Genomic DNA, 72089 nt, shown 5'->3' with positions numbered 1-72089 from the left:
GATAATCAATTATCTAACAATTATGATGACAATAAATACTAGTATAAAGATAAAGAACACTACCTGTCTAAGGCTTCGTAATATTTTTGTTTTCTAATTTCAAAAAACATTTTCGTGGAGAAAGCATTATCGCCGATATTTGTAAATCCGCCAAGGTAATTTTCACACTCGTCCCAGCATCCACCAAGTACTTTCGTTTCAAAATATTTTAGATTAAAGAAGATGGATGATTCTTGCTCCATCCTAAACACACAAAAAAAATACACATTTTTCCAATTTCAATTTACCATTCAAGTTAATTACTCACCATCTATAAAAAAACCAAAAAAAAAAAATAAAAAAATTTAACCAATAAATAAAAGATCTTTACTTGTGCAATGTCTCCTTCAAATTCTCTTCATCAAGAAATTGAAGAACGAGCACCATCATTTCCTGGTTCAAAGACAAAGCTTCCATTTTTCTAGCTCCAAGTAAGTGATGAGAATCAAAACACCATCAAGAGAAAAAAAATGATCACATTTAAAATCACAAAGTTGAAAAATGTGATCTTTTTGTTTAGTAATGTTTTTTTTGTGCTTATATGAAAATGAAAGAGAAGAAATGGTTAGTGATGAAAGAAGAAAACAAACCTAACACAAACGGAAAGAGTGAACTTCGCGTTTCCTAGATATGTGTGTAGTTTGTCTCTCATATCATCATACTTATATAGATATAAACCGATAAGTAATTGTGCTTATCATACTAGAAAAAAAAAAGAAAAGAAATTTCATAGAAAAAGAGAAAAAGGATAATAGAAAAATCTCATTGACAACAGTACCACGTCACTCTCTCTAATCCTAATTATAAGTAAATTTTACTTGTTAGGTTCATCGGAATGTTGACGTATTCAAACTATAATATAGCCCAAATACATTAGTTTTTCAATTAACCTAAAAAATACAAATTCTCATATAATTAGGACTGGTGGGAGTATTATTATTTTTTTTTATGGGAATTTAATATTAATATTATTATGCAACTTTTATTTTTGAAAGAAATTAATATTATGTATCTAGATAATTTATTTTCTTTTTTTGAGGCTTGTATCTATCTCAAAATATCTAATCTATTATGGTAAATTATGTCAAAAGAAAAAGAAAAAATATATTTTATGGTAAATGCTTTTTTCCCTTCTTTATATATAAAATTACTTAAAAAACATATCAAAATAAAAAATTACTTTTATTCTTTTGACAAATCAATATAAAAAACTAACTTTTTCTTTTGACAAATCATAATAAAAAATAAGTTAATGAATAAGGTACTAAAACATAATAATTTTAGCTAAAAATATAAAAAAAAAATGTATTATTTTTACAATTATTTATATTAAAAGTGTTAGAAACACTATTATAAAAAAAGTGTTAGAAAATCATGCTACTCTCACTATTTTAAGGTAAATACGAAAGGTACCCAATCCAAGCCCGCTAGTATTTTGAAAAAAGATAATGTAAATAATTTTGTATGGTTTTATATGTATTAACATCTTCTCTACCTTGAACTATAATATGCAAGCCTTAAATATATTATCCCTGTATTATAATATCAATATGAAAGCATTAAATATATTATAAAAAAATATGGTAGGTTATAAAGTAGTATCCTAATCCTAATAAATTAAACGTTTGATATATTACCGATCGTAGTTGGTCTAGTGATGGTTGACATTGAACTTGGTAAGGAGGATCACAGTTCAATCCCCCACAAGCGTCGGGAGGGGGTTTGAATCACGTGATGTCAGAACTAATCATCGAATCGGATTAGAAGTGAACCGAATACTGATGGTGAAAAAAAAATTCAATATATTATCCCTGTATTTATTTAATAGAGTTATTTGTAATTAAATATTTTTACTAATAAGAATTTCATTTTTTTTCCAGAAATTAAATATTTCAATTTATATTAATGAGTATTCTTCTAATTAATTTTATATATTACACCTCTTTCGTTCTTTTTTATAAGAAACATTTGAGTTTTAAGTTCATTAAATAATTAATGTATTTAGTCTATATTATCAACCAAATACATCAAATCTTCAATAAAACTAAAAATAAGTTGTTTCTTATAAAAATGACCCGATGGAATAATTTTTTTTTATTAAATAGCTTAGTGGCTAGAAAATAGTGATTTAAGAATACCAGCGAGAGCACTGCCAAAGACCTTCATCGTCTATCATATTCTCATGATAATATATATAATGAAAAGAAAAAAAAGTAATTACAAGAGAAATAAAAAATGGAGGGACGTAGATACAGATCCAGTATAACCTAAAAAAAAGTGTAGATCAACCCAATGGGTAATGCAGATAGAGAAATCATCACAAATAGAACCAACCTAAAGCAATCCCAACCATACTGATACAACAGCGAACTTAAATCAGCGATGTTGTGCGGCAAAGTGGGAGAGGAAAACAGGCGGCGATGTGGAGGCTGAGTGTTTGCAGAAAAGAGCCGTTTTGACTACTCAAGAGTAGTGTCAAGGGTTTCTCTTAGAAGAGGATGCCAAAGACATTTATCGTGAACCAACTGCAAATGAACTGGACCAAACCAGAAAACTTGTCGTTTCGCTATTGAACCGACATGTTTGGTCCAATTTTTTTAAAGTTTAATCTATACCTTCCTGTGAAACACGAACACCTCTATAATTAGGCGTGTCGCAGTGTTCGGCACGTGTCGGACAACTCAGACAAGTGTCTAAAACAATTTATTTTTTCCTTAACTCCGACACTCATTGGATCAGTATCTGACACCTGTAAGAGATACTTATACAACACTTACCAGACAAGTGTCCCAAAATAAACTTTTTTTCTTTGCTTCTACTCTTCTTAGAGATATAAACAAAAGTTAAAGATGGTCGAAACAACAATGTTGATCAACTAAGAGTTAAAAACTTAACATTTTGATACCGAAATTTATGCTTTTTCGATAGTATAAATAAAGATAAACATGATTTTTAAGCTAAATTTTTAAGATGAAAAACAAGTAAATTTACTTGTTTTTTTAATTTATTTTAGGGTAAATGATCATTTACCCCCTGTAAAATAAGCAAATTTTCGTTTACCCTCCTATGTAGATTTTTTTCTATTTACCCCCTGCAAAATATAGATTCCCTCATTTTGCCCCCTGGGTGTACAGTAGGATATGTGACTGTGCAAATCTGTTGACGTGGGTTGTACACATGGAAAAAATAATTTATATTTATTTTTTAAATTCCACGTAAGATAATATTTTTTTTAAAAAATAAAAAATAATTTTTTCCTACAAAATAAAAAAAAAACCAATTTTTTCCCAAATTTTTTTTTAAAAATTTCCAACAAATAAATTTTTTCCTACAATTTTTTTTCTTCTTTTAAACGAATTTAAAAGAATTTCCAACAAAAAAAATTCCTCCCAAAATAAAAAAATGATTTTTCTTATTTTGCTCCCAAAATAAAATTTACTCCGAAATAAATTTTATTTCCGAAATAAAAAATTTAAAGATTTATTTTCAATTCTTTTTGAATTAAAAAAACATAATCTTTATTTTTTAAAAACAAAACTTTATTTTTTTGTTAATCTCTTTGAATTAAAAAAAAATAGAAAAAGAAGTTTTATTCGTGTTTTCCTCTTCTATCAAAACTATTTTTCCTTGAATTAGAAAAATAGAAAGAAATAGAAGAGAATAACGAAGTAGAAGATAATTTCGACGATTGAAGAAGACGACGACGAATACGATCACGATGGTGGAAGCAAACGATTCCTGCGAAGATTATGTTTTTTTTAATTCAAAAAGATTTGAAAATAAATTTTTATTTTGGAAATAAACTTTATTTTGGGAGCAAAATAAGAAAATTAGTTTTTTTATTTTAGGAAAAAAAAATTGTACGGAAAAAAATTATTTGTAGGAAAAAAATTTATTTGTAGGATTTTTTTAATTTTGGAAAAAAAATCGTTTTTTTAATTTTGTATGAAAAAAATTTAATTTTTTTTTTTGAAAAAAATATTATGTGACGTGGAATTTAAAAAATAAATATATATAATTTTTTCCACGTGTATAAGTCACGTCAGCAATTTTGCACAGTCACTTGTGCTGCTGTACACTCAAGGGGCAAAATGAGGGAATCTATTTTTTGCAGGGGTAAATAGAAAAAAAATCTACGCAGGGGGTAAACGGAAATTTGCTTATTTTGCAGGAGGTAAATGATCATTTACCCTCTATTTTAAAACTCGGTATGCTAAGTAAATTTACTTTTTTTTTTTTAAGCAACTAAGTAAATTTACTTGTGTTCATACTACTTGATTTGATTTCAAAAAATGGGGAGGTATACTTGGCTTTAGCAGCTGCCTTATCTTTATGCCCTTTCAGTCTGCAAGTACCAACAAAATGTCTTGGAATCTTGTAAACATTGTTCCTAAGATGAGGGTAATTTTGGTATTTGATGGATTGAAAACAGGACTTTCATTCTCAACTCTATGTTGACAATTCTCTATCACCTTAGCTTCTTCCTTTGTTAGTTAATGTGATGATTTTATGTTAGTGAAATATGATAAGGTAGTGGAAATTATCTAGTGTAAGTGAAGAGTTACATTAGTAAATTGTCAATGTTATTAGTAGAAGAACTTAGTGTTTAGTAGAGTGTTTAATCATTGATTAAGCACCTAGTAGTGGTGACTCTTTGATAGTTATAATCATCACTACTCATGCTATATATATTCATGTGTATGAGATGCATTTGAAATAAGAAAAAATATATGAATATTCAGCTCAAAAAATACTATCCTACTCTAAATTATGCAACAATATAGTTTATAATATATAGCACCTCTAGAATACCACCAACAGAGTGGTATCAGAGCTGCAGATCCTTGCAGCTGCAGCAAAAACAACAAAAAATATGGCTTCCACAACCAACCCTTCCGCAGTTTATAGTAATGTTAAAGTTCCTTTGTTTGAAGGAGAGAATTATGATTTTTGGGCTGTTAAAATGGAGACTCTATTCACCTCTTTGGATGTTTTGGAGTTCGTCCAAAACGGATATGAAGAACCAGCACCTAAAGCAAATGAAAAGGATGAAGAATCAAGCACCCGACTTGAAGAATTAAAGAAGAAGAAGATCACAGATGCTGGTGTTCTCGGGATGATTCAAAGAGGAGTCTCTCTATCCATTTTCCCAAGGATTATGAGAGCAAAAACATCAAAGGAAGCATGGACTATTCTACAACAAGAGTTTGAAGGAGACTCAAAGGTGAGAATTGTGAAACTTCAATCTCTTAAGAGAGACTATGAAAATGAAAGAATGAAGGAGCATGAGAGTTTGAATGAATACTTCAACAAACTCTCTGAATTGGTGAATCAAATGAAGTCACATGGAGAAACAATAGATGATCGCAAAATTGTTGATAAAATTCTGATTAGTTTGACAGAAAAATTTGATCCTATGGTGGCTGTTATAGAAGAAACTAAGGACCTATCAACTATGTCAGTTCAAGGGTTGATGGGGTGTTTGAGATCTTATGAGCAAAGGTTGTTACGACGTTCTGAAAAATCCGTTGAGAGTGCCTTTCAATCTAAACTCAACATTCAGCCCAACAATGGTGAAAATAAGCCTCCAACACAAAATAGAGGTGAGTCTTCTAGAGGTGGCAGATTTGGAAGAGGTCGAGGTATAGGCAGAAACTCACGAGGTAGAGGAAGAGGCGCGAATGATGGAAGATGGCATGAAGGAGCATCAAATAAATGGTGCAACATTTGTAAAAGTAACACTCATGCAGAGAAGGATTGTTGGAACAAGGGCAAATCACAATGTTACAATTGCAAGAGATTCGGGCACATTCAAAAAGATTGTCGTTTTGGCAATCAGCAGCATGCTTCATTTGCAGAAGGAGAAAATGATGAAGGTAATTTATTCTTTGCTTGTCAAAAAGCATTTCAAGAAGATAAAAATGTGTGGTATTTGGACAGCGGTTGTAGCAATCATATGACCGGAAAGAAAGAAGCTTTTATCAACATTGATTCTTCATTTGGCTCAAAAGTTAAATTGGGCAATGGAGAACATGTTGAAGTAAAAGGCAAAGGAAGCATTGGAGTTACAACAAAGCAAGGAAACAAAGTTATTCATGACACTCTTTATGTGCCGAAGTTAGACGAGAACTTGTTAAGCATCGGACAACTTTTGCAGCATGGCTATTCTCTAAATTTTGAGAATCTTGAGTGCAGAATTTTTGATTCAAAGAGAAGAAATGTTGCTGTTGTAAAAATGACCAGCAATAGAAGTTTTCCACTTTCTCTTAATTATCAGAAAAATATCAGCATGATGGCTAGAGAAGATAATGACTCGTGTTTGTGGCACAAAAGACTTGGGCACTTGAACTACAATAGTCTCAAGTTGCTTTATCAAAAGAAGATGGTGTATGGGCTGCCAATAATTGAAGAAAAATCTGGTGTGTGTGAAAGATGTATGCTTGGCAAACACCACCGCCAACCATTTCCAAAGGGAGGAGCATGGAGAGCTAAACAAGTGTTGGAATTTGTACACACATATGTGTGTGGCCCTATGAATACTTTGTCCTATGCCAAAAATAGGTACTTTATCTTGTTTATTGATGATTTTACCCGCATGACATGGGTATATTTTATGAGACAAAAATCTGAAGTTTTTGGAATTTTTAAGAAGTTTAAAGCTTTTGTTGAGAAACAAAGTGGTAGGTTTATAAAAGTGTTGAGAAGTGACAGGGGGAAGGAGTACACCTCAATTGAATTTCACAAATTTTGTGAAGATGAAAGTGTTGAAAGACAGCTCACTGTTGGCTATACACCTTAGCAAAATGGTGTATCTGAAAGAAAGAATCAAACCGTGAAGGAGATGGCGAAGTCTATGCTGTTTGAGAAAGGTTTACCTAAAACCTTTTGGCCCGAGGCTGTTAATACTGCTGTGTATTTGCTGAATAGATGTCGAACAAAGGCTGTATGGAATAAGACTCCATTTGAAGCTTGGAGTGGAAGAACACCTTCAGTGAACCACCTTAAAGTTTTTGGGTGTGTTTGCTATGCTCAAATTCCTAAACAAAAGAGGACAAAGCTGGAAGAAACAAGTGAAAGATGTGTCTTTATTGGCTATACTTCCATGTCAAAAGGCTATAGACTTTATAACATGAAGACAAACAAAGTGATCATTAGCCGGGATGTTGTATTTAATGAGAATGCTTCTTGGAATTGGGAAGAAGACAAAACGGAGGAGAAAACAGTCCCTGCAATTTTATTACAACAAAATTCAGCTGCTGAAAATGAGCAACCAGCCCCATGTACACCAAGTTCTTCATCATCTCCAAGTTCACCAATTTCAAGTTCATCATCTCCGAGCTCAACTCCAATAAAATTGAAAGACTTGAGTGATATTTATGCAAGGTGCAACTATTGTGTTGTGGAACAAGAAAATTTTGATGAAGCAATCAAAGAAGATGTTTGGAGGAATGCGATGCAAGAAGAAATAGATGCAATTGAGAAGAACAAAATATGGCAGCTAGTTGAAAAGCCAAATGACAAAGAAGCTATTGGAGTAAAGTGGGTGTACAAATTGAAACATAATCCTGATGGTTCAATCCAAAGAACCAAGGCTAGATTAGTAGTCAAAGGCTATGCACAACAACCTGGAATTGATTATAGTGAGACTTTTGCTCCGGTTGCACGATTGGACACTGTGAGAACAATCATTGCGTTAACAGCTCAAAAAGGTTGGAATTTGTACCAACTTGATGTGAAGTCAGCTTTCTTGAATGGAGAATTAAAGGAAGAGGTTTATGTGCAGCAACCTCAAGGCTTTGTGTCTAAAGGCCAAGAGGAAAAAGTTTACAGGTTGAAGAAAGCTCTCTATGGGTTGTAACAAGCCCCTAGAGCGTGGTATAGTGAAATTGACAGCTACTTCATTCAACAAGGATTTCAAAGAAGTCAAAGTGAACCTACCTTGTATGTGAAACATCAAGGTAAAGATGATATCCTTCTTGTTGCCCTTTATGTTGATGATTTGGTGTATACGGGTAACAACAAGAAAGCTCTCTATGGGTTGTAACAAGCTCCATATGTTGGACAAGATCAAGATTTTTTTCCTACAGGTGGTTGAAAGCGACGAGTAGTACTTTAGCTTTGAACTGCCATAGTTGGTGGTCTAGTCCTATGCTTTGTCTGGGCCTTGTATAGTTTCTTTTGGTTATTGTATTTCTTTGACTCTAGTGTAACTTTATCTGGTCGTTCTTGGCACGTCTTGTGCTAAGAAGACTTTTTGTTTATATATATCTCATTTTGGCTTGTTAAAAAAAAAACAAGAAAATGGTTGAAAATTTTAAAATAGAGATGATGAAGAAATATGAGATGAGTGATCTTGGCTTGCTGCATCATTTTCTTGGCATTGAGGTTTACCAAGATGAGTATGGAGTTTTTATTTGTCAAAAGAGGTATGCTGAATATATTTTGAAAAAGTTTGGCATGTATGGCTGCAAACCTGTTGATATTCCTTTAGTGGTGAATGAAAAATTAAAGAAGGAAGATGGTGGAAGATTAATAGATGCAAGCATGTATAGAAGTTTGGTTGGAAGCTTGTTTTATCTTACAGCTTCAAGGCCCGATTTAATGTTTGCTGCTAGTTTACTCTCAAGATTCATGAGCAAACCAAGTCATTTACATCTTGGTGCAGCAAAAAGAGTTCTAAGGTATGTCATGAGAACCATGGAGTATGGAATCAGATTTGAGAAGAATTCTAAATTTGAAGCTAAAGGCTACTGTGATAGTGATTGGGCTGGAAGTGTTGATGATATGAAGAGCACTTCAGGTTATGTATTCAAAGAAGCAAGATACTGTGGCGCAATCTTCAGCTGAAGCTGAGTATTTAGCAGCTGGTTTAGCTACACAACAATCACTTTGGTTGAGAAGAATATTGGAAGATATTGGAGAGAAGCAAGAGGGAAGTCTCCAGCTTCATTGTGACAACAAATCAGCTATTGTCATGGCAAAGAATCCTGTTTTTCATAGCCGGACCAGACACATTAACATAAAGCATCACTTCATTCGAAGTGTGATTGAAGAAGGAGATGTGCAGTTGATTTTCTGCAGTTCACAAGAGCAGCTTGCAGACATTTTTACTAAAGCACTACCAAGAGGAAGATTTCAGCAACTTAGAGAAGTAATGGGAGTTAAAGAGCAGCACATTAAGGGGGAGTATGTTAGTTAATGTGCTGATTTTATGTTAGTGGAATATGATAAGGTAGTGGAAATTATCTAGTGTAAGTGAAGAGTTACATTAGTAAATTGTCAATGTTATTAGTGGAAGAACTTAGTGCTTAGTAGAGTGTTTAATCATTGATTAAACACCTAGTAGTGGTGACTCTTTGATAGTTGTAACCATCACTACTCATGCTATATATATTCATGTGTATGAGATGCATTTGAAATAAGAAAAAATATATGAATATTCAGCTTAAAAAATACTATCCTCCAACAATATAGTTTATAATATATACTACCTCCAGAATACCACCAACATCCTTGAATCTAATGTTTCTAATGTCTCTAATGTTTCTTCTAACTTTGCTTGATATTGATTTGGATAAACTTTTAACTTATTCAATGCTATCATCTAAGTTCTTCATAAACACGTATAGCTAATAAGGAATTCCATTTCAATCCATCAAAAATACTTCCATTTCAATTAGAATTTAGTGATTGAAAGATTTGGTAATCACTACAGGAAAATAAGCACTTTGGGGCCATTAAGTCAAAAACCGTCACAATGTCTCTTTTTCAAAATATTGCAACTGTGTATGAGACAGTTTTGGCAACTGTCCAAGCTTTTGCCAAGTGAAATATTTTGGTGAAGGAAAATGCTATATCTCGCGAAAACCCTAATATTTTACAATGACTGAACATTGATGTTCACTTGTTTCAAGTTTTGCACTCAACTGCATCAAACAGATGAGTTGTTTGATGAAATGCTTCAAAGAGGCATGAAGCATTGAAGCCTACTCTTATGGCTCTTGAAGATGTAGTTGTAGGCTGACTATCCATGTTATCCCTGCATTGTGTTGCTGTAAGACATGGACATTCAAGGTTGGTTAAGTCCTGAGCAGTTAACGAGGCATTAGAAGCTAAAACATTGTTGTTGTATTGATGGGCATGAATGGAAGATCGAGATACTCGAAGGAGATTAATTCACAAGTTTGAGTAGCTTGGAAAGTGAAATGGTCTTCAATAGGTTAGGCGGCAAGACAAAACAAGATGGCAGGCACTAACATAAAAGGAAGAAATGGATGCCACACCCTTTGTGAAAAATTCGGGAATTTTTTTTCGCTGTATATAGCACTATAGCAAAGCTGTTTTTGTGAATATAGCTCTTCACTTTTTGTTATAAACAAAAAAAAAACCTCAAAATTATTTTCCAAATCTCTCCAATCAACGACAAATCACTCTCCAAATCATCATTCCAATCCCTAAATCCCCTTCATTGTTCCCATCAACGAAGCTTAATAGGTTTGTTTTGGTTATCTCTCGTTATGTAGCCGACAACTAGGCTTCTCTTTTACTACTCAGGTTCCCGCTGACACACCCTCCGCAGTTTAGACGTTCAGGTTTGTTTTCCATTCTTCCTCCGTCCCTTTCTTTGCAGTTTGATAATGAACATTTAATTTATTTTAGTTCCATTTGAGCAATGATTCCTTTATGTGTTAAGTAGGTAATAATGAAGTTTTGATTTTTATAAACCATAAGCACAAGGTAACTTAACCAAAACATATATCTCAACGACTATTCAACCAAACATAAAATTATGAAAGTTTCACAATTGATCAATAACTCAATAATTGAAATAAACTAAAATTATGAAAATGGATGGCAGTGATTTACTTCACCACCAAGTTCAGCAACAACCACTTTACTTCACCACCAAGTTTCACACTCTTTAGGCTCAATAACATTAATTGTCCCATCTGAAAGTGCAATTGCAAATTGACTGGGCTCATCTGGATTTGCTGTTACAACAAGAGGGTACACATTTCCGCTACAAAAAATAAATAAAAATTTAAGGATTAATATTCTGCAGAAAATAGGAAAATATCATTTAACAAAATTCAAAGCATGTGACAAAAAATGCAACACTTAGTAACAATAAACAAACATAGAATAATTTTGATACACTGTCAGTGTAAGACTTTTTATACCGTCAATCAATCACAAACCATAATATGTATGACTTTTAAATTAGATACAACGAAAGTCAATTTTTTTAAAGATTTAACAGTAATGATTGACTGACGGTATAAAAATCTCTACAATGTCGGTATGAATCGATTCAAGGAAAATATATTCATACAAATAGTTATCTTAATATAAGGAAACTAAATAAGTTTAAGCATATGAAATTGTTCAAAAACCTGGTTGATGGGGTCTGATATAGGTATGCAGATGGAGCAATACGGCATCTTAGTATGAGGCTGCCAGCATCAAATACTCCGATGTTTCCATCACTAAATGTTGCATAAATTTGTTCGAAATTTGACGAGTAGGTGGCAGACGATATGGCACAAGCTGACAACCCATCATCATCTTGTGGCAGCCACTGTTAAATACAAACATAAATATGTCAGTAATTCACTGATTAGGAACACAAAATATAGCTGAATCTTCCATAAATAAATTTCTATTTAAGAGAAAAGTACTATTAATTAATTTCTAGCCCTAGTGGGTTGGTACGGAGAATGTGCAAGAATAGATGCATACATGAATGATTGGTTTCATTCTTGAAGCATCATATATTACTAGCTGAGTCTCATGGCATGCCAGCAACAGCTCTTGATTACTGTGAAATTGAACTTTAGTCTCACTTAGAGCCGCATTTTCACCAGTTCGCATTTGGATTGATGCTGATTTATTCATAGACCACGTGTTCATGTTCCAAGAGATGAGCTACAAATACACACAAAAACATCAGGCACATATTATTTTTAATGATCAAACTATAATTCAAAATTGTAATCTATAAAAAAATAAATAGGAAATAGATTGAACTTCGATCATAATCAAAATCTGCTAAGACAGCGTTCCAGTTTTCATAGCGGATACATTAAAACCTGTTATGGTATAGCACTGCTATTTGACAAAACTGACTAATATTCTTACAGAAGTCAATGGTTAAACATACCTGAGCATCAGCGCCTGCAGTAACCATTATATTCTGTCGAAGCGAAAAAGCTATACTAGTAATGTACTTTTGGTGACCCTTCAATTCCGCTATAAGCTAAAAGGAAAAAAGGCTCAAATCAATATATGATCCTTGAAATTGTCTAAACTTATACTTTAAATCTCCTTAATTTCTAAATTAATTACCTCGCCGTGCCTAATACTGAAAATATGAATCACAGAATCTTCCCTTCCGATCGCAGCAATGTTATTGTCTTGAGGGATGAAAGCAATGCACGTTGCAGCCGGTGGAGGACTCATAAACTGATGCAATACCTGAAATTCAACAATAATTTGTCACAAACTCACAAATACCAAGATATGTAACATAATATATTTTCATAAAAATTGCTAGTTAGCTCACTTTATATGATGACACCATTTTGAACAATGAAACAATTCCTCCACATGCAGCTAAGCCATAGGTACCATTATTTGAAATGTCCAAGCAGGGAATGGCGTCCTTATTGTTCGGGACATCATTAGTCATAAAAATGCCCTTAGTCGGTGTCGAATGTTCAGGGTTAGCACTTGTCGTCGCCTTTAATTTAAACCATCACAACAAAACTCAGTGATGTTTTAGACATAACAAAGTACATCATGAATACATATGTAACAAAAATTGTCATAAAAAAATGCATTTATGCGCCGCGTATGTTGTATAGAATCACCTTTCCAGTATGATTGGATGGAGTAACGCTCCATTTCCACATCTTCAGAACCCCTTTTGAACCAAGAGCTAGAAGACCAGTTCCAGGTTTTGTGTATAGAAGACAAACCTTGGTAAAAGATAAAAAATTTATGATCATGAAATTATTGAAACTAAAAACAGAAATATATTAGTATTAAAGGAAAGCTAAGGTTGCAGAGGGAATACATTGTTACTGGGACCTATACTCTCCGGCATAGTAACTCTTCGACACTGAGTATGATGAACGATTTTGTTCACCTTCCAAGGTTTAGAAATTTCATTCAAATTTCTTCTGTTCTCAATGCTTCTATCTATAGCAATATCTGCTTCCCTCTAGAATAGATAAATAACAAAATTCATAAATTGTATGTTAGATTCATGCTAATATATTCAACATGTTCTACTTTATTGGTGAAGATGGTGAATCAAAGAAGAAACAAACCTTTGCATCATTTAGGCTTTTGAAACCATCAGCACTAGCAAGGATTTTGAAACCACCTTCTGTAGTAACTGCAAGCAGATTTCCTTCATTATTGAACTTCACGAGAGGTAGACTCTGATACAAGGCATAAGCCATGTCAAATAGTTTTCAAACCAATGAAAGTAATATTGAGAACTCATGCAACGCATGAGAAGGAAGTCATCGAAAAAGTATAGGCTAGTTACAATTAACAGTAATATATACTCACCGAAAGACCTCCACCAGCATCTGTACTTGTCAGAAGATTAATATTATCCATATCCCAAATCTTAATTTGGTTGTCTACACCAACGGCCAAAATCCGATTCTTTGTGGTGTCGAATTGCACATTACCCGCAAAGCTTTTCTTAAATCCGGAATATGTTCTTTTTATTGATCCCTCGCTATCATTCCACTCCACTAGAAACCAATCTCCTTTATTTGTTCCGCAAGAAAACAATCTAAACATCCAAAATGCAATTACAACTCACATAAGAATTTACAATGAGTTAAGCAAAAAAAGAAAAGTATAATCTTGATTATTCCTCATTTTCTTACCTAGTTCCATCAGCACTATAGAGCATTGCGGTGCAACAATTTCCAGGAGTGTCATATTCAACCCGAAAGTTCTTGTTATCAAAGACCCATGCCATGATTTTCCCATCAACCGAAGTTGAAAATAAATACTGCAAGAATTTGATGCCATCATAATAACTATGTCAAGCATTCACTACACTGTATTCGATGGTCATGTATATTGACAAATGAAAACCAAGATAATACTGGAAACAAATTATACAAAGTTACTGCATTAATGCAGTAATTGCTGTAGAACGTCTGACCAGAAATGAACGGTTAAAATCAAAACTGTGTGAAACTGTATTGAATAAATCATAGTCATCTGATCACTCTTTAATCGGCAAGATTGACTACCGTGTGAAACTGCGTGTGGCAGTTACAACAGACAATCCTGGTCCATCATAATGGTTTATCATGTTGTAATGATCACAAAATTCAAAATTAATCAAGAAGGATACTCAAAATCAAATAAAAAAATTCTACAATATTGTGAAGAGAGCTTGATAGAAGAATTTAACCTGGAGATTTTCCTTCGAGTGAGGAAGAACCGAATAAACTGGTGCTGCATGACCTTCAAAGGTAAAGATCTTATGACCCTTCAAATCCCATACCTGTATATATGGCTCTTAAAAATTTAATAATTAAATATACATTCAAATAGTTACAATCAATTATGGACTAAGAAACTTCTGTGTCACCTTTATTAACTTATCATCTCCACAAGTTACAATGCATAACTGATTTTTCGAAAACGAAAATCCAATATCATTAACACTACCATTATGAGCCTCAATCTGTAATAATGAAACATACACATTATCAATCAGGAATTCCAAAAAAGTAAATTGTATTAGATTCATAACAAAATTTGATGTGAACATACCTCCAAATACTTTTGTAGGCTCTTAGGAACATGATAGGAGGTATACAACTGAATCAAATGCTTTGAAAAAGCAACCCCTGAAAAGAAGAGAAATATAACGTAAACCCCTGCAATTGTGATCTGTAGAGGGCTGGAACCACTTGATGTCAGAACCGACTCTCTCGAACTAGATTAGGTGGTCCAATGGGCCGGATACTTGTGGTTAAAACCAAAGTACAAAGAAAAAAAAATGAATTATAACATATACCAAAAAATCTAGCATGTGGGCTCCATGTTACACGAGTGACAGATATCGGCGATTCTTTCAAATCCGCAGCCTGAGCCTGTACAAATGATAATGATGTTACTAAACTTCAGCATAACATAAAAGAGTATTATTTGGACAGACATATGCAATTATGCAGTTGAATGATTGAATAAAAACCTGAAATTCAGCCGAACAATTAGAAATATTCCATATTTCGAAAGACTTTAACATCAGCCTCTGTCTCAACCTTAGATCCCAAAGTGAAATTTCACCATTTGCATTTCCAACTGTTTCAATTTCAATGAATTTTCTAGGTCAGTAAATATACTTGGTTTCTGTTTAATACAAAACATGTTGCATTATTTAACATACCAGCTAGTATAGTATGGATGGAAGGATGAAACTCCATGCTTGTCACAGCTGATTGCTGACAGACATTCGACACAATAACTCGAGGAAGTTCGTGAAACAGCTGAGGCTCTTGTTGAGGTGTAACGGTACGTGCGGCAGGTGCAGCCTGTAAAGAGTTGCCAATATGGCAATGCTAATAAAACTTGCTAGAAAATTATAAAATAAACAGAAAAGATAGAATACATCACAAACTATTTTGCAAGTACCTCTTCAAAAGTTTGAGGTAACAGAAGCCGTCTTATTTCTTGATCACTGATCGGTGAATGAGTAATCGGTGTTCTTATTGTATGCCTCGGAATATTGGCTGCAAAAAATTGAATAATGCATGAGTTTGAAAAATAGCATTGACTACTTCTCTATTGATTTCGTCGAGAAAAGGGGCATATGCCTATCGGTGTAAACTAGTTTTACACTGACATCTAATGAGAATCCAATATTTTACAGTTTTTTTTAAGTTACAAAGTATGTTTATGTGGCAATATCAGGAATTCTTATTGGATGCCGGTGTAAAAATAAATTAGATCGGTAATGTATTTTCATTAAACTTTTATGGGAGAAAAACTGATCGAGATATATACCTAGATTTGAAGGACCAGGCAATGTGGAAGCTGTCAGCGCAGAAAGTGGTCGAGAAGATGAGGAAGGATTTCCATTCACCATCCATGCCGGTAGAGCATTAGCCTTAGGAGCTACAGGGGCTGATAGAAATGGCTGCACAAAATTAAGTAATAATAAGAGGAAATGCAACAATACAATATATATAAAGAATAGAAAATAACGATTTTATCAATGGACATGAAATAAATCGAAAACTTCCATACCGCAACTTCAAGAGATTGATGATTTGCAGCATTTGGCTGATCACAAGTATGATCAGTTAAAATCGTTGCAATGTCTGGACTTTGCTGCGGATTTTTACATAACACATGCTGCCAATTCAATCTGGATAGAGAACATTGAAAAAATTTAGTCAAGGAAAATATGATTAACGAAGCTAAAAATTATATAACATGTCATTAACTGAAAAAATATTAACTACATTATTTACCCATGATTTATTAGGTGTCGCAGCCGCGACTCACTCAATTTTGGAAGCTTAAGCTTATTATTGAGTCTGTTATTAACGTTAATCAACCTCTTAAGCTCAGTCATCAGTAGGATTCTAGCTGTTCTCACATCTTGATATTTTGACAGATATATATTCTCCCTGCATTTAAACCAAATCCATATTTAAAATGCAGTGAAATTTTAATATCTCTATCTCTTCAATCCATAGTCAAAAACATTATACCCAAAAAAAAATTAAAAGCAAAGATTTACCTAAGATTGTCAAGGGTTATGAGATTTGTTAATTGCTTGTACAATGCTTGATCATATGTTGAAAAGATTTTCAAATCATTCACCAGAATTTCAATAGCCCTTGTTTTGTCATTACTGAGCAAAATTGAGAAAAACAATAGAAACCAAGAAATATTTTAATACAATTGGCGAATGGTTTTCTGCCTCTGACACTCTACGAGAACTGTTTTTTTACATCCCAAAATTAAGGTGTTGCGGTAAGCTTAAAATGTTGTAGTGCAAGTACTGAAATACAAGGATAAGGAGTATAACTAATCTAATGTGTAAGACACAAGCAGTAATTATGAAAACTATAATTATAACAAAAATAATTGTAATAATGAAAAATATAATTAAGGAGTTAAATAGATTTTTGCAATCGGAATCTGGGCCATGATATAATAGTTTTTAATGTTGCAAAATTTGCTATGTGACATTGACTCAAAAAATATTTGAGACTGCAATTCTTCAATAATATCAAAGATTTTGACCTCAATCATTAATATGACTATTTTTATTACATTCATTCATTTAATGTGTGGTACTAATTGTAATTTTTTTTTTGACAAAAGTAATTATTATTATTATTATTATTATTATTATTATTATTATTATTATTATTATTATTATTATTATTATTATTATTATTATTATTATTGTTTTGGGTGATTATTCATTTTAATTTTTTTTGTTCATTTTATTATTTTGTGTATTTTATTATTTATTTTTTCAAAATAGTTATTGTTTTTGCTAATAATCTTTTGTCCAATTTATGTGTATATAAGGAGTTGGTCGATTGTTAGGACTACTTCCTAATGTTAGTATAAAAAATTTAGATAAAATAAAATTACTAATGGTTGGTATGCCCTCATGATTTTTATCATATTCGATTTTGAGTATGAGTTAAGTTGGTTTATCGTTGCTCTAATAAGTTTCAAATTAATATAAATGACAAATTCGATTATGAAATAGTTTATCCAACTCAGAATCCTTCAATGAAATTTATAATATATAAAAAAAAAACTTATGTTTCAATATCAATTGTTTTCCATGGTCAATTATACGTTGTCATTTCCAGAGTTATTTTAAAGAATGAGTTAAAGATATTGCTAATCAATGTTAACGAAGAAGATACCAAAGTAACTTCAAATGTGATGTATAAATAAGTTTTTTAAATGTATAAACACATATTTAATATCTACTCCCTCCATCCTTAATTATAAGCAAAAGTCAACTTTTTAGATTCATTGAAAAACTAATGTATTTGACCTATATTATAGACTAGATACATCCATTATTGAATGAATCTCAAAACTAAAATTTTGCTTATAAATCAGGATAGAGGGAGTATATCACATTTAGATAACTTCTATTGTTACTATTATTTTGATAATACCTATTGTTTTAATTTTAAATTTACTACTTATACAAATGATTTTTTGACGTTGTAGTATAAAATAGTGCATAAGACATGTGAGGTAAGCGTCTAGTAAATATAAAGAATACTACCTATCCAACGCCTCATAATATTTCTGCTTCCTTATTTCATAAATCATTTTCATAGAGTAACCATTATCATTGATATTCGTAAAACTAGCGAGATACTTCTCACACTCTTCCCATTCTCCGGCAAGAACTTGCTTTTCAAAATATTTCAGATTGAAGTAGATACCCGTTTCTTGCTCCATCCTATACAAAAAATAAAAACACATTTTTTTTTTCAATTTAAATTTACCATTCAAGTTAATTACTCGGCATCTAAAAAAACAAAAAAACTTTTAAAACAATAAATAAAAGATCTTTACTTGTGCAATGTCTCCCTCAAATTCTCTTCATCAAGAAATTGAAGAACGAGCACCATCATTTCCTGGTTCAAAGACAAAAATGCCATTTTTCTCGCTCCAAAGTGATGAGAATCAAAACACCTTCACAAGAAAAAGAAAATGATCAAATTTTTTAAATCACAAAGTTGAAAAATGTGATCTTTTATTTAGTGAATTTTTTTTTTGTGCTTGTATGAAAATGAAAGAGGAAAACGACAACGTTTTTGCCTCTGTAAAGAAAAAGAAAAAAACCTGACACTAACAGAGAGTGAACTTCGCGTTTTTCTAGATATGTTTGTAGGTTGTCTTTCATATCAGCGTACTTATTTATACATAAGTAACTTTGTTTATCATACTAGAAAAGGAATAAAAAAAAATAAGGAAATCTCATAGAAAAAGGAAAAACGGATAAAAAAATATTTTAATATCAATATTTTTTTTATGGGTCAGAATTTAATATTAATATTTTGTATCTTTTATTTATGGGATTGAGAGCAAGTGGTATGATAAGAGAAATAAATAATACTCTCTCCGGTCTTTAATATAAAAAAAAGTTAACTTTTTACATACATGTAATGATCGATGTATTTTGACTAAAAAATAGACCAAATACATTTAACATTTTATGAATCTAGAAAACAAACTCTCTTATATTAAGGACTAGAGGGAATATGTATCTAGACACTTTCTTATCTTTTTTTTAGGCATGTATCTATCTCAAAATCTAATCTATATATTATGGTAAATTACGTTAAAAGAAGAAAAAAACTATTATGGTAAATGCTTTTCTCCCTTCTTTATATATAAAATTACTTAAAAAAATATTTAAAAAAATACTTTTATTATTTTGACAAATCAAAATAAAAAAAACTTTTCTTTTGAAAAATCAATATAAAAAATAACTTAATGCATAAGGTACTAAAAAATAATAATTTAAGAAAAATACAAAAAAAAATGTATTACTTTTACAATTATTTCTATTAAAAGTGTTAGAGAGACTATTATAAAAAAAAAAGTTTTAGAAATTCATGTCACTCACTATTTTAAAGTAAATATTATTGGTCTTAAATTCGAGTCCCGCTAGTATTTTTGAAAGAAAATAATGTAAATAATTTTGAAAGTGTTCTATATGTCGATTTGTATGTGCATTCCCCTTCTAATTGCTTTTCTCATAAAAATAAATAATTAATATATATCATAATTTATTCATTTACTAAATCTGTATTATAATATATATATATATATATATATATATATATATATATATATATATATATATATATATATATATATATATATATCTGTGTGTGTGTGTAAAGCATTGCATATGGTATAGGTTATAAAATAGTACCCTAATAAATTAAAGGGTTCCATATAATTTTTTTTTTATACACCATATAATTATTTCCATTAATATGTAAATAATATTGTTCTGGTAAAAACTCAAAGGGGGTTGTATTATTGATTAAATGGTGTGATTACACTTGGTTCAATCCCAACAACCCTGGGAGTTTTTTCAGTCAGAAAAAGGATCCCTTTACAAATGAAAGCATGGAGCTATTTATAGAGACTCTAGTCTTCTTCTCCAAGTAAGGATTCCTAGAAATCCGGTCTACAGCGCCTTCTTCGGTGACACAGCGTGAAAATAGGGGTAAAGACCTTGGTCTCCAAGCTATGGCGGTTGCGGGAGGTGTTGGAGTAAGCCCTAAAAGCCAATCTATTTTGATAGAATCGTCTTTTGTATGATGACTTTGATTTATATATTTAATATATATAATAAGGCATTTCTTTATTATGTTTGTTTCAAACTAATAAAGTCCCTAGAATAGCTAGTCTAATTAATGGAACATTAAGTGTGACTTAATAGTGAGACTCCATTAAACATAATGACACTATTCTTAAAGTATCCATAGTCAAGTTTTACTGTGATGTGGGATAACAGTAAAACATAGAGACTATTATGTGAGTAGACCGATGACTTCATCTCACGAGTCATGAATATGAGATATCAAGTCTTCACATAGATATAAATATTAGGAGTAATATTTATATTGGATTGACCCGCCATGAGAATGCTACATTGTATGTTATGAAAAGTGTCATAAGTTATTCTCATAGTGATAATGGTGTATACCACCCTTCGACCTGAAACCACTATGGACCCTAGATGTGGAGTAGAATACTTAGTTGTCGTTCAAACATTGTCCGTAACAGGATGACTATAAAGTCAGTTGATGGGTACTCTACAAATCATGCTGAGGGACATGAGTGACCTAGATGGAATTTGCCCCTCTTACATAACAGGAGCAATATCTGTAGGTCTCTTGATGGAATATAACTGATAAAATGCGTGGCCACGCCGAACTAAGTCAATATGAGATATTGAGCTTATTCGTTGTTTAGTATATTCTGGGATCAAGAAATAAAATATTGAACCATACAAGGGTGACACGATCTATGCCTTGTGGTCAATATAGATATAAGGGCAAAGGGGTAATTATACATAAGATCGTTATCATAGAAAGGTTTCGTCAGATCACATGACATTCTCGTCACTTGGGTAGCAGTGATGTGTTGCTAGATACCGCTCACTGTTTATAATATTAAATATGTGATTTAATATTATTGCCAACGTTACGAGAACCTATAGGGTCACACACAAAGAACAGATAGATGAGAGAAATAAATAAGTAAGACTTATTTATAAAATAATAAGTAGGACTTATTAGTAATTAAATAATTAAGTATGACTTATTATTTAATTTATGAAAATAGAGAAATACGGTCCACCGTAAGGTACGGTGCAGTGCTTGGTTTGATGACCACACAAGTGGTTCTATAAATAGAACCCTTGTGATGAAGTTTTGTAAGCTTAACCTAATTTACAAAGTGAAACCTAGCCGCCGCTCTCTAAAAACCCCGTTCTCTCTGACTCTCTCGTGGAATTGGCTAGCACCGATCATCGGAGAAATTCTGTTCGTGTGGACTGAGTAGATGCATCGCTACTTTGCTTTGCTCGTGATCGAAACTATTTCCATACTTTGTGAGGTAACAATTCTATCACTGATTCATTCTAAGTTCGTAATGATCCAAGGAAAGGAAATCGTTTTTTTTTTTTTAAATTCCGCTGCCTCTGATATATTGATTTCCCTTCAGTGGTATCAGAGCCAATTACGAAACCTTGAATCGGATTGTTTTGTTTACTGTTTAAATTGTTTAAACATGTTTATGATTAAATTGCGATTCTGTTTAAACTGTTTAAATCGCGATTCTGTTTAAAATTGTTTAAAACGCGATTTGTTTAAATTGTTTAAAACGCGATTCTGTTTAAATTGTTTAATCGCAATTGCAATTCTGTTTAAATCGTTTAAACATAATACTGTTTAAATCGCTATTCTGTTTAAATTGTTTAAAACGCGATTTGTTTATATTGTTTAATTGCAATTCTGTTTAAACATGTTTCTGTTTAGAACTACTTCTGTTTAAACAATTTGTTTAAACATTTTTGAATCAATTAAATAATAAAGGGAATTAAAATCGACATCGCAACAACTTTAAACCTTAAGCAATAATAGTATATGTGATATACTGTTTTTTATCATAAAATAATTAAGTCAGATGATATTTGTTTATTTGATAATTGATATTTGAAACTTCGGAAGCGTATCTGGTGAAGTACTTCGGAACCGTATCTGGTGAAGTGCTTCGGAACCGAATCTGGTAAAGTTTTAAAATATTCGATCATCATATAGAATAAAAATCAGAGTACTTGATTTGGTATGATCATGTTATTGCAATTAGGATTCATAACGGCGCATGTGTTGTGCCATTATAATTAGGGTTTGCAAAACGTATCAAATGTTGATGCATAAATTAGATGGTAACTCAAAGTGATTTTGACAAATATATTTAATTTTGAAATTGTTTCAAAATTTTAGAAATATCTTTTGAAATTGTTTTAAAAGATAATATTATCAATTTTTTGCAAATATATATTATTCAAAAGGGTTTTGAATAAATAAATTACCATATTTGATAATTAGAGAATTGTCAAAGATTTGATTTAAAATATTTGATTTAGAATTACAAGATTTGAATCAAATTTAATTAATTGGGTTTTTCAAAGCGATTATGAATCAAAATGTTTGATTCTGTTTTTAAAATTAATTATTTGAATTATTTAAAGTTTATTCAAAAGGAGTTTTGATTAATTAAATTACCATATTTGATGATTATAGAATCATTAAAGATTTGATTCAAAATATTTAATTTAGAATTAAAAGATTTGAATCAAATAAAATTGATTTGGTACTTTTAAAGCGATGATGAATCAAAAGGTTTGATTCTGATTTAAATTAATTCAAAAGTGTTTTGATTAATTGTTAAAGATTTGATTTAAAAGTTTAGCATAAATTTAGCATAATTTTATTTTTATGAATCAAAAGATTTGATTGTAGATTAAAAGATTTGAATCAGTTTTACTTTTATTTGATATATATCCATGTGATGCGATATTATTTTGAAATAATATTAGTTTGTTATGCCAATAAAACAGAAAGAATAATTTTTTTTTTTTTTTGGCGCTAGTTTGTTAAGATACGTTGTTATTGGCATAACAATGTAATATTAATTTAATAATAATAGTAATAATAAGATGTTATTATTACTTATTTATTTATTTATTAAATATATGGTATATGGTTATGACCTTAGATATTTGGTGCGTTAATTTATACGGCCTGCGTGTCGTGGTTTATTTTAAAATACGGTCTGCGTGTCGTGCATTTTATTTATTTATTTATTTAGTTACTTAAATAATGTAATTGCTCGAGTTCAAAAGAGACAACGCCAAATGATGATACCGATGGAGAAGCTTGAGAAGTTTGCTCGAGGGTCAAAGAATTGTAATAAAGTAGTTTATTTAATTCTTGTGCGTTAGGAGGTCATAACCATACTACCTAGTCTATTTTATTTTATGTATGTGATGCATGAGATGTATGTTTTAATTATATTTGCCATGTATGTTTTATATAATTATTAAACGCATATTTACATGAATGTCATGTAAAGTGAAACGCGTGTATAAGATACACATGTCGGTGAGATCAAATTTAATTAAAAAATCCTTCAAGTACTCATAAAGACTAATATTGAAGATGTAGGTTTTGCCAACGCAAGGTGCATTTTCTATACTAGTAAGATGTGTCTATATTAAGTTTTATGCTTTCCAAAGAATAGCACCCTTCAAGATCAATATCGATTAATGTAGGTTTTGCCAACGTAAAGTGCATTGTCAATATTGATAAGTTGCGGTGAGATAACCAGTTTATCCGATTGCTATTTATTGGGTTTAACTTAACTAAAGAAAAATATAATATGATTATATGACTTTAGAAGCAAATGTTGGGTTATTCCATATGATGGATTAAAATAAGTGTTATTCACCCAACGGAAAGGATATGAGAGTTGTATGAGATACAATTGGAAACAGTTTCCTACCTAAATAACTACGTTTTGTGTAATCAGCCCAACGCTGACTTAAAACAAAGTGAAATATGGATCTCATTCTCACTAGAAAATTTTCAACGGGATTTTCCGAATCAAATGTCGAGGGTCATTTGTTTTGAGTAAAATAGTGGGAGCATATTTAATTAAAGACCTAGTTAAATATGTTTTAATCATGATACAAATATTCTTATCTTCATAATTAGATATATTTGGCATATAGTTTATATTTTACTAAAGGTCCTTACGAAGGACATAAGGTTCAGAAAAGAGTTTCTGAATTGGTACATATATTGAGAATTGTTCTCAAATACGAGAAAAACTACTAATAGTTTTGAAAGAGTCAAAATGGAAGAAAGAAGTAAGACTTCTTCATACATCTTGTTATAGAAAGTTAAATTATGTACTTTACATCTAAGGTATATGATACTAGATGCAAATTTCATATTTGTTGAAATATGAAATTGTTTTAAAGAAGTAAAAATTTGACTATAGATAAAGTCAACTTACGTTTAGAATGAAATAGTTTCATTGATCGTATAAGTTGAGTTTGACATGGAACCAAATAATTGTTATTAAGTTTCATTTAATAATAGAAGCATTGAGCCTAAACCTTGTATTGACAAGAAAAGGACTACTTGTTTCATTTCTCTTACTTCATTTACATTGCTAATAAGTTTAATAGATGTGAATATGTGTATTTGACACAAACTATGATTCTTTGAATTTGTTCAAAGAATTCATGAATGAATGAAGTAAAGGAAATTTTGAAAAGTATTTAGACCATACGAACATGTCGTGATGGTAAATGCTTAAATAAGAAGTATAATAATAACTATTTATATTACATCATGTTTGACATGTTTACATATAAGATAGTTCATTTATATCTCTTACGACTCTTTTTGAAAAATTATTTTAATTACAGTTATTCTTTACCCACAACAAGTTCCAATAAATCAAATCATAAAGACACCATATTCGATATGGAGGTAAGAGTACCTTATTTGACTTTATGATAGTTTGAGATTGTAAGGTTTATTAGATAAACTTAATCCCGAATTGAATGAGTGTGTATTTGTGGAAGTACCTAAGGGATACTAATTTTACGACACTCTCTAGGATAAAAGTTGTTTTATTACATGAACTGAAATATTTCTTTAGAAGAAATATGTTTCTAAAAGAGACAGTGGGAGTGACGTAAAACTTGAGTAAATTCAAGTAACACAAAACACATATCCTTTCAAAATTGGAACACGAATCAATTCCACAAGGTTGTTGTTGGACTGCCGGTTCGAGTAGCACAAGAACTAGATGAGTCTAATATGTCCTATCAAAAGTTGAAGGACATGGCCTCACCATAACACTTCTGGCGGATAGATAACGAGGTTCTATTCCTTAATTGGAATGACATTACATATGTATTTGACATATGGATAGGGTTTTGTTAATCTAAAGGATGCTAGAAAAGTATATAAATTACAAAATTCATTTGTGAACTTGTTCAAATTTCTCAAAGTTGAATTATCAATTTTATTGATCAAGTTTTATGAAAACAAAGATTAATAAAGGAAATCTTGTGCACACAAGAAAGTCAGTGGGAGTATTTAAATTAATCTGGTATTGTATGTGGATGACGTACTGATCATCAAGACAATTTTCATACACTACACATGTAAGACATGATTAGGTAATTGTTTCTTGATGAAATACTTAGGTGAGACTTCCTAAAAGTTAGGAATCAAGATCTATAGAGATAGATTGTTGACATATATCAACCTTAGCCTATGTACAAATTTGATGAAGTGTACAGACACCTCATGTGCTTAATTTTATTGAAATTATTGCATACACCACATGATGTATTTTTGTCTCAAAGACAATATCCAACCTCATTGGATGAGAAAGGGATGCATGAGAAGTATCCAAATGCTTTGGCAATTGGATTGATCATGTATATCATGATATGTACTAGACCAGATGTACTATATGCTATTAGTATAAACAATATGTACCAATTATTTCTAGTGATTGTCATTAGATCACCATCAAGAATATCCATGGATATCTTAAAATCACTAAGGATGACTTCTTGATCGGATCTGGAAATGATCATTGTAAATGAGTTACAATGATATTGATTATCCAAAACCGAAGAACAGTATACCCAGATTGTAGTCTGGAATAAACTTTATGCTCGGATGTCAAATCTATAAGCTTACAAGCTTCAGAAGATTGATATATCTATTACAAAGGTCAAATATATGATTTGAATCGTTTGTCTCATAAGATGAGGCAGAAAATTGTTTTCCTTACATTGCAGATTCCCTTGACCTCATTAAAGATGGTAATGGTTTAATCTTGCAAGCAACGGAAAACCAGATCACACCAACGATTCAAATACAAGTTTTGACACTTGATTTTTTTATAGAAGATCAAAAGTGTAAATTGGAAGATGTAATGGGTACCAACATAAGAAAGAGTTTCTTATCCACTAATAGAAAATCTTGCATAGAAGATGCTTGATGATGACGCTAGTCCAATAGATGTTGAGTTAATATCTGATTGGCATTAGTGCTAGTGGGAGATTGTTGGAGTAAGCCCTAAAAGCCAATCTATTTTGATAGAATCGTCTTTTGTATGATGACTTTGATTTATATATTTAATATATATAATAAGGCATTTCTTTATTATGTTTGTTTCAAACTAATAAAGTCCCTAGAATAGCTTGTCTAATTAATGGAACATTAAGTGTGACTTAATAGTGAGACTCCATTAAACATAATGACACTATTCTTAAAGTATCCATAGTCAAGTTTTACTGTGATGTGGGATAACAGTAAAACATAGAGACTATTATGTGAGTAGACCGATGACTTCATCTCACGAGTCATGGATATGAGATATCAAGTCTTCACATAGATATAAATATTAGGAGTAATATTTATATTGGATTGACCCGCCATGAGAATGCTACATTGTATGTTATGAAAAGTGTCATAAGTTATTCTCATAGTGATAATGGTGTATACCACCCTTCGACCTGAAACCACTATGGACCCTAGATGTGGAGTAGAATACTTAGTTGCCGTTCAAACATTGTCCGTAACAGGATGACTATAAAGTCGGTTGATGGGTACTCTACAAATCATGCTGAGGGACATGAGTGACCTAGATGGAATTTGCCCCTCTTACATAACAGGAGCAATATCTGTAGGTCTCTTGATGGAATATAACTGATAAAATGCGTGGCCACGCCGAACTAAGTCAATATGAGATATTGAGCTTATTCGTTGTTTAGTATATTCTGGGATCAAGAAATAAAATATTGAACCATACAAGGGTGACACGATCTATGCCTTGTGGTCAATATAGATATAAGGGCAAAGGGGTAATTATACATAAGATCGTTATCATAGAAAGGTTTCGTCAGATCACATGACATTCTCGTCACTTGGGTAGCAGTGATGTGTTGCTAGATACCGCTCACTGTTTATAATATTAAATATGTGATTTAATATTATTGCCAACGTTACGAGAACCTATAGGGTCACACACAAAGAACAGATAGATGAGAGAAATAAATAAGTAAGACTTATTTATAAAATAATAAGTAGGACTTATTAGTAATTAAATAATTAAGTATGACTTATTATTTAATTTATGAAAATAGAGAAATACGGTCCACCGTAAGGTACGGTGCAGTGCTTGGTTTGATGACCACACAAGTGGTTCTATAAATAGAACCCTTGTGATGAAGTTTTGTAAGCTTAACCTAATTTACAAAGTGAAACCTAGCCGCCGCTCTCTAAAAACCCCGTTCTCTCTGACTCTCTCGTGGAATTGGCTAGCACCGATCATCGGAGAAATTCTGTTCGTGTGGACTGAGTAGATGCATCGCTACTTTGCTTTGCTCGTGATCGAAACTATTTCCATACTTTGTGAGGTAACAATTCTATCACTGATTCATTCTAAGTTCGTAATGATCCAAGGAAAGGAAATCGTTTTTTTTTTTTTAAAATTCCGCTGCCTCTGATATATCGATTTCCCTTCAGTGGTATCAGAGCCAATTACGAAACCTTGAATCGGATTGTTTTGTTTACTGTTTAAATTGTTTAAACATGTTTATGATTAAATTGCGATTCTGTTTAAACTGTTTAAATCGCGATTCTGTTTAAAATTGTTTAAAACGCGATTTGTTTAAATTGTTTAAAACGCGATTCTGTTTAAATTGTTTAATCGCAATTGCAATTCTGTTTAAATCGTTTAAACATAATACTGTTTAAATCGCTATTCTGTTTAAATTGTTTAAAACGCGATTTGTTTATATTGTTTAATTGCAATTCTGTTTAAACATGTTTCTGTTTAGAACTGCTTCTGTTTAAACAATTTGTTTAAATTTGTTTAAACATTTTTGAATCAATTAAATAATAAAGGGAATTAAAATCGACATCGCAACAACTTTAAACCTTAAGCAATAATAGTATATGTGATATACTGTTTTTTATCATAAAATAATTAAGTCAGATGATATTTGTTTATTTGATAATTGATATTTGAAACTTCGGAAGCGTATCTGGTGAAGTACTTCGGAACCGTATCTGGTGAAGTGCTTCGGAACCGAATCTGGTAAAGTTTTAAAATATTCGATCATCATATAGAATAAAAATCAGAGTACTTGATTTGGTATGATCATGTTATTGCAATTAGGATTCATAACGGCGCATGTGTTGTGCCATTATAATTAGGGTTTGCAAAACGTATCAAATGTTGATGCATAAATTAGATGGTAACTCAAAGTGATTTTGACAAATATATTTAATTTTGAAATTGTTTCAAAATTTTAGAAATATCTTTTGAAATTGTTTTAAAAGATAATATTATCAATTTTTTGCAAATATATATTATTCAAAAGGGTTTTGAATAAATAAATTACCATATTTGATAATTAGAGAATTGTCAAAGATTTGATTTAAAATATTTGATTTAGAATTACAAGATTTGAATCAAATTTAATTAATTGGGTTTTTCAAAGCGATTATGAATCAAAATGTTTGATTCTGTTTTTAAAATTAATTATTTGAATTATTTAAAGTTTATTCAAAAGGAGTTTTGATTAATTAAATTACCATATTTGATGATTATAGAATCATTAAATATTTGATTCAAAATATTTAATTTAGAATTAAAAGATTTGAATCAAATAAAATTGATTTGGTACTTTTAAAGCGATGATGAATCAAAAGGTTTGATTCTGATTTAAATTAATTCAAAAGTGTTTTGATTAATTGTTAAAGATTTGATTTAAAAGTTTAGCATAAATTTAGCATAATTTTATTTTTATGAATCAAAAGATTTGATTGTAGATTAAAAGATTTGAATCAGTTTTACTTTTATTTGATATATATCCATGTGATCCGATATTATTTTGAAATAATATTAGTTTGTTATGCCAATAAAACAGAAAGAATAATTTTTTTTTTTTTTTTTGGCGCTAGTTTGTTAAGATACGTTGTTATTGGCATAACAATGTAATATTAATTTAATAATAATAGTAATAATAAGATGTTATTATTACTTATTTATTTATTTATTAAATATATGGTATATGGTTATGACCTTAGATATTTGGTGCGTTAATTTATACGGCCTGCGTGTCGTGGTTTATTTTAAAATACGGCCTGCGTGTCGTGCATTTTATTTATTTATTTATTTAGTTACTTAAATAATGTAATTGCTCGAGTTCAAAAGAGACAACGCCAAATGATGATACCGATGGAGAAGCTTGAGAAGTTTGCTCGAGGGTCAAAGAATTGTAATAAAGTAGTTTATTTAATTCTTGTGCGTTAGGAGGTCATAACCATACTACCTAGTCTATTTTATTTTATGTATGTGATGCATGAGATGTATGTTTTAATTATATTTGCCATGTATGTTTTATATAATTATTAAACGCATATTTACATGAATGTCATGTAAAGTGAAACGCGTGTATAAGATACACATGTCGGTGAGATCAAATTTAATTAAAAAATCCTTCAAGTACTCATAAAGACTAATATTGAAGATGTAGGTTTTGCCAACGCAAGGTGCATTTTCTATACTAGTAAGATGTGTCTATATTAAGTTTTATGCTTTCCAAAGAATAGCACCCTTCAAGATCAATATCGATTAATGTAGGTTTTGCCAACGTAAAGTGCATTGTCAATATTGATAAGTTGCGGTGAGATAACCAGTTTATCCGATTGCTATTTATTGGGTTTAACTTAACTAAAGAAAAATATAATATGATTATATGACTTTAGAAGCAAATGTTGGGTTATTCCATATGATGGATTAAAATAAGTGTTATTCACCCAACGGAAAGGATATGAGAGTTGTATGAGATACAATTGGAAACAGTTTCCTACCTAAATAACTACGTTTTGTGTAATCAGCCCAACGCTGACTTAAAACAAAGTGAAATATGGATCTCATTCTCACTAGAAAATTTTCAACGGGATTTTCCGAATCAAATGTCGAGGGTCATTTGTTTTGAGTAAAATAGTGGGAGCATATTTAATTAAAGACCTAGTTAAATATGTTTTAATCATGATACAAATATTCTTATCTTCATAATTAGATATATTTGGCATATAGTTTATATTTTACTAAAGGTCCTTACGAAGGACATAAGGTTCAGAAAAGAGTTTCTGAATTGGTACATATATTGAGAATTGTTCTCAAATACGAGAAAAACTACTAATAGTTTTGAAAGAGTCAAAATGGAAGAAAGAAGTAAGACTTCTTCATACATCTTGTTATAGAAAGTTAAATTATGTACTTTACATCTAAGGTATATGATACTAGATGCAAATTTCATATTTGTTGAAATATGAAATTGTTTTAAAGAAGTAAAAATTTGACTATAGATAAAGTCAACTTACGTTTAGAATGAAATAGTTTCATTGATCGTATAAGTTGAGTTTGACATGGAACCAAATAATTGTTATTAAGTTTCATTTAATAATAGAAGCATTGAGCCTAAACCTTGTATTGACAAGAAAAGGACTACTTGTTTCATTTCTCTTACTTCATTTACATTGCTAATAAGTTTAATAGATGTGAATATGTGTATTTGACACAAACTATGATTCTTTGAATTTGTTCAAAGAATTCATGAATGAATGAAGTAAAGGAAATTTTGAAAAGTATTTAGACCATACGAACATGTCGTGATGGTAAATGCTTAAATAAGAAGTATAATAATAACTATTTATATTACATCATGTTTGACATGTTTACATATAAGATAGTTCATTTATATCTCTTACGACTCTTTTTGAAAAATTATTTTAATTACAGTTATTCTTTACCCACAACAAGTTCCAATAAATCAAATCATAAAGACACCATATTCGATATGGAGGTAAGAGTACCTTATTTGACTTTATGATAGTTTGAGATTGTAAGGTTTATTAGATAAACTTAATCCCGAATTGAATGAGTGTGTATTTGTGGAAGTACCTAAGGGATACTAATTTTACGACACTCTCTAGGATAAAAGTTGTTTTATTACATGAACTGAAATATTTCTTTAGAAGAAATATGTTTCTAAAAGAGACAGTGGGAGTGACGTAAAACTTGAGTAAATTCAAGTAACACAAAACACATATCCTTTCAAAATTGGAACACGAATCAATTCCACAAGGTTGTTGTTGGACTGCCGGTTCGAGTAGCACAAGAACTAGATGAGTCTAATATGTCCTATCAAAAGTTGAAGGACATGGCCTCACCATAACACTTCTGGCGGATAGATAACGAGGTTCTATTCCTTAATTGGAATGACATTACATATGTATTTGACATATGGATAGGGTTTTGTTAATCTAAAGGATGCTAGAAAAGTATATAAATTACAAAATTCATTTGTGAACTTGTTCAAATTTCTCAAAGTTGAATTATCAATTTTATTGATCAAGTTTTATGAAAACAAAGATTAATAAAGGAAATCTTGTGCACACAAGAAAGTCAGTGGGAGTATTTAAATTAATCTGGTATTGTATGTGGATGACGTACTGATCATCAAGACAATTTTCATACACTACACATGTAAGACATGATTAGGTAATTGTTTCTTGATGAAATACTTAGGTGAGACTTCCTAAAAGTTAGGAATCAAGATCTATAGAGATAGATTGTTGACATATATCAACCTTAGCCTATGTACAAATTTGATGAAGTGTACAGACACCTCATGTGCTTAATTTTATTGAAATTATTGCATACACCACATGATGTATTTTTGTCTCAAAGACAATATCCAACCTCATTGGATGAGAAAGGGATGCATGAGAAGTATCCAAATGCTTTGGCAATTGGATTGATCATGTATATCATGATATGTACTAGACCAGATGTACTATATGCTATTAGTATAAACAATATGTACCAATTATTTCTAGTGATTGTCATTAGATCACCATCAAGAATATCCATGGATATCTTAAAATCACTAAGGATGACTTCTTGATCGGATCTGGAAATGATCATTGTAAATGAGTTACAATGATATTGATTATCCAAAACCGAAGAACAGTATACCCAGATTGTAGTCTGGAATAAACTTTATGCTCGGATGTCAAATCTATAAGCTTACAAGCTTCAGAAGATTGATATATCTATTACAAAGGTCAAATATATGATTTGAATCGTTTGTCTCATAAGATGAGGCAGAAAATTGTTTTCCTTACATTGCAGATTCCCTTGACCTCATTAAAGATGGTAATGGTTTAATCTTGCAAGCAACGGAAAACCAGATCACACCAACGATTCAAATACAAGTTTTGACACTTGATTTTTTTATAGAAGATCAAAAGTGTAAATTGGAAGATGTAATGGGTACCAACATAAGAAAGAGTTTCTTATCCACTAATAGAAAATCTTGCATAGAAGATGCTTGATGATGACGCTAGTCCAATAGATGTTGAGTTAATATCTGATTGGCATTAGTGCTAGTGGGAGATTGTTGGAGTAAGCCCTAAAAGCCAATCTATTTTGATAGAATCGTCTTTTGTATGATGACTTTGATTTATATATTTAATATATATAATAAGGCATTTCTTTATTATGTTTGTTTCAAACTAATAAAGTCCCTAGAATAGCTTGTCTAATTAATGGAACATTAAGTGTGACTTAATAGTGAGACTCCATTAAACATAATGACACTATTCTTAAAGTATCCATAGTCAAGTTTTACTGTGATGTGGGATAACAGTAAAACATAGAGACTATTATGTGAGTAGACCGATGACTTCATCTCACGAGTCATGGATATGAGATATCAAGTCTTCACATAGATATAAATATTAGGAGTAATATTTATATTGGATTGACCCGCCATGAGAATGCTACATTGTATGTTATGAAAAGTGTCATAAGTTATTCTCATAGTGATAATGGTGTATACCACCCTTCGACCTGAAACCACTATGGACCCTAGATGTGGAGTAGAATACTTAGTTGCCGTTCAAACATTGTCCGTAACAGGATGACTATAAAGTCGGTTGATGGGTACTCTACAAATCATGCTGAGGGACATGAGTGACCTAGATGGAATTTGCCCCTCTTACATAACAGGAGCAATATCTGTAGGTCTCTTGATGGAATATAACTGATAAAATGCGTGGCCACGCCGAACTAAGTCAATATGAGATATTGAGCTTATTCGTTGTTTAGTATATTCTGGGATCAAGAAATAAAATATTGAACCATACAAGGGTGACACGATCTATGCCTTGTGGTCAATATAGATATAAGGGCAAAGGGGTAATTATACATAAGATCGTTATCATAGAAAGGTTTCGTCAGATCACATGACATTCTCGTCACTTGGGTAGCAGTGATGTGTTGCTAGATACCGCTCACTGTTTATAATATTAAATATGTGATTTAATATTATTGCCAACGTTACGAGAACCTATAGGGTCACACACAAAGAACAGATAGATGAGAGAAATAAATAAGTAAGACTTATTTATAAAATAATAAGTAGGACTTATTAGTAATTAAATAATTAAGTATGACTTATTATTTAATTTATGAAAATAGAGAAATACGGTCCACCGTAAGGTACGGTGCAGTGCTTGGTTTGATGACCACACAAGTGGTTCTATAAATAGAACCCTTGTGATGAAGTTTTGTAAGCTTAACCTAATTTACAAAGTGAAACCTAGCCGCCGCTCTCTAAAAACCCCGTTCTCTCTGACTCTCTCGTGGAATTGGCTAGCACCGATCATCGGAGAAATTCTGTTCGTGTGGACTGAGTAGATGCATCGCTACTTTGCTTTGCTCGTGATCGAAACTATTTCCATACTTTGTGAGGTAACAATTCTATCACTGATTCATTCTAAGTTCGTAATGATCCAAGGAAAGGAAATCGTTTTTTTTTTTTTAAAATTCCGCTGCCTCTGATATATCGATTTCCCTTCAGTGGTATCAGAGCCAATTACGAAACCTTGAATCGGATTGTTTTGTTTACTGTTTAAATTGTTTAAACATGTTTATGATTAAATTGCGATTCTGTTTAAACTGTTTAAATCGCGATTCTGTTTAAAATTGTTTAAAACGCGATTTGTTTAAATTGTTTAAAACGCGATTCTGTTTAAATTGTTTAATCGCAATTGCAATTCTGTTTAAATCGTTTAAACATAATACTGTTTAAATCGCTATTCTGTTTAAATTGTTTAAAACGCGATTTGTTTATATTGTTTAATTGCAATTCTGTTTAAACATGTTTCTGTTTAGAACTGCTTCTGTTTAAACAATTTGTTTAAATTTGTTTAAACATTTTTGAATCAATTAAATAATAAAGGGAATTAAAATCGACATCGCAACAACTTTAAACCTTAAGCAATAATAGTATATGTGATATACTGTTTTTTATCATAAAATAATTAAGTCAGATGATATTTGTTTATTTGATAATTGATATTTGAAACTTCGGAAGCGTATCTGGTGAAGTACTTCGGAACCGTATCTGGTGAAGTGCTTCGGAACCGAATCTGGTAAAGTTTTAAAATATTCGATCATCATATAGAATAAAAATCAGAGTACTTGATTTGGTATGATCATGTTATTGCAATTAGGATTCATAACGGCGCATGTGTTGTGCCATTATAATTAGGGTTTGCAAAACGTATCAAATGTTGATGCATAAATTAGATGGTAACTCAAAGTGATTTTGACAAATATATTTAATTTTGAAATTGTTTCAAAATTTTAGAAATATCTTTTGAAATTGTTTTAAAAGATAATATTATCAATTTTTTGCAAATATATATTATTCAAAAGGGTTTTGAATAAATAAATTACCATATTTGATAATTAGAGAATTGTCAAAGATTTGATTTAAAATATTTGATTTAGAATTACAAGATTTGAATCAAATTTAATTAATTGGGTTTTTCAAAGCGATTATGAATCAAAATGTTTGATTCTGTTTTTAAAATTAATTATTTGAATTATTTAAAGTTTATTCAAAAGGAGTTTTGATTAATTAAATTACCATATTTGATGATTATAGAATCATTAAATATTTGATTCAAAATATTTAATTTAGAATTAAAAGATTTGAATCAAATAAAATTGATTTGGTACTTTTAAAGCGATGATGAATCAAAAGGTTTGATTCTGATTTAAATTAATTCAAAAGTGTTTTGATTAATTGTTAAAGATTTGATTTAAAAGTTTAGCATAAATTTAGCATAATTTTATTTTTATGAATCAAAAGATTTGATTGTAGATTAAAAGATTTGAATCAGTTTTACTTTTATTTGATATATATCCATGTGATGCGATATTATTTTGAAATAATATTAGTTTGTTATGCCAATAAAACAGAAAGAATAATTTTTTTTTTTTTTTTGGCGCTAGTTTGTTAAGATACGTTGTTATTGGCATAACAATGTAATATTAATTTAATAATAATAGTAATAATAAGATGTTATTATTACTTATTTATTTATTTATTAAATATATGGTATATGGTTATGACCTTAGATATTTGGTGCGTTAATTTATACGGCCTGCGTGTCGTGGTTTATTTTAAAATACGGCCTGCGTGTCGTGCATTTTATTTATTTATTTATTTAGTTACTTAAATAATGTAATTGCTCGAGTTCAAAAGAGACAACGCCAAATGATGATACCGATGGAGAAGCTTGAGAAGTTTGCTCGAGGGTCAAAGAATTGTAATAAAGTAGTTTATTTAATTCTTGTGCGTTAGGAGGTCATAACCATACTACCTAGTCTATTTTATTTTATGTATGTGATGCATGAGATGTATGTTTTAATTATATTTGCCATGTATGTTTTATATAATTATTAAACGCATATTTACATGAATGTCATGTAAAGTGAAACGCGTGTATAAGATACACATGTCGGTGAGATCAAATTTAATTAAAAAATCCTTCAAGTACTCATAAAGACTAATATTGAAGATGTAGGTTTTGCCAACGCAAGGTGCATTTTCTATACTAGTAAGATGTGTCTATATTAAGTTTTATGCTTTCCAAAGAATAGCACCCTTCAAGATCAATATCGATTAATGTAGGTTTTGCCAACGTAAAGTGCATTGTCAATATTGATAAGTTGCGGTGAGATAACCAGTTTATCCGATTGCTATTTATTGGGTTTAACTTAACTAAAGAAAAATATAATATGATTATATGACTTTAGAAGCAAATGTTGGGTTATTCCATATGATGGATTAAAATAAGTGTTATTCACCCAACGGAAAGGATATGAGAGTTGTATGAGATACAATTGGAAACAGTTTCCTACCTAAATAACTACGTTTTGTGTAATCAGCCCAACGCTGACTTAAAACAAAGTGAAATATGGATCTCATTCTCACTAGAAAATTTTCAACGGGATTTTCCGAATCAAATGTCGAGGGTCATTTGTTTTGAGTAAAATAGTGGGAGCATATTTAATTAAAGACCTAGTTAAATATGTTTTAATCATGATACAAATATTCTTATCTTCATAATTAGATATATTTGGCATATAGTTTATATTTTACTAAAGGTCCTTACGAAGGACATAAGGTTCAGAAAAGAGTTTCTGAATTGGTACATATATTGAGAATTGTTCTCAAATACGAGAAAAACTACTAATAGTTTTGAAAGAGTCAAAATGGAAGAAAGAAGTAAGACTTCTTCATACATCTTGTTATAGAAAGTTAAATTATGTACTTTACATCTAAGGTATATGATACTAGATGCAAATTTCATATTTGTTGAAATATGAAATTGTTTTAAAGAAGTAAAAATTTGACTATAGATAAAGTCAACTTACGTTTAGAATGAAATAGTTTCATTGATCGTATAAGTTGAGTTTGACATGGAACCAAATAATTGTTATTAAGTTTCATTTAATAATAGAAGCATTGAGCCTAAACCTTGTATTGACAAGAAAAGGACTACTTGTTTCATTTCTCTTACTTCATTTACATTGCTAATAAGTTTAATAGATGTGAATATGTGTATTTGACACAAACTATGATTCTTTGAATTTGTTCAAAGAATTCATGAATGAATGAAGTAAAGGAAATTTTGAAAAGTATTTAGACCATACGAACATGTCGTGATGGTAAATGCTTAAATAAGAAGTATAATAATAACTATTTATATTACATCATGTTTGACATGTTTACATATAAGATAGTTCATTTATATCTCTTACGACTCTTTTTGAAAAATTATTTTAATTACAGTTATTCTTTACCCACAACAAGTTCCAATAAATCAAATCATAAAGACACCATATTCGATATGGAGGTAAGAGTACCTTATTTGACTTTATGATAGTTTGAGATTGTAAGGTTTATTAGATAAACTTAATCCCGAATTGAATGAGTGTGTATTTGTGGAAGTACCTAAGGGATACTAATTTTACGACACTCTCTAGGATAAAAGTTGTTTTATTACATGAACTGAAATATTTCTTTAGAAGAAATATGTTTCTAAAAGAGACAGTGGGAGTGACGTAAAACTTGAGTAAATTCAAGTAACACAAAACACATATCCTTTCAAAATTGGAACACGAATCAATTCCACAAGGTTGTTGTTGGACTGCCGGTTCGAGTAGCACAAGAACTAGATGAGTCTAATATGTCCTATCAAAAGTTGAAGGACATGGCCTCACCATAACACTTCTGGCGGATAGATAACGAGGTTCTATTCCTTAATTGGAATGACATTACATATGTATTTGACATATGGATAGGGTTTTGTTAATCTAAAGGATGCTAGAAAAGTATATAAATTACAAAATTCATTTGTGAACTTGTTCAAATTTCTCAAAGTTGAATTATCAATTTTATTGATCAAGTTTTATGAAAACAAAGATTAATAAAGGAAATCTTGTGCACACAAGAAAGTCAGTGGGAGTATTTAAATTAATCTGGTATTGTATGTGGATGACGTACTGATCATCAAGACAATTTTCATACACTACACATGTAAGACATGATTAGGTAATTGTTTCTTGATGAAATACTTAGGTGAGACTTCCTAAAAGTTAGGAATCAAGATCTATAGAGATAGATTGTTGACATATATCAACCTTAGCCTATGTACAAATTTGATGAAGTGTACAGACACCTCATGTGCTTAATTTTATTGAAATTATTGCATACACCACATGATGTATTTTTGTCTCAAAGACAATATCCAACCTCATTGGATGAGAAAGGGATGCATGAGAAGTATCCAAATGCTTTGGCAATTGGATTGATCATGTATATCATGATATGTACTAGACCAGATGTACTATATGCTATTAGTATAAACAATATGTACCAATTATTTCTAGTGATTGTCATTAGATCACCATCAAGAATATCCATGGATATCTTAAAATCACTAAGGATGACTTCTTGATCGGATCTGGAAATGATCATTGTAAATGAGTTACAATGATATTGATTATCCAAAACCGAAGAACAGTATACCCAGATTGTAGTCTGGAATAAACTTTATGCTCGGATGTCAAATCTATAAGCTTACAAGCTTCAGAAGATTGATATATCTATTACAAAGGTCAAATATATGATTTGAATCGTTTGTCTCATAAGATGAGGCAGAAAATTGTTTTCCTTACATTGCAGATTCCCTTGACCTCATTAAAGATGGTAATGGTTTAATCTTGCAAGCAACGGAAAACCAGATCACACCAACGATTCAAATACAAGTTTTGACACTTGATTTTTTTATAGAAGATCAAAAGTGTAAATTGGAAGATGTAATGGGTACCAACATAAGAAAGAGTTTCTTATCCACTAATAGAAAATCTTGCATAGAAGATGCTTGATGATGACGCTAGTCCAATAGATGTTGAGTTAATATCTGATTGGCTTTAGTGCTAGTGGGAGATTGTTGGAGTAAGCCCTAAAAGCCAATCTATTTTGATAGAATCGTCTTTTGTATGATGACTTTGATTTATATATTTAATATATATAATAAGGCATTTCTTTATTATGTTTGTTTCAAACTAATAAAGTCCCTAGAATAGCTAGTCTAATTAATGGAACATTAAGTGTGACTTAATAGTGAGACTCCATTAAACATAATGACACTATTCTTAAAGTATCCATAGTCAAGTTTTACTGTGATGTGGGATAACAGTAAAACATAGAGACTATTATGTGAGTAGACCGATGACTTCATCTCACGAGTCATGGATATGAGATATCAAGTCTTCACATAGATATAAATATTAGGAGTAATATTTATATTGGATTGACCCGCCATGAGAATGCTACATTGTATGTTATGAAAAGTGTCATAAGTTATTCTCATAGTGATAATGGTGTATACCACCCTTCGACCTGAAACCACTATGGACCCTAGATGTGGAGTAGAATACTTAGTTGCCGTTCAAACATTGTCCGTAATAGGATGACTATAAAGTCGGTTGATGGGTACTCTACAAATCATGCTGAGGGACATGAGTGACCTAGATGGAATTTGCCCCTCTTACATAACAGGAGCAATATCTGTAGGTCTCTTGATGGAATATAACTGATAAAATGCGTGGCCACGCCGAACTAAGTCAATATGAGATATTGAGCTTATTCGTTGTTTAGTATATTCTGGGATCAAGAAATAAAATATTGAACCATACAAGGGTGACACGATCTATGCCTTGTGGTCAATATAGATATAAGGGCAAAGGGGTAATTATACATAAGATCGTTATCATAGAAAGGTTTCGTCAGATCACATGACATTCTCGTCACTTGGGTAGCAGTGATGTGTTGCTAGATACCGCTCACTGTTTATAATATTAAATATGTGATTTAATATTATTGCCAACGTTACGAGAACCTATAGGGTCACACACAAAGAACAGATAGATGAGAGAAATAAATAAGTAAGACTTATTTATAAAATAATAAGTAGGACTTATTAGTAATTAAATAATTAAGTATGACTTATTATTTAATTTATGAAAATAGAGAAATACGGTCCACCGTAAGGTACGATGCAGTGCTTGGTTTGATGACCACACAAGTGGTTCTATAAATAGAACCCTTGTGATGAAGTTTTGTAAGCTTAACCTAATTTACAAAGTGAAACCTAGCCGCCGCTCTCTAAAAACCCCGTTCTCTCTGACTCTCTCGTGGAATTGGCTAGCACCGATCATCGGAGAAATTCTGTTCGTGTGGACTGAGTAGATGCATCGCTACTTTGCTTTGCTCGTGATCGAAACTATTTCCATACTTTGTGAGGTAACAATTCTATCACTGATTCATTCTAAGTTCGTAATGATCCAAGGAAAGGAAATCGTTTTTTTTTTTTTAAAATTCCGCTGCCTCTGATATATCGATTTCCCTTCAGGAGGTTGGTTTCTTCCTTCCCAAGTCAGTTGCTGTCGCAGGGAAGAAGAAGATATTTTATAACAATACGGCATTCACTTCTGGGCGTTGCCATGTTGTCGTTGGTCACGCCTTGGTCTTGAGTCGCCTAATGGGGCGTTGAGGGCCTTCTGGATTTGGGCCTAATACTCTTTCCCATATTAATTGGGCTTGTTGAATTTGCTTCTAAGCCCCTTGCCCAGTCCACAGCCCCCCAAGCACGAAATCCGTAGGAGCGAAGTGCTTGAATATGATTCAAATTTCCCTCTAAAATTTTTGGCGCGAGGTGAATCTTGTCACGTCCTTACCCATTTTCTAGTGCACGTTGTTCTATTTACACCATGTTTATTAACCGTCTCTCCACTTCCTGCAGCCACGATGAGATTTTTCTTCTATAAAATGAAGCATTCGATGCTGGGATCAACTCATCACATTCTCACCTGCTTGCTTAAGAGTTTTCTTTTTGCAGTATGTCTCCCAAAAATCCTCCCTTTGAATGTGGTCAATCCCCTGCTTCCCCCGTCATCAAGCGGCTCCGGCGTATGTTGACCCTGAGTACGGAGGACTTAATGGACGATTTTGGTGAGTTCTCGGAGTTTGTCAAAGAGCTTAATGATTATTGCTGGAGGTTGACGAAGGAAGAGAAGCGTTTTCTTGACAGTGTGCTGCGTCTGGAGAAAGAGTTGAAGGATAGTGCATCCTTTGTGATTGCTGTGGAGAATGTCAAGGAATGCCATGTCGAAGTTACCGAAGCTGTCGACAGCCAGATAGAGATCACGAAAGAGACCATGGATGTGCAGGAGGAGATCCTGGGTATATGCTTTAACGAGGAGCGAAGGGTGGATGATCGTTTGGCGATGTTGAACAAAGAGATGAAGCCACTCTTGAAGAGGAAGAGGGCTCTTCAGGGTGAGATTAGGGATGATGTTACTAAGCTGATTTCCAGACGTCATTCTTTGGTGGACCTTTTGGACAAGCAGGGCGAGCTGAAAGAAGATTTGAAGCCTATTGAAGAAAACATGGTGAAGGCGAAGAGGGTGAAACGGGCATTGGAGGAAATGCACCGTATCGCCGTCGCTGATGCTGGTGAATTGGGGAGTTCTACCATGCCATGAAGTCTTTACTTGCTTGCCCTTTTATGTCTTTTTTCCTATGTTTGTAATTTGTTTCCGTATTTTTGAACCTTCGTTATTTTCATTCTGTTTCTTTGCTTCCGTTGTATTTCCTTTGCAAAAAATTTGAATATTAAGCAATTTCCTTTCCTTATGTGTTGTTCTTTTGTTCCTTTTAGTACCGCCTCCCTTTGCAGTCTTCAATAACTAAAATGAGTCAAATTTTGACTTCTTGGAAACATAAAAGTGGCATTTCTCGAGACAGTCAAAACTTGGTGGTTACAACCGTCCAAGCATTTATTACTACCGTTAATCACGATGTTAAGGTTAAACATTGACTATAAATATCACCTGATAAAACTCAAATTTATATCAACTTGTTTTGAATCATCACGATGGAAAAGAACAATGCCAAAATACCTGCTGCTGAGAAGTCTCAACCTCAGCGAAGGAAGAAAAGGGTAGAGGTATCTACCTCTAACTCCACTCGCTCCCGAAGGTCTAAAGAGGTCAAGAAGGTGGAGGTTATCATTCTTTCCTCTGACACCTCTGATTCTGACAGCGCTGATGGGGATTACGTTTCGTTTCTGGAGACGTATGTTCCTCCCGAGCTTTCTTCTCGTGCTTCTTCATCGGGTGAAGAAGATGGATCCCGGATTACCGTGGAATCCAAGATGACGCTTCCTGAGCCTGTGCAGAGGGATTCGGAATCCGAGTGATAGGATTTTTAGGACTAGTTTTTCTTTGTAACTTTGCTTTATATCATTGTACCTTTATTTTTCGAAATTAATAAAGATCTCTTTTTTGGTCTAGGACTGAATTTATTGTTCCTGTGTTTTGCTTTCTCCTTAATCTTGAATCTTTTCCTTTTGGGCGTTTTTTCCCTTTTAACTTCTGTTACGCCTAAAAAAAGGCGAGGCTCGTACTTTTGGCGTGGTCATTCTAGAGGCGCGTTGTGCTTCGAGGCGACTTCAACTTCGCCTTTAGGATAATAACTATTTGACGATAAATCTTCCAAAACTTACTCTCGGGATACACGCTTTTTGACACGTATTTAATCCGACGACGCATGCGATACTTCTTACTTCGACTTCTGGACTTCAACCAGTCGAAAAAGGTTTCCCTCTTTATAAGTAGTATTTCCGTTTCTTTTTTCCCTTTACTTATTTCTTCTCGCGAATCAGTATTCTTTTTCATATACCCTTCTTCGATCCTCCAGCAAGCCTTTGTTCAACGCTTCGTGTTAGGACGCTTCCAGTTTATTGCTCCAAGCTTTGTCACTTTCTTAAGGTATTTTACTTTTATACCTTACTCTTTTTCGCCAATTTGGTCTGTCTTGAGTAGGAACCCTAAGTTTTTGATTAGGTTTAAAAAAGATGGTTATTTTGAGGGAGTTAGATGACAATGAGGGGAGGGTTCCTATTTCTTCTTCTAGTTATCTCGAATGGGCGCAACAAGTTCGCGCCCACTATACTAGGGCTAACGGCGTTCTTAATAGCCGAGGGTTTTACTCGGAATTATGGGGTTTTGATGTTGGGAGTAGTAGTAGTGATAGTGATAGTGATTGCGTCATAATCTCCCCTTCCTCTTTCACAGGAAAGCGGAAGAACCCCTGCCGAGATCTGGTCGTTGCTGATTACACTCCAGTCACCATGGAAGTTCCTTCGAAGTATACTAGTGTGGAAATGGTGAGGAGCTTTAGGAAAGCCGTCAAACTCTCTGATTCTCGACATGAAGATTCTATTATTACCGAGCCTGTCAGAGAGGACGAGTTTGTATTTTCTAAGAATGACAACCCGCCGCATTATTTCTACCTTTACACTGGCGTGATCCAACCCCTCAATATTTGGCTGCCTTTTACCCCTTTTGAAGCGGAGATGTTGAAGGTTCTTAACGTCGCCCCTACCCAACTTCATCCCAATAGTTGGGCCTTTATCAAAGCCTTCGAGGTGATGTGCTTAGGTTTCGAACTGAAACCCTCAATTGGCGTCTTTTTCTCCTTCTACCACATTAAAAACTTGAAACCTCAAGCTTTAGTCTCCCTTAGCAGTCAACCTAATCACCGCCTCCTGAGTTTGTACGCTTCCAACTTCAAGAACTTTAAGAACTCTTTCTTCCGGGTTCGCTGTGGCGATCAACTCCCGGATTTGATGTATGATGAAGTAGAAGATCCTCTATTTCCCTTCTACTGGACCGATAACCCTAGGCTTATCAAGGGAGCCGTCTTTGAGGCCTTGAGTGATTTTGAACAAGATACCGTCAACTTCCTTGACTCCTATGCTCTTATGGATACCGCCGACATTCTTAGGTGTGAGGGTAATAGTGAAGCCCTGACAGAGTATTTACGTAAGTAATGCATTTGGTATTTTTCTACTTCTGTTTAATGTTGATCTCGCCTTATTACTAACTTGTGTTTTTTTTTTTGTCTCTTTATTTTTGCAGAGAGAATGAGGACTATCTCTAATGAGGAGAGACTGGCATTCTTGGCTAAGGCTCGCCAGCAAAAAGCCAATCTGTTGATGTAACAAAAGTAAGTATGTTTTTATCGTCTCCACAGGGACTGATGCGATATCGATGCCGTTCAACAATTAATATAATTTCAAGTAGAGTGGTTTTGAAGATGATTGTTCGTGAAAGTTCGAGAAAGTATGATAATGATAAAGAAAAGATGGAAATAACAGAGAGACAAGATTGCTGGGATTAGATTTCATTAACTCATTCATTTGTATTTCCCTAATCAGTTATATAGATTTTAGCCATCTACCAATATTATCACGTATCGCTCATCATACGTTTCCGTGTTCGGATAACGCCGAGATATCTATTGTACCTATTAACCTCCGATGTCTCGGATGATCAATCAATACAATAGCATTAAGATCCGATACAAAAAGTAAATATTAAACCTAAATCTATCTCTAGAATTTAGTGTTCAAAAGATATCATCCTAGTTCTTTGGATTCAAAAGGTATATGTCTATAACAATTCAAATCCAAGGATAAAACATTGAAATCAAAGATAATATCAACATTAATAGATAATCTAAAATCATACATAACACCATGATCAAGATAAATACATACTAATAGAGTAAATTACATCTAATCCCAACAAAAGAGAGATTAACTATTCATTTTCATGATAGGTTCATAAAAGATAAGAAGAAAAGAGAGATGAACAAACATCAATGATGATTTCCCAACAAAAGTTGTAGATCCACCCTCAAATCCCTTTAAATCTGCCTCCTTGGGTCTCTCTCTGCTTCTAGACGTGTTTTGAGTGTTTAGAGTGGTTGGATGTGAATGATACTTAAAAAAAATGAAGTCTGATGGCTATTTATAGATTTTCAAAACAGGTGAGTTCGCTAAGCGAAGTGATGTTCGCTAAGCGAACAGGTTGCTTCAAGAAGGGGTTTTCTGACACGTAGCAAAAGGCTTGACTCATCACTTTGTTCGCCGATGCTCGCTATGTCTCGCTAACAGACCATAACTCTCTGACTTTGTTCGCTGAATGTCGCTAAGCTTCGCTGAGCGAACCTTCTTTGATGTTGTTTTGCTGAGGCTCGCTACTTCTCGCCAATGACCCTTGGAGCACTGCCTTTGCTCGCCATTGCTCGCCATGTTTCGCTGAGCGAAGGCTTCAGTTCCTGCCCTTTTTTTCAGCAAATCCTAACAAATTGTTTTGGGATTAGAATTTGATCATGACAATATTTACATCAAATAGTTGGGTTTTTTACTTCAAATAACTTATAAAACAAGTCAATAAGTGCTTAAAATATATATGTAAATTTACTACTTTTTAGCACTTATCAACTCTCCCCAACTTAAAACTTTGTTTGTCCTCAAACAAAAGTCAAAAATGAACTCTCAAAATATTGGTTCAAACATCATTTGTGCATAGTTCACTCAAGCTTTGCAATTAATCACGAACTTTGGTTTTAAATCATTTCAAGTTTGCATGATTCAATTTATTGCAATTTCAAAATCAATCATTCATAATCATCAAAGAATCAAAGCATGAATTTGAAATAGTCTCAAAACTCAAGTAAGATTTCAAGCTTTCCAAATTAACAAGATAATCAACTAGAATCACAATTCTCACAAGTGTTTCAACTCAAGGGTGTAGTGTTTCTCTCAATACAAGCAATGTGTTCACAACAAATCAATTCAAACATACATCTCAACATAATCACAAAACATGCTATCAATCATGGATCACTAAGGTCTTTCTTAAGCTTGTAATGGGGCTAGGCTACAAGAAATCATTGTTTTTCTTTGGATTCAAAAAGCCTTAAGGATAAGAGAGCACAAAATCTTCAAAAATTCATTCACTCCCTTTCACTTTCCCCAAATTTCCATTTGTGGTGATTCTTTTATTTTGACACTTTTTTTACAAAGAATTTCTTTCTTTTTTCTTTTCTTTTGAATTTCATTTGTGTCATGCAATTCTTTTATTCATTTTTTTTTTTTTCACATATTTTTCTTTTCTTTTTCAATCACCACAACACTACTTTTCAAACCATTATTTATCTTTCAACCTACTTCTCCCCAACTTGAATCTTGACATAACCTTCATTGAAATACACTTGCTCTCCTATCCTAAGACAAGGGTAGAGTAGTTGTTTTTCTTTTCTCTTGGTTTCAGGGTTCACAAAACAAATAAATTTTCAAAATTTTTAGCTCAAGGGGGTAGCAAAGGATCACACTAACTCACAAGGTAGGTTATTTTGGCTTAAGTAGTTACCACTCAAAAACAAACAAGGCCTTGATCATTTCCATGACTTCAAACACATCAAGTAATAGCAAGATTCAGTTAAAATCAACAGAGTTAAACACAATTGTCGGCTCTCAAATATATAAATAATGGAAGGTTCACACAATCTCACCCGGCTAGGTCTACGTGATTCATAATCAATTAATCATGTTAAAAAGGAATGAATGAAATCAAATTGAATAAAGCTACTTAGTTCAAATTCATCCTAACATTCAAAGATAATCACAAAGGTTTAACCTCAAGCAATGCAATTGAAAAATTATTCTAATCATGCATTTGAATTTGATCAATCACAAACTTAAACTCTACAATTCATATGCACATGTAACAATCACAAAAGTTTAAACCATGTATGTTTACAAAAATTTCAGTTAATATTTGCAATAAACATAAAACATGAATTTAATGACTGAGATAATAAAATGTCACTGTATATGGCGTGCTTTAATCCTCTGCTTCTGCTATTCTCCCTCTTCAACAAGTGTGGACTGTCCTCAGGCCATGAAAATGAAGTTATGCCTGCATTTACAACAAGGTAAAACATACAACCCTAGGCTTTTGTCAGAATTTCCAAAAGCTCTGATAAGCTCGCTTAGCGAGCAAGGGTCTCGCTCAGCGACTATAGCAGAAAACAGAATTTCAGATGAAATTCACACCAATTCAAAGACTTTGTTTTCAAAAGTGATTGGACAACATATTCAAAAACTATTATAACATATAAGAAACTAAAAATGCTTTAAATAAAAGTAAAGGAAAGAAAATTGGGTTGCCTCCCAACAAGCGCTTGGTTAACGTCGGTAGCTCGACGCCTGAGATGTTAGGGTGGCCAAAATGAAACGGACAACACATCATCCGTCTTTTTCCTTCGGTTTGGGAGGAACTCCATGAACTTGAAATATAGATATTGCGGAGTCCATATCCTCCCCAATTGCTTCATATTGAACAAGGCACATATTTCATTTATCACCCGATCAATCTCCGCCTTGTTCTCCATCTCCCTCTTTTGCTCAATTGATATTTCCTTGTCAAGTAATCCCTTAATTTCTTCTGCACCCATCATCACTTCTTCATTATCAACAGTGCTAGTCTTCTTAATACATGGCAACTCTTGAGGAAGTTCTACCTCGTGTGGTGTCTCTATTTCTATCACTATTTTCTCTTCACCACATTCATCGCGCATTCTTTCTTCCTCATTGTTTTCAACACCTTTCACACTCTCTCCACTTTCCTCATTTTTCATTTGATTATTATCTTTCTCGTCAGGAGTGGTTTGTGTGTTGATTTGAAATGTTTCTCCTTGGTTATTGTTATTGGCTAACTGTTTAGCCAACTGAACAAGCTGATTTTCCATATTTTTGGCCCGTGCAAGACTGTTTTTCAGATATTGTTGGTTCTGGTCTTGCATCTGTTGCATTTGTTGTTGCTGCATTTCCATGAATTTAATCATGGTCTCCTCCAATTTAGCCTCTGAAGTTTGCCCATAATTATAAGGAGGAAACTGTTGATATGATTCATACTCATCCGGAGTATAGAAGTTGTAATAACCACAATCAGTCATGGTTTAACTTTTAATGGGGAATCTGAAAAAGGATTCAACAAACAAGAAAAACAACTTTCTTTGTCTAGCAAAGAGGATTAGCACAAGCAAAAACTTTACAATATAAACAAATATATACAAATACTTAAAAGAATATAAATTGTTGCAATGCTCCAATATCTAAACGCCAGTCCCCGGCAACGGCGCCATTTTGTTGATGTAACAAAAGTAAGTATGTTTTTATCGTCTCCACAGGGACTGATGCGATATCGATGCCGTTCAACAATTAATATAATTTCAAGTAGAGTGGTTTTGAAGATGATTGTTCGTGAAAGTTCGAGAAAGTATGATAATGATAAAGAAAAGATGGAAATAACAGAGAGACAAGATTGCTGGGATTAGATTTCATTAACTCATTCATTTGTATTTCCCTAATCAGTTATATAGATTTTAGCCATCTACCAATATTATCACGTATCGCTCATCATACGTTTCCGTGTTCGGATAACGCCGAGATATCTATTGTACCTATTAACCTCCGATGTCTCGGATGATCAATCAATACAATAGCATTAAGATCCGATACAAAAAGTAAATATTAAACCTAAATCTATCTCTAGAATTTAGTGTTCAAAAGATATCATCCTAGTTCTTTGGATTCAAAAGGTATATGTCTATAACAATTCAAATCCAAGGATAAAACATTGAAATCAAAGATAATATCAACATTAATAGATAATCTAAAATCATACATAACACCATGATCAAGATAAATACATACTAATAGAGTAAATTACATCTAATCCCAACAAAAGAGAGATTAACTATTCATTTTCATGATAGGTTCATAAAAGATAAGAAGAAAAGAGAGATGAACAAACATCAATGATGATTTCCCAACAAAAGTTGTAGATCCACCCTCAAATCCCTTTAAATCTGCCTCCTTGGGTCTCTCTCTGCTTCTAGACGTGTTTTGAGTGTTTAGAGTGGTTGGATGTGAATGATACTTAAAAAAAATGAAGTCTGATGGCTATTTATAGATTTTCAAAACAGGTGAGTTCGCTAAGCGAAGTGATGTTCGCTAAGCGAACAGGTTGCTTCAAGAAGGGGTTTTCTGACACGTAGCAAAAGGCTTGACTCATCACTTTGTTCGCCGATGCTTGCTATGTCTCGCTAACAGACCATAACTCTCTGACTTTGTTCGCTGAATGTCGCTAAGCTTCGCTGAGCGAACCTTCTTTGATGTTGTTTTGCTGAGGCTCGCTACTTCTCGCCAATGACCCTTGGAGCACTGCCTTTGCTCGCCATTGCTCGCCATGTTTCGCTGAGCGAAGGCTTCAGTTCCTGCCCTTTTTTTCAGCAAATCCTAACAAATTGTTTTGGGATTAGAATTTGATCATGACAATATTTACATCAAATAGTTGGGTTTTTTACTTCAAATAACTTATAAAACAAGTCAATAAGTGCTTAAAATATATATGTAAATTTACTACTTTTTAGCACTTATCATTTTGTTGATGTAACAAAAGTAAGTATGTTTTTATCGTCTCCACAGGGACTGATGCGATATCGATGCCGTTCAACAATTAATATAATTTCAAGTAGAGTGGTTTTGAAGATGATTGTTCGTGAAAGTTCGAGAAAGTATGATAATGATAAAGAAAAGATGGAAATAACAGAGAGACAAGATTGCTGGGATTAGATTTCATTAACTCATTCATTTGTATTTCCCTAATCAGTTATATAGATTTTAGCCATCTACCAATATTATCACGTATCGCTCATCATACGTTTCCGTGTTCGGATAACGCCGAGATATCTATTGTACCTATTAACCTCCGATGTCTCGGATGATCAATCAATACAATAGCATTAAGATCCGATACAAAAAGTAAATATTAAACCTAAATCTATCTCTAGAATTTAGTGTTCAAAAGATATCATCCTAGTTCTTTGGATTCAAAAGGTATATGTCTATAACAATTCAAATCCAAGGATAAAACATTGAAATCAAAGATAATATCAACATTAATAGATAATCTAAAATCATACATAACACCATGATCAAGATAAATACATACTAATAGAGTAAATTACATCTAATCCCAACAAAAGAGAGATTAACTATTCATTTTCATGATAGGTTCATAAAAGATAAGAAGAAAAGAGAGATGAACAAACATCAATGATGATTTCCCAACAAAAGTTGTAGATCCACCCTCAAATCCCTTTAAATCTGCCTCCTTGGGTCTCTCTCTGCTTCTAGACGTGTTTTGAGTGTTTAGAGTGGTTGGATGTGAATGATACTTAAAAAAAATGAAGTCTGATGGCTATTTATAGATTTTCAAAACAGGTGAGTTCGCTAAGCGAAGTGATGTTCGCTAAGCGAACAGGTTGCTTCAAGAAGGGGTTTTCTGACACGTAGCAAAAGGCTTGACTCATCACTTTGTTCGCCGATGCTCGCTATGTCTCGCTAACAGACCATAACTCTCTGACTTTGTTCGCTGAATGTCGCTAAGCTTCGCTGAGCGAACCTTCTTTGATGTTGTTTTGCTGAGGCTCGCTACTTCTCGCCAATGACCCTTGGAGCACTGCCTTTGCTCGCCATTGCTCGCCATGTTTCGCTGAGCGAAGGCTTCAGTTCCTGCCCTTTTTTTCAGCAAATCCTAACAAATTGTTTTGGGATTAGAATTTGATCATGACAATATTTACATCAAATAGTTGGGTTTTTTACTTCAAATAACTTATAAAACAAGTCAATAAGTGCTTAAAATATATATGTAAATTTACTACTTTTTAGCACTTATCACAATCCTGCTGTCGCCGTGATTGACCCACTAAAACAGCTGCAAGTGGAGGAAGCTGTTATTAAAGAGGGGCGGAGCAAAAAGAAACATGATGGGCGGATCCGTATCGAGATCCCGGGGAAAGCAGATTCCGGAGAAGTGGGATCCGAGGGTGTTGAACCACCTCCTCCTTCCAAAAAACAAAGGGTAGAGAAGACTACTCAAAAGGCTGGGGGTGCTGACAAGGGCAAAGGCGCGGCTTCCAGTTCTTCTCAGCCTCCTGCTCAAGACGCTGAAACTGCTGCGCCCCTTTCCTGGAGCTCCTTCGATCCTCTGGAGTTTATTGAGAGAGGAGTAACCATGGTGGGTGACATGACTCGCTTCACCAACACTTCGACGGGAGACCTGAGGAAGAAGGCCTTAGAGTATGAAGTCAAGGGTACTCTTCTTAATTATCTACTGACAAACCGCCAAGAGCAAGAGGTTCTAGAGGCGAGGCAAAAAGTGAAGATGGTTGATGATAATCTCGCTGACATTGAGAAGAGGTATTCTGAAACTAAGGCAAAGCTGGAGAACGATATCAAGAAGCTGAAGGAAGAAAGGGAGGGCGAGACAGAGAGACTGAAGAAAGAGTATGAGGAGAAGCTGTCTAAAGTTAAAGAAAGCTATGCCGCTTCGGAGGCCAAGCTCAAGGAGAATTCTGCTGCCCAGGATGAGAAACTCTCTAAGCTATCTAAGGAGAAGAATGAGGCGGTACTGTCTATTGGGACCTTGGCTGATGAGAAGGCTAGGTTGGAGAACGACATCAACGAGCTTCAACTCTGTGCAGCCAATCAATATGATGAGGGTTTCGCCTTTGCGATCGAGCAGGTTAAGCTGCTCTTTCCTGATTTAGATGCTGAGCGCCTAGGCGAGGCCGATGCAATGAAGCAGATAGTTGATGGCAAGCTCGTTCCTTACGTTCCTCCTCAGTGAATGCTTTATTCTTCTGTTGTAATAGATTAAATCTTGCCCTTATGTGGCTTTTGTAACTATTCTGTATGCCCTTTTGTGGCCTGAACATCTTGCCCTTCAGTGGGTTTCTTATTAATTTCTTCGCTTGTCTGATTTTCTTTCTTCATGCTTTTGCGGATTATTTTGATATTGCGCTATTAAATAACGCCTCCTACCTTTCTTTCTTCGTAAACTTTTACCCTTACACCTGTGATGTCTTTGACACTTTAACATAATTGTGAGTTGTTTGGGAATAAATTTATACCTGTTGCCTTTTTGGCGATTGTAGCTGGTATGGCGATATGTCGCCTTATTTTGAGTGCGTGCAAGCTTTTCCTCTTGGTGATGTTGATAATCTTGCCTTTCTTCGCTGTACATTTTCTGTTTTTGGCGCCCCCTACGGGTGACGCCAGGGCCTTTCAACCTTGTTTTATTTTCTGTTCTTGACGTCCCCTACGGGTGACGCCAGGGCCTTTCAACCTTGATTTAATTCCTGTTCTTGACGTCCCCTACGGGTGACGCCAGGGCCTTTCAACCTTGATTTAATTTCTGTTCTTGACGTCCCCTACGGGTGACGCCAGGGCCTTTCAACCTTGATTTAATTTCTGTTCTTGACGTCCCCTACGGGTGACGCCAAGGCCTTTCAACCTTGATTTAATTTCTGTTCTTGACGTCCCCTACGGGTGACGCCAGGGCCTTTCAACCTTGTTTTAATTTCTGTTCTTGACGTCCCCTACGGGTGACGTCAGGGCCTTTCAACCTTGATTTAATTTCTGTTCTTGACGTCCCCTACGGGTGACGCCAGGGCCTTTCAACCTTGTTTTAATTTCTTTTCTTGACGTCCCCTACGGGTGACGCCAGGGCCTTTCAACCTTGATTTAATTTCTGTTCTTGACGTCCCCTACGGGTGACGCCAGGGCCTCTCAACCCTGGTTTAATTTCTGTTTCTGACGCCCCCTACGGGTGGCGCCAAGGCCTCTCAACCCTGGTTTAATTTCTTAGTTTATTCAGAGTTCATAACTTAATCAGGTTGACCTTGATTGACGTAAATGTTTTGACTGTGTAAGAAAACATGTGTAAAAAAGAACTACTAAAATTTTGAAATTCAATGAGCCTCGATAAAAACCCTAGTTTGCACAAGGGAAAAGAGTGTCTCACTGTTTTTATTTATTAATGAAAATGGTTCTTGTACATCATTAAAATAGTGCTGAAAAGGCATGAATTTACTTGTTCTTCCACCAGTGGCGTGATGCTCCGTAACTAGCTATAGTAGAACTTTAAGTTTGCTATGTTCCACGTCCTGGGGAGGGTTCTTCCTTCCATAGTCTCTAAGCGATATGCTCCTCCTTCAAAGGCTTCTTGTATACGAAAGGGGCCTTCCCAGTTTGCCGCGAACTTCCCTCCTTTATCCTTTCCCATGGGTCTTTTCAACACTAGATCGCCCTCTTGAAAACTTCTCTGTTTGACTCTCGTATTATAACGCCTAGCGGCCCTTTGCTTTATGGCGAATTCTCTGAAGTGTGCTCTCTCTCTCTTCTTTCTTCGATAATGTCTAGGTTCTCTTCCAAAGCTCTATCGTTCTCCTCCTGCGTTATGGTTTCTCTGCGCCAACTGGGAGGATTTATTTCCACCGGGATCATTGCATCTGAGCCATAGACCATTGTAAATGGTGCTTCTCCCGTTGCGGATTGGGGAGTGGTATGATAGGACCACAGGATGGGCGAGATGTGGGCTACCCAAGCCTCGCCTTTGCTATCTAGCCTCCTTTTCAACGCCCTTAATATAACCTTATTTGCCGATTCAGCCTGTCCGTTAGCTTGTGGGTGCTCCACTGATATAAAGGTGTTTTTGATTCCTTTGCTTCGACAGAATTCCACGACCTTTTCGCTGGCGAACTGAGTGCCGTTATCGGACACGATGTACTTAGGCAAGCCGAATCTGCAGATGATTTTTTTCCAATAAAAAATCTTGACCTGTTCCGCCGAAATACTAGATACTGGCTCTGCTTCAATCCATTTTGTAAAATAATCAACGGCGACGATGATCCATCTTGCTTGTTTGTAGCCAACTGGGAATGGACCAACAATATCCACCCCCCACATGAAAAAAGGCCATGGGGATAATACTGATTTCAATGGCTCTCCAGGCATGTGGTGTAAATTGGCGTGTCTTTGGCATTTATCACAGTTTCTTACGTACATGGCGGTGTCATCGTGTATATCCGGCCAGTAGAAACCTGCCCTTAATATTTTTCCTGCTAAAGCCCTTGAACCGATATGGCTGCCACATGAGCCCTCATGTACTTCGGACATAATGTGTTTTGCTTCTTCATTGCTGACGCATAGGAGAAGGGGGGATGCAAATCCCCTTTTGTATAGCCTATCCCCTACCATAGAATACCATGCCGCCATCTTCTTTAATTTGAAAGCCTTTTCCCTTTCTTTTGGGAGTTCATCCTTTTGGAGGTAACGTATAATGGGCGATCTCCAATCTTCATCCTCTATCACCATCATCAAATCTTCTCCGCCGATGCTGGGAGTTTTGATCGTTTCTTGGATAACGGTTCTATGGCTCCCTGGTTTCTTTGTGCTCGCCAGTTTTGACAATAGATCTGCTCTCATGTTTTGCTCGCGAGGGACATAAACTAATTCGAACGAGTCGAAGTGTTTAGCTAGACTTTGCACTCCCTCTACGTATTTGATTAACTGTGGTTCCTTCGTCTGAAACTTTCCTGACACTTGGTTGGTTACTAGTTGGGAATCACTCATGGCTTTTAACTCCTTCACTTCCATGTCTTTTGCTAACTTCATTCCTGCTATTAAGGCTTCGTACTCAGCCTGGTTGTTGCTGGCTTTGAAGGCGAAACGTAATGATTGTTCTATCATAACGCCGTCTGGTCCTTCCAACACTACTCCAGCTCCACTTCCCCGTACGTTGGAGGCTCCGTCTACTGAGAGGGTCCAAGTCGCCGCTTTTTCAGTTGTTGGCGGGGTAGACATTTCTAATACAAAGTCGGCCAGTCTTTGCGATTTGATGGCCCCTCTCGGTGAGAAAGTGATGTCGAATTCTGACAGTTCGACGGACCATGCTACCATTCTTCCTGCTAAGTCTAGCTTTCTGAGGACGTTCTTGATAGGGTAATCTGTCCTAACAACTATCTTGTGGCTTTGAAAGTATTGTCTTAGTTTTCTAGCCGTGACAACCACCGCAAGAGATAACCTCTCTATTCTCTGATATCTTGTTTCTGCTCCTCTAAGGGTTCTACTTACAAAATATATAGGCTTTTCTTCGCCTTCTACTTCCTGAACCAGAGCTGAACTTAAGGCTCTATCAGAGACTGCAAGATAAAGGTAAAGGGTATTACCTGGTAATGGGCGCGTCAAGATGGGCGGCGATGCCAAAAATTCCTTTAGTTGTCTGAAGGCTTCTTCACATTCGGGCGTCCAGGAGAATCTTTCATTCTTCCTAAGGGATGTGAAGAAGTGGAAGCCTTTTTCGCCCGCGCATGATAAGAATCTGGATAATGCCGCTATTCTGCCCGTCAAAGTTTGGACCTCTTTCACAGATGTAGGACTTCTCATGTCTATGATAGCTTGACATTTTTCTGGATTGGCTTCTATTCCTCTGTTGGTGAGCATGAAACCTAGGAATTTTCCTGCTTGCACCCCGAAGGAACATTTCGCTGGGTTTAATCTCATGTTGTACTTTCTTACTGATCCCAGGATGTCTAAAAGGTCTTCGTCATGGCGATTTCCTTCGGGAGTTTTCACTACCATATCATCAATGTATACCTCTAAGTTCTTCCCTATTTGCTCGGAAAAAACCCTGTCCATCAACCTTTGGTATGTTGCTCCTGCATTCTTCAACCCGAAAGGCATAACGTTGTAAAAATAATTACAGGTATTCGACATAAAGGCTGTATGGCAGGCATCTATAGGGTTCATCTTTATTTGATTATACCCTGAGTAGGCGTTCATAAAACTCAACATTTTGCATCCTGAAGCACCATCAATCAACTTGTCTATGTTGGGCAAAGGATATGGGTCTTTGGGACATGCCTTATTTAGATCCGTAAAATCCACGCACATCCTCCACTTTCCGTTGGCCTTTTTCACCATGACGACGTTAGCCAACCAAGAGGGATATTTTATCTCTTCAATGAATCCAGCCTCTTTTAGTTTCTCCACTTCTTCCGCTATTGCAGCTCGCCTTTCCTCCCCAACTTTTCTTTTTCTCTGGGAGACAGGTTTTGTGTTGGGTGATATTGATAGTTTATGTGTTATCACCCCTTCATCTATTCCTGGCATATCTGAGGGTTTCCATGCAAATAGGTCAGCGTTGTCCTTCAAGATTTTGATGATTCTTCTTCTCTCCTCATTGGGCAACGCCGTTCCTAAACTGGTTGTTTGGTGCGGGTGATCGCCGATTTGAACTTGCTCCAGGTCTTCTATAGGGCTCACCCTTCTGTCTTGAAATTCTTCCCTTGGATCCATGTCTGAATTTTCTATGATGTTTATGCCACCTGGAACTGTGGATTGTCTTCTTTCGGATGCTCCATTTGTATTGGATGCTCGATGCCGTATCTTTAAGCTGGACTCGTAACATTTTTTGGCGAGGATCTGATCGCCTCTAACTGTTCCTACTCCTCCGTTATCGAGAGGGTACTTAATTGCTAGGTACAGAGTGGACATGGCCGCCCCTAAGGTGTTGAAAGCAGGTCTTCCTATGATAATGTTGTAGGAGGTGAACGGAGTTTTGACTACCAAATATCGCACTTTGATGGTCTTGGCGTTATTTCCCTCTCCGAAGGTAGTGAGTAATGAGGCGTAGCCCATCACGTCTACCTGTTCTCCGGAAAACCCCACTAGAGCTCCTGCGTACGGCTGCAATTGCTCCTCCGCTAATTGCATGGCCTTGAAAGCTTCCCAGTACATGATGTCTGCTGAACTTCCTGAATCAATTAGTACTCTCTTTACATCGCAGTTCAAGATTTGGACTTGTATTACCAGAGGGTCATCGTCATGGGGCGCTACCTCCAGGCCATCCCTTGCAGTAAATGCCAAATCCGGAACGTCGATTGGTTGGGGTTGTCTCACGAGATATATCTCTGAGATGGCTCGACGCACATATCTTTTCCTTGCTGAGCTTGACTCACCTGCTCCTGAGAACCCCCCCGCTATTGTATTCACAGAGATCCTCTCCTTTGGAGGCTCTTTACTTGGCCCCTGAGTATCGCGTGGCTCTTGCCTGGGGATTTTTGACACGACGACTCGGCCTTGCGCTGCATCGTCAATGAACCTTCGGAGGTGTCCGCTTTTAATCAGTTCTTCAATCAAATCTCTTAGGCGGAAGCACTTTTCCGTAGAATGACCTCTGCACCTATGGTAGGCGCACCAGGCGTTGTCGTTGAGTCCCATGGGGATATTGTTGGCTCTTTTTGGGGGGAGATTTGCCAAGCCACTGGCCAGAATTTCGTTTAACACGTACACTTTTGAAGTGTTTAATGGCGTAAACTCTTCCTCGGCGGGGTGATTCCTGAACTCTCTCCTTGGTGGTTGATGGTATGGCTTACCATGGTGCCTTTGCCATGTGTTTCCTTGATGACTTCCCGTTTTTGGTCGCGGGTGTTCTGGGGCTCTAGTAGCACGGCCTACATATTCCTTCTCCTTGGCGTCTCTTTGCCTTTTCTCGGCGTTGCTTTCTTCGCCCTTTATGTAACACTCCGCTCTCTTGTTTACCTCCTGCATTGATGAGGCTGGTTTTTGGGCTAAGGATTCGTTGAAATGTCCTGCTCTTAGCCCATTGTGGAAGGCCGCCACGAACATCTCCTGGTTTGGATTTGAGACCTTGATGGTGGCCTCGCTGAATCTGGCTAGAAAACTACGCAACGATTCGCCGTGGTTTTGGCGAATGGAGAATAGGCTAGTTGACGTGACTTTCACGTGTTTCGATCCGGCGAACTGGTGAACGAATTTTTTGTGAAAATCCGCGTAGCTTTCTATTGAATTTCTTGGAAGGTTCATATACCAACGCAAGGCTACATCCTTGAAGGTGCCGGCTAGTAGTTTACATTTCAGGTGTTCTGGAGCATTGATTATGGCGGTTTGTGTTCCAATTGCCATCAGATGCTCTCGAGGGTCAGTTTTCCCATCAAAGGTAGGAAGGTGAGGAACTTTGATCGCTTCCGTGATTTGTGTATCCCATAAATGTTGTGCCAAAGGCTGTACATCCATGATGTTCTCTCCTTCCTCCTCTTCTGAAATCATTTTCGCTTTTTCTTTCTCATGTGTTCTTTCGGCTTCGATAGCCGCGATCTGGGTCTGCAAACGCCGAATTTCTACGACGGCGGCTTGCAAGGTGTTAACGCTAGAATTATCGTTGTTTCCATGTTCTCCAGCCATGTGGAGATGTTTGATTTTTTCGTCTAATTGCTGTGATAGGCTGGGATCAAATGATTTTACCGCAGCCCCACGGTGGGCGCCAAAATGTTCTGGTAAAAACTCAAAGGGGGTTGTATTATTGATTAAATGGTGTGATTACACTTGGTTCAATCCTGAAATTCTGGTATCACTAGAATGATGTTGCCTAAGATGTCCCAACAACTACTTTGTGTATAATGTTGTTTTCTATTGTTGGCACATCTTATATAACATATAAAAAGCTGACAGAAAATAAATAAATGACACAAGTAATTGTTAACCCAGTTCAGCCAACTGCCTACTCTGGGGGATACCAATCCAGGAAGGAAATCCACTAATAGCTCTAGTTACTAAGACCTCCAGCAAACCCTAGGATTTACGCCTTACACTAAGACCTCCAGCAAACCCTGGTTTACGCCTTATAACCTCGACACTACTTATGCAACTTCTGCCTAGGAACTCCTAGACATGAGATCCCATCTCACTTCCACTCACACAACACAACCTGTGTTGATTATACAATGTTTGGAAAGATGTGGTGACAACTTGTCAAGACAACACTTCACTTTTGCTTAAAAGCTTCAAGTGAATCACACATGGTAAACTCCGTACTTCAAAGCTTAGGAGTAACCTTAAAATAACAAACTCACTTCTTAACTTGTGTTATAGAATCCACAAGCAAGAATTACAATTAAATAATAAAAGACTCAACAAAGACTCAATATGTGAACTAATATTTTTCAATGAGATATCTATTCTTGAGCTTGGTCTTCGTATATATAATGATTAGGCACGCTCCTCTTTCTTCACAAATGCTCAGACGCTCCTTGAGAATCATAAAGGATGATTTGATACTTTATCAATCTTCATTAAGGATATATCAAGATTTTCCAAAAGTGTTTAAAGGACTTTATATGATAGGATAAGTCATCCAGCTATTCCATTAAGTTTGTCTTATCCTTAAAGCTCCTGATCAGATCAAATCTCCATTGAGCGTGCTCTTTAAGTGGATTTCCATAAATAGCAGATGCTCTCATAAATGCGCGAGATTTCCTTGAATAAAAAGGATGTTGTAACATGTTTTCCAACATCTTGTTAGTATATTTGTTTTAGCAAAATTAAGCCAATTCAAATATCCAACAATCTCCCCCTTTGGCAATTTTTGGCTAAAACAATTTCAGGCCATTACCCTTGAGAGATTAAAAAGCGCAATCCTTCAAATCACCATGGTCACACAAACGAAGGAATGTTAGAGCATCAATTAAACAAAATTTCACATAGGTGAAAAGTATATGCATCAGAGGCAGCAGCAGCGGAGTTATCATCAATTAGCCTCGAGCAAAATAAAACGTGGTATCAGAGCAAAAAATATATCATATGTCATATGTCATCAAAGATGTTGTGACATATGGGAGCACATCTTCTAGCACATGTTCGTCCAATCAGGGCAGCATCCATTCAGCAGCAAACTCCCCCTGACTTTATCAGCTTGTGCATCATCTCAGGGTAAAAAAAAATTTTACTCCCCCTGAATACTTGCTTACTGCTACTTAAAAACATGTCATAACAAAAGACACAACAGCATGTAGCAGAAACAAACAAACCAAAATGCTACTCCCCCTTTTTAGCCACAAAATGTGCCAAAACAGGAAAGTAAAAGTATCAAAGTGCAGAATTTAAAGTACAGACCATGCACTCAGAAGGTGCTAAAATCCAGGGCACAAACACCCATAAACCAAATAACAAAGTGCAGTAAAACATTAAACAGATTACAAAATCATTCATCATCACTACTGTCAGAGGCTTCATCCTCATCTGTAGCAGTAGCATAACCTTCATCCTCATCTGCATTGTTTTGATCACCTGTAGCAGCCACATTTGCACTAGCTTTGACAGGTACCTCATCAGCTTCCAATCCTTCAATCATCTTTAAAAACACTTTCTTCCTTTCCTCAAGCTCAGCCTGCTGTTTATCAATGTCCTGACATTGAACTTTCAAACCAGCAATAATCTCCCTTTTGGTCATAACACCAGCTCCAGCAGCAGATGTCCCAACATGGTCAGTAACATTGTGATTACCAAAGAGCTTATGATGAAAAGTAAAACCAGATTCCCTTTTCTTGGGAGTGTCAGTCACAGCCTTGATTTCTGGATACTGGGCCAAAATGATTCCACATAATAGTGATGGAAATGCTATTGGCATCTTCACAGCAGTTGATCTAATATGCTTAATGGTTTGATCAAAAATAAAGGTTCCATAGTCATAGTCAACCTTGGTTCCTACAGCATATATAAATCTACCCAGGTTTGTAGCAACATTGGTTGCATGCTTAGTTGGTACCCAATTGGTTGACCCTATCCTATTGAGGATGGCATATTTGACATTTAATTTGCTCGTGGGTATCAGCTTCTTTGTAGGCCAGACCTTAACCTTACCACCAGTTATCTCAGCACTCACAACATCATTAGCAATTTCTAATTCAGCCTTAGGTTCTACAGACCTACCTAGGTAATTATTTATCACAACAGGAGAAAAATTGATACATTTACCTCTGACAAAAACTTTATGGTAGTCCTTGCTCAGTGGGTTATCACATTCTTCAGGGATGTTCACCAGAAATTCTTTCACAAGCAGCTCATAACAGGGACTGAAGTCACAGACTGTCTTCATCAGACCGGCTTCCTTGATGTAGTCAAAGATGTCTTGACATTTGAGAGCATCTTTGGTCAGTTCCCTTTCAACAGCCAATCTCCTTTGGTAAATGTAGTCCCATCTCAGTGCAAAGGCAGCACGATGGAAGGAAATGTTATCACAGGGGGCTTCTTCAATACCTTGAGGAACCTTCTTCACAGTAGCCTTCTTAGGGTTGGCAGAGGAGATGTTAACAACATCTTCAGCAACATCATAGTCTGAGTCACTAGATGACTCCTTCTTTCTCTTCAGAGTTTCCTTCTTCTTGGCAGGAGGAGAGAGAACCTTGCTCCAACCTTTGACTGGTCCAACACCTTTTGTTTTCACCCTTGGTGTAGGAGTCTTGCTTGTAGTGGCCACAGCCTTCCCTGTACAGCTTCTCAATCTCTTTGTTATACCACCAGTTGATTTTTCAGCAGTCTTGGTGGTGACATAATTATCAACATCTACTACATCCTTTTCTTTCTCAGCTTCTGCAGGCTTGTCAGCTTCAACCTCTTGCTCATCTGTAGGGATGGACTGGTTGCTCTCTTCAGATTGAGTGTCTCCTTTATCATCAGAAGTACCCTCATCAGCAGTTCCAATTTCTTCATCTGTGGACTCAGATGTTGTGGCAGTTGGCTCAACATCCTTTTCAGCAACAGTTTCCTTCACAGGTTCTTCCTCAGCAGTTCCAGCATCTTCATTCTCATTCAAGGATGTCTCAACATCTTGCATGACAACCTCTTCAGTAACAGCAGGAGTTGATTTTTCAGCCATCATCTCAGCAATTGTTGGTGATTCATTAGCAGTTTCCGTTTCAACCTCTGTAGGAGTGCCTTCCTTCTCAGTTTCAACAGGCATAGAATTAAGATCTCTCTTTTCAGCTTCAGACCCCAATTTTTCTAGACTAGGGTTATCACCGGTTGACACGATTGTTTCAACAACATCAGACACAGTTTTGGGGTTTACTTCAGTTGCTTTCTCAGATGTGTTAACATTCGAATCAAAAACCAAATCAGACATAGACAGAGCAAACTTAGACTTGTAGTCTCTTCTCTTTCTTTTAGAACTTCCTTTACTAGATTTAGCAATTTTAGCAGTAGAAAGAGAAATATCATCGCCTACCTCAGAAGTTCCCTTCTTCACAACAGTTTTTCCTTTTCCTTGCTTCTCAGCGTCATTGGATTGAGCTTTGGTTTTGGATGTATGAACAACTGTAACGGGGACTGCGTCCTTGATAATCTTTGAGGGATCGATTTTTGTCTTCGATCGAGTAGACCGTCCGGTTTTAGTGGTTTGTGAAGATTCAGACATGTTTTGATAATTTTTGAAGGTTGAGAAGATGGATAGATGAAGTTTGATGAGCAAAGTGAGAGAATAGGGTTTGCAGACAAAAGTTAGAATTTGGAAGAAAAACAATTGAATGCGTGTGATGATGTATTTAAGGGAAGTTTGTAATGATTTCCCTAAATTAGCGTGCATTGAATGATGGGAGAGAAAACGGTTTCCTTTTGCACGCCACAACTGCAGTAACTGCTATGCTTCTTCATGCAGGCAAATTCCCAATTTGCCCCTTAAAAATTCAAATTGATTAGCATCAAGCGCCTTTGTAAAAATATCAGCTAGCTGTTCACTTGTACCAATATGCTTAAGCTCCACGCAATTTTCTTCAACAAGGTCTCTGATGAAATGATGCCTGATATCTATATGTTTGGTTCTTGAGTGTTGAACTGGATTCTTTGATATATTGATTGCACTCAAGTTGTCACAATATAATGTCATGACATCTTGGTCGACATTATATTCTTTCAGCATCTGTTTCATCCACATCAGCTGGGAACAACTGCTTCCTGCAGCTATGTATTCAGCCTCTGCAGTGGACAGAGACACACAATTCTGCTTCTTGCTGAACCATGAGATTAAATTATCACCCAAAAAGAAACATCCTCCTGAAGTGCTCTTTCTATCATCAGCACTTCCAGCCCAATCTGCATCACAATACCCTATCAAAGTTGAGTTCTTGGTCTGGGAATACAGAATCCCATAATCACTGGTGCCCTTTATATATTTCAGAATCCTTTTGACTTGTACAAGATGGCTCATCTTTGGCTTTGCTTGATATCTTGCACAAACACCCACAGCAAAGGTGATGTCTGGTCTACTAGCTGTAAGATACAATAGACTGCCAATCATGCTCCTGTATAGGCTTTGATCAACATCAATGCCATTTTCATCTTTGGTTAGCTTTAGATGAGTAGCAGCTGGTGTTCTCTTGTGTGCTGCAGTGTCCATTCCAAACTTTTTGATCATGTTCTTTGCATACTTGCTTTGAGAAACAAATATGGTGTCTTCCATTTGTTTTACTTGGAGACCAAGGAAGTATGTTAGCTCACCTACCAAACTCATTTCAAACTCAGATTGCATCTGTTGTACAAAATGTTGCACCATCTTTTCAGACATTCCATAAATCTGGGCAATCATCAGCTTCTCTTCTTGTTCTTTAACAAACAAGGTTTTGTCATGGCCTCCTTTTCTGTATCCTTGACTAACAAGGAAATTTGTCAGCCTCTCATACCAAGCCCTTGGAGCTTGTTTTAATCCATAAAGCGCCTTCTTCAGCTTGTACACATGATCAGGATTGGCAGGATCTACAAAACCTTTTGGCTGCTCCACATAAACCTCTTCATGCAAGTACCCATTTAGAAAGGCACTCTTGACATCCATTTGGTACAGCTTAAATTTGAAAATGCATGCTATACCAAGGAGTAGCCTAATAGATTCTAGTCTTGCTACAGGCGCAAATGTTTCATCAAAATCAAGTCCTTCAACCTGAGTGTACCCTTGAGCCACTAATCTTGCCTTGTTTCTTGTTACAACACCATTTTCATCTGACTTGTTCTTGAACACCCATTTTGTGCCTATGACATTAACACCATTGGGTCTAGGAACAAGATCCCACACATCACTTCTCCTAAACTGAGTTAATTCATCTTGCATGGCTTCTATCCAGAACTCATCAGTGAGAGCCTCTTTTACATTTTTAGGCTCAACCTTTGAGACAAAACATGCATTAGTAACCACTTCATTTGTCCTTCTTGTAGCAATTCCCTGGTTAGGATTTCCTATGATGAGATCCTTGGGATGGTTCTTCTGTATTCTTATTGAAGGAACTTTGCTCACAGGACGAGGTGTAAGAATGGTTGATTCATCATCTGAATCTGATTCCTTTTCTGCTATAGTTTCTTCAGATGTTGGCAAAGTTGTTGCAACATCATCTTCAGTATCAGATGTTTTAGCAGATGTCAAATCATCTATCACAACATTAATAGATTCTACTATTACCTTAGTTCTCTGGTTGTAAACTCTGTAGGCCCTGCTGTTTGTTGAGTATCCCAGAAACAATCCTTCTTCACTTTTAGGATCCATTTTTCTTCTGTGTTCTCTATCAGATAGGATATAGCACTTACTTCCAAACACATGAAAGTGTTTGACAGTTGGTTTTCTGCCTTTCCACAGTTCATATAGAGTAGTAGAAGTTCCAGTTCTGAGTGTGACTCGATTGTGAATATAACAAGCAGTATGCATAGCCTCAGCCCAGAATTGATATGGGAGATGTTTTGCATGCAACATCACTCTGGCTGACTCTTGTATTGTCCTGTTCTTCCTCTCAACAACACCATTTTGTTGAGGTGTGATTGGAGCTGAGAATTCATGCTTGATTCCTTCAGAGATGCAGAATTCAAGAAAGCTTGCATTCTCAAACTCTTTACCATGATCACTTCGTATCCTAACAATAGCAGTGTTCTTTTCTCTTTGGAGTTGAAGACAAAGTTCTTTGAATGCATCAAAACTTTCAGATTTGTCTTTTAGAAATTCAATCCATGTGAACCTTGAAAAGTCATCTACCATGACAAACGCGTACCTTTTTCCTCCAAGGCTCTCCACTTGCATTGGCCCCATCAAGTCTATGTGCAGTAATTCTAGAACCCTTGTTGTGGTAAGATGTTGCAACTTTGGATGCGACATCTTTGTCTGCTTCCCTATTTGACATTCTCCACATATATTTCCTTCCTCTATTTTGAGCTTTGGAAGTCCTCTGATAGCCTCTTTAGCTATTGCCTTCTTCATGCCTTTAAGGTGCAGATGGCCAAGTTTTTGATGCCACAACTTTACCTCATCTTCTTTGCTAATAAGACATGTTGGTACATCTTCTTCTTTAGGGATCCAGAGATAGCAGTTGTCTCTTGACCTTACTCCTTTCATTAACAGCTCTCCTTGCTCATTTGTAACTAGACATTCAGCTTTCGTGAAGTTAACTTTCATGCCTTGATCACAAAGTTGGCTTATGCTGATTAGATTTGCTTTAAGCCCTTTTACAAGCAGCACATTATCTAGCTTTGGTAAGCCATGGTTTGCAAGTTTACCAACTCCCTTGATCTCTCCTTTGGCTCCATCTCCAAAAGTCACAAAGCTGGTAGCATATGACTTCAAGTCTTCAAGATAGTGTTCAACACCTGTCATGTGTCTAGAACAGCCACTATCAAAGTACCAGGTTTCTCTTGAAGAAGCTCTTAAGGATGTATGAGCTATTAGACCTGTGATCTTCTTCTTTTCTCTCCATTCTTGTCTTGTTGCAACATTAGGAAAGACAGGAGTATAGAATTCTTGATGAACTCTCCTTGGATATCCGTGCAGCCTATAGCAGAAAGGCCTAATGTGTCCTTTCCTGCCACAATGATGACATGTCCAGTTGTAGAACCTGGGCATAGAATGTCCCATTAGATGTTGCGACAATCCTCCTGACACAAACGTGCTACTGATTGGAGTATGTATAGTAGCATTGTTGAACTTCACCTGCTGCTTTACTCTTTCATGTTCAAAACCAATGGGCTTAGGTTTCCCATAGTTTTGTCTCTGTAACATTTCCTCAAAAGCATCAGTACCTTTGGTCATCATTTTAGCCACTTTTGTGACTTGTTCTAAATCAGCATTTAATTTGGTTACTTCTACATTCTGTTCAGCAACTTTACACAGGAGGTTAGACTTCTCCATTTCCAGCTGTTGAATTTGACTACTCTGATCTTCAACCTTAGCATTGAGATTATCAATGTTTATGAGTAAGTCATTTTTCTCAGCTTGTAGTTTACCATTGATCTTCTTTTGTTTCTCTAATGCTTTGCAAACTTCTATACTTCTAGTATGAAGATCTTTATAAGTAGCAGCTAGTTCCTCATAGGTTACCTCCTCATCACATGACTCTGAATCAGATTCACAGACTCCTGTTAAAGCATTAACATATTTGGCAGATTCTTCCTCCTCTGAATCTGTATCAGACCATGAAACAACGAGACTTTTCTTTTGCCTTTTTAGAAAGGTTGGACATTCAGGTCTGATATGGCCAAAACCTTCACATTCGTGGCATTTCACTCCTCTTTCATCTTCATTTGTCTTTTTCTGAAAGCTGGACTGTTTGTTGTTGTTGAGTCGACCATTTGGCTTGTGCCTTTGATCCACTTTCTTCATCAACTTGTTGAACTGTCTTCCAAGCATAGCCATAGACTCAGCTAAGCTTTCTTCACCTTCAGATTCAATTTGTAAATCATCAGCAGCACTTTTCGAAGCAAAGGCTAGATTCTTATCTTTCTTTTCATTTCTCCTGTTTAGACCAATTTCATAGGTCTGAAGTGATCCTATGAGTTCATCTAAATTTAGACTTGAAAGGTCATGAGCCTCCTCAATAGCTGTTACTTTCATATCAAATCTTTTAGGCAAAGATCTGAGTATTTTTCCAACTAGCTCCTCATCTGAGATAGGTTTTCCAAGTGCATCAAACGAATTTGCAAAGTCAAGCACATTCATCTGAAAGTCATGAATGGTTTCTTCCTCCTTCATTCTGAGATTCTCAAAATTTGTTTTGAGCATCTGAAGTTTAGATAGCTTAACTTTTGATGTTCCTTCATGAGCTTTTCTCAGAATTTCCCAGGCATGCTTAGCAGTAATACATCTCTTAACAAGCCTGAACATATTTGCATCCACACCATTAAAAATTGCATACAAGGCTTTGGAGTTGCCAAGTGCCAGATCATCCTCATCTTTAGTCCATTCATCATTTGGCTTCTTGACATCAGTTTTATTGCCATCTTTGTCAAGAACCATTGGTGGTTCCCATCCGCGTAACACAGCCTTCCATGTCCTGCTGTCAATTGATTTTATGAAAGCCTCCATTTTAGCTTTCCAATAATCATAGTTCTCAGGACCTGTCAGTAAGGGGGGTTTAGACACTGACCCTCCTTCTTTATCCATTGTACCAGAAAGTACTCTCCCTGGAGCTCACCCAAAATAACAGAACAGGGTGCCTGCTCTGATGCCAATTGAAATTCTGGTATCACTAGAATGATGTTGCCTAAGATGTCCCAACAACTACTTTGTGTATAATGTTGTTTTCTATTGTTGGCACATCTTATATAACATATAAAAAGCTGACAGAAAATAAATAAATGACACAAGTAATTGTTAACCCAGTTCAGCCAACTGCCTACTCTGGGGGATACCAATCCAGGAAGGAAATCCACTAATAGCTCTAGTTACTAAGACCTCCAGCAAACCCTAGGATTTACGCCTTACACTAAGACCTCCAGCAAACCCTGGTTTACGCCTTATAACCTCGACACTACTTATGCAACTTCTGCCTAGGAACTCCTAGACATGAGATCCCATCTCACTTCCACTCACACAACACAACCTGTGTTGATTATACAATGTTTGGAAAGATGTGGTGACAACTTGTCAAGACAACACTTCACTTTTGCTTAAAAGCTTCAAGTGAATCACACATGGTAAACTCCGTACTTCAAAGCTTAGGAGTAACCTTAAAATAACAAACTCACTTCTTAACTTGTGTTATAGAATCCACAAGCAAGAATTACAATTAAATAATAAAAGACTCAACAAAGACTCAATATGTGAACTAATATTTTTCAATGAGATATCTATTCTTGAGCTTGGTCTTCGTATATATAATGATTAGGCACGCTCCTCTTTCTTCACAAATGCTCAGACGCTCCTTGAGAATCATAAAGGATGATTTGATACTTTATCAATCTTCATTAAGGATATATCAAGATTTTCCAAAAGTGTTTAAAGGACTTTATATGATAGGATAAGTCATCCAGCTATTCCATTAAGTTTGTCTTATCCTTAAAGCTTCTGATCAGATCAAATCTCCATTGAGCGTGCTCTTTAAGTGGATTTCCATAAATAGCAGATGCTCTCATAAATGCGCGAGATTTCCTTGAATAAAAAGGATGTTGTAACATGTTTTCCAACATCTTGTTAGTATATTTGTTTTAGCAAAATTAAGCCAATTCAAATATCCAACAAATCCCAACAACCCTGGGAGTTTTTTCAGTCAGAAAAAGGATCCCTTTACAAATGAAAGCATGGAGCTATTTATAGAGACTCTAGTCTTCTTCTCCAAGTAAGGATTCCTAGAAATCCGGTCTACAGCGCCTTCTTCGGTGACACAGCGTGAAAATAGGGGTAAAGACCTTGGTCTCCAAGCTATGGCGGTTGCGGGAGGTTGGTTTCTTCCTTCCCAAGTCAGTTGTTGTCGCAGGGAAGAAGAAGATATTTTATAACAATACGGCATTCACTTCTGGGCGTTGCCATGTTGTCGTTGGTCACGCCTTGGTCTTGAGTCGCCTAATGGGGCGTTGAGGGCCTTCTGGATTTGGGCCTAATACTCTTTCCCATATTAATTGGGCTTGTTGAATTTGCTTCTAAGCCCCTTGCCCAGTCCAAATACAGAAGCAACACACTTTTTATTAATGTATTTTGTTTATAATATAGACCAAATACATCAGTTATTTAATGAACTAAGATAGTCAACTGTTTCTTATAAAAAGTATCAGAAGTAGTATTTATTTAATCAAGATATATATTAAGGATTATTCTGGTAATTTAATTTTTATATGTTATATTTTAAAGATGTTTATAATTTTAAGGTGAATAAGTGGGTGTACATAAAGATGACAATGAGTAAAGTTCTATAGTACTCATTCCCATCATATCCGCAATTTGAAAAATATTCATAACCGAATCCATATTCTCGTGGGTGATAGGTCTCCCATAGTGGGAAACAAATTTTAACCTTTAGATCACAAAAGTATACAATAGGCTATAATAAATTAAAGTGTCCACACCATACTTTATCATCTTTCATCAAAATCATTTTAAATTTATATATTATTATTAAATTAATTATATGTTATTATTAAATTATTTTTATATGCCAAAATTTTATTTTAATTTTAATGTAATATATTTCACGTCGCATGTACAATAACAAAGGTGGAAAAAAAACTACAAATCGAACTTAGAAATAGAGAAGGTGTTCAAAGATGAAACACAAATAAGAGGAAGTCTCCTTGTACTAAATATCTCATTTTATTAATTTAATATATCATTTTTATACTATTATTAAATTAATTTTTATTTACTGGAATTTTATTTACAATTTTTTTTCAATTTTAAGTACATTGTTCTCTTGTGTGCATTTTACTCAGGATCTGTTTGGCAAAACCAAAAATCTGATTTAGGATCTAACTTTTAGCTTATAGCTTATAAACTCATATAACTAAAAAAAGATTAGTGTGATAACGGCCATTTCACCAAGAGTTTATAACTTATAGGTTACTTTTCAACGTTATTTGAATTAGCTTATGAACTTATAGCTTATTATTGTTCCTACCATATTTAACCTTGAAACATGGGCCCGAATGGGCCGCGGGTAGCCCGAGCCTGAATAAGTTATAAAAAAAATTAAAAATAAATATAAATAACTTGTTTTAGATGATTTAAACTTAGTCTGTGTTATGACCATTTCTTTTGCCATCGTACGAGTTTCTCAAACATCATCCGCTACTTAAATAGTGGGTGGTGTTTTTTTTCTCAAATTTCTCATTTTTACTACTTAACTAGCGGATAGTAAAAATAGGGCGCGCGAGAAATTTGTAGATGGCGGATGAGTAAAAATAGGGCGCGCGAGAAACCCGTAGGTAGCTGATGACAGTCAATTATATGATGTTTTTAGTAGTAGATTAGGGTAGTTTTAATAGCAATTGAAGACCAAAAACAAGCAAATACCTGGAAAAGTGAAATTATTTGGCCCAGAAACAAGAAAAGTGGAAAAAGCAGCAAAAAATGGCAAAAACATAATAAAAAGCGCGCACCATCGTACATACAATGAGATCCAGCGTGGCACGATGAGAAGGCGGTTTAAATTGAAGAAAATCTGCAACAAATCTTTCGCATCGTACCACGATGACTTGTCATCGTGGCACGATGAAAGGCGGTTGAAGAAAACAGAAAATCCTGATCAAATCTTTCATCGTACCACGATATGATCCATCGTGGCCACGATAGGTGCGATGGACGCGCAGAAAAGCCCAAAACCCAGCTGAAAAAATATAAATAGAGTCTTTCTCCTTCACTATTATTCATTCCAAAATATTGAGAACTATTCAATATTCACTCTAGAGTTAGGAGAACTCTAAGAAGGAGGCAAGGAGGGCCAAGGAACTCCAAGGTCAGCAAGGTTCTTTTCTTTGTGTCTTTGTAATTTATTTTTTCTAGGTTAGGTGGAGTCGAGGAACTCCCTTACGAATGCTTGGTTTTGTATAATTTGGGTATAAATTCAATTGTTCCTACTTTCAAACTCTTTTATTGTCTGGTTTTATATTTATTTTAATACTGATCACATAGAATAAAAATCTAAGGAGCTAGTGGATATCAGATAGGAAACGAATTTAGTTATCCCAAACGAAGGACGGTGTGCTAAGGCCAAGATGAGACCATTAAATTCAGTATCTGAGGCAGAGTTATGACTAGTTTGAGGCACACGTGACAGCTTGCGACACAATGAGCCTTAAAGGTAATGATACCAAAGTTTAAACGAGTAAGTGGAACCGACTGGGGCAAGGATATTTAAGCAGAGTAGGGCAACCTAAACTAGGCTCTAAACAATTTGTAACAGAAATAGGGAACGAGTGCTTCTGAACGTATTTTCAATAGTCTAATCCTGATAGAGGGGAACAATGGAATAACCACCAAGCATGAGTAAGGGAGGGATCCGAAAACATTTAACCACCCCGCGTGGACACACACGCACCATTTACTTTTATAGTCATTTACTTTCCTGCAATTTACTTTTCTGCTCTTTAATTAATGTTATTTACTTTTACCCGTACAACTATCTTTAAACAAAGCGACTGCAAAACTATTCTCAAGCGAAACTAGTAATTTTGGCACAATCCCTATGGAGAACGATAACTTATCACTTTATTACTTGGTTGCGATTCTGTGCACTTGCAGAGCCACCACCAAGTTGCTGGGGATTGTGTTTACAAACTCATTAGCGCAGTTTAGGAATTATAAATTTTCAAAAAATCAAAAAAATTTAAAAATTTAAAATCCAAAAATATTTCTTGTTTATATTATTTGTAGATTTAGTTTTAATTTATTTTGACCTATTTAGATTTTGTATCTATATTAGTATATGTAAAAAAAAAATTATTTATATTTATCGAAAAAAATTAATTAATTTTTTTTTGTAGATTTAGTTTTATTTTATTATGACCTATTTAGATTTTGTATCTATATTAGTATATGTAATATATATATATATATATATATATATATATATATATCGGAAAAAATTA

At 34.7% G+C, this 72089-nt stretch overlaps 4 protein-coding genes across 4 annotated transcripts in view; 1 reads left to right on the top strand and 3 right to left on the bottom strand.

The window, feature by feature from the left end:
* LOC123886597 (topless-related protein 2-like) overlaps positions 1–456 on the bottom strand; it is a 4848-nt gene extending 4392 nt beyond the window's left edge. Inside the window, exons 1-2 of the mRNA XM_045935903.1 lie at positions 371–456; positions 64–243 (exon numbers count right to left, since the gene is read on the bottom strand). Of these exons, the coding sequence (XP_045791859.1) occupies positions 64–243; positions 371–456 (266 nt within the window). The remainder of the gene's footprint in view (positions 1–63; positions 244–370) is intronic.
* A 9361-nt stretch (positions 457–9817) lies between these two features.
* Positions 9818–18737, bottom strand: LOC123886596 (topless-related protein 2-like). Its single transcript, XM_045935901.1, has 24 exons — positions 18652–18737; positions 18356–18535; positions 16829–16942; positions 16557–16715; positions 16330–16450; positions 16087–16219; positions 15715–15812; positions 15470–15614; positions 15275–15384; positions 15098–15173; positions 14851–14927; positions 14666–14761; positions 14486–14578; positions 13947–14074; positions 13618–13849; positions 13371–13484; positions 13115–13261; positions 12909–13016; positions 12602–12778; positions 12385–12513; positions 12200–12295; positions 11779–11964; positions 11433–11617; positions 9818–11059 (listed from the first exon to the last, which is right to left on the bottom strand). The coding sequence occupies exons 1-24, from the start codon at positions 18735–18737 to the stop codon at positions 10939–10941; spliced, it is 3111 nt and encodes a 1036-aa protein (XP_045791857.1). The 3' UTR covers positions 9818–10938.
* A 32088-nt stretch (positions 18738–50825) lies between these two features.
* LOC123886595 (intracellular protein transport protein USO1-like) lies at positions 50826–52260 on the top strand. Its single transcript, XM_045935900.1, has 2 exons — positions 50826–50852; positions 51346–52260. Exons 1-2 carry the CDS (start codon positions 50826–50828, stop codon positions 52258–52260), a joined length of 942 nt encoding a protein of 313 aa, XP_045791856.1.
* Positions 52261–53299: 1039 nt separating this feature from the next.
* Positions 53300–58679, bottom strand: LOC123886594. Its single transcript, XM_045935899.1, has 3 exons — positions 58125–58679; positions 54478–58019; positions 53300–53336 (listed from the first exon to the last, which is right to left on the bottom strand). Exons 1-3 carry the CDS (start codon positions 58677–58679, stop codon positions 53300–53302), a joined length of 4134 nt encoding a protein of 1377 aa, XP_045791855.1.
* Between the last annotated feature and the right edge of the window lie 13410 nt (positions 58680–72089).

This window comes from Trifolium pratense, linkage group LG5 (genome assembly GCF_020283565.1).
Source record: "Trifolium pratense cultivar HEN17-A07 linkage group LG5, ARS_RC_1.1, whole genome shotgun sequence".
Lineage (NCBI taxonomy): Eukaryota > Viridiplantae > Streptophyta > Magnoliopsida > Fabales > Fabaceae > Trifolium > Trifolium pratense.
Note: the sequence above shows the minus strand (reverse complement) of the source record. Positions and strands in the feature narration are given on the sequence as shown.

What these genes read in the sequence shown, in the direction of transcription:
- LOC123886594 (XM_045935899.1), bottom strand. Translation starts at nt 58,679, where the DNA reads ATGGCTGGAGAACATGGAAACAACGATAATTCTAGCGTTAACACCTTG. An exon ending in TCAGCGAGGCCACCATCAAG is followed by an intron (nt 58,020 to 58,124) that starts GTCTCAAATCCA and finishes TCATCAATGCAG; the next exon opens with GAGGTAAACAAGAGAGCGGA. An exon ending in ATACACGATGACACCGCCAT is followed by an intron (nt 53,337 to 54,477) that starts GTACGTAAGAAA and finishes TTTCTTACACAG; the next exon opens with TCAAAACATTTACGTCAATC.
- LOC123886595 (XM_045935900.1), top strand. Translation starts at nt 50,826, where the DNA reads ATGGCTATTTATAGATTTTCAAAACAG. An exon ending in TTTATAGATTTTCAAAACAG is followed by an intron (nt 50,853 to 51,345) that starts GTGAGTTCGCTA and finishes CCACTAAAACAG; the next exon opens with CTGCAAGTGGAGGAAGCTGT.
- LOC123886596 (XM_045935901.1), bottom strand. Translation starts at nt 18,737, where the DNA reads ATGGCATTTTTGTCTTTGAACCAGGAAATGATGGTGCTCGTTCTTCAA. An exon ending in ATAACCCTTGACAATCTTAG is followed by an intron (nt 16,716 to 16,828) that starts GTAAATCTTTGC and finishes GTTTAAATGCAG; the next exon opens with GGAGAATATATATCTGTCAA. An exon ending in CATCCATACTATACTAGCTG is followed by an intron (nt 15,385 to 15,469) that starts GTATGTTAAATA and finishes AAATTGAAACAG; the next exon opens with TTGGAAATGCAAATGGTGAA.